The sequence below is a fragment of the Myodes glareolus genome, chromosome 8 (assembly GCF_982192425.1).
Source record: "Myodes glareolus chromosome 8, mMyoGla1.1, whole genome shotgun sequence".
Lineage (NCBI taxonomy): Eukaryota > Metazoa > Chordata > Mammalia > Rodentia > Cricetidae > Myodes > Myodes glareolus.
In genome coordinates, this window is record NC_142033.1 from 110049248 (window position 1) to 110110195 (window position 60948).

Consider the following 60948-nt stretch of genomic DNA (forward strand, 5'->3'; position numbering starts at 1 on the left):
AGGTGCTACGCAAGACTGGGGGTGGTTTGGAGGATGTGGAGGCTTAGACATGCTCTGGAACTAATGTCTTCTGATGGTCTGTCACCTTGGAAGTGGGCTTATTGCCTGGTTCTCTGATCTAATCCAATGCTTTCCCCGGACTTTCTATTTGTGGTGTGTGTGTGTGTGTGTGTGTGTGTGTGTGTGTGTGTGTGTGTGCGCATGTGCGCAGGAACTGTCACTAAAGCTAGAGCGAGGCTGGCAGCCATGAAGTCGTCTTTCTGTTTCTGCCCATGACTGCTGGGGTTACAGGCGTGTGTGGGCAGCAAGCACTCTAAGGGAGCTGTCTCCCCGGCACTACCTTAGCATTTGTCGGACAGAACCTTCCTTATTGTGATTCTCACGAACAGCTGGGGAGACGGATCTTCTGCAGCCTGCCTTGCCTCACCCCACGTGACAGCAATGGGTCCTGATCAGTACCCCGACATCAAAGTCCTTTTCTGCTTCTGGTCTTTCCACTTGATGTTCCCTCTGCCTGGAATGCCTCTCCCTAGCCTGACTGGTTTTCAATGTTTAGAATTTGTCTCTGATGCCTTGTTTTCAGAAAAGGTCCGTTTGCAAAAAGCCTCGTTCATTCCTTCTCCCAGCTTTTGGTGGGTCCATACATGTACACATGTCTTTCTCTCTCTCTCTCTCACCCTCCCATTCCGTTATCCCCTCCCCTGTCCCCAGAACCTTTGCCTCTCAACAAATTCGGGCCCTACTTCCTCACCTTTGCTCTTCTGCGGTGCACGGAGTTTAATTACGGTTGCTTGCACTCGCGTTAATGAAGGTTATTTACAGGAATGGGGGCTACTAGCCAGTGGCTATGCCACCGAAGGAGAGCGCTCTCCATCCCCCCAACAGCAGTTAACGGCGGCCGGCAGGCCCTCAGGAAGAAGTGGGGTCTGGCGAGCCCCTTCCCTATCCGCGGTGGAATGCTGGTGGGCCCCGTCTCCTGCAGCTAACTTTAGCTGCTGTGAACTCGTGAGCGCAGTGTCCATGTCCTGTCCTGAAGACATTTCGCGGCACCTTCCAGCGCTTAGACTGAGTCTGTTCTCCTTGCAGTTTCCAGGTCTGTGGAGGGGTGACGTCGGTGTCCCAGGTAGGGCTGAGCAGTCACGTGATCAGTTCTGAATCTTTGCATTGACCGTTTCACACTGCAGGGTGAAGCGCGTCTCTGACCCAGACTGAGAGCAGCACTCGTTTATGACCCTCAGAGGCCATTTGGCGCCATGTCCACTTGACAGAGCAGCAGGAGATTCTCCTTGGGTTCGATCACTTCATAGCAATGGGCTTTTGACCAGGTTTACAGTGCTATGCGTGAATTCTTCCTATGAGGCTGGCTTCAATTTCCATTATTTATTTATTTGAGACCAGGTTTCTATGGGTAGCTCTAGCTGTCCTGGAACTTGCTCTGTAGATCAGGCTGGCCTCAGATTCAGAGATCTGCCTGCTCCTGCCTCCTGAGTGCTGGGATTAAAGCTGTATACCGCCACTGCCCGCAAAAAAAAAAAAAAAAAAAGGTTTCTTTGGTTTTATTTTTAAAAAATTGCAAGTGTATGCTGTTGTGTATGTGGGTGTGGAGGCCAGTGGATAATTCCTAAGGACTTTTGTTTACAGTACAATTCCACTGGATAATAATAGTAATGCATTATTGTTATTATTATTATGATGATGATGATCATTATTATAGTTATGGGGGCAGCAATCACGCCTTGGCACATGTGTAAAGGTCAGGAGGGTATACTGTGGGGTCAGTTCTCTCCTTTCACCTTTATGTGGGACCTGGAAATTGAACTCAGGTCACAGGCTTGTGTAGCAAGCATCTCTTCCTGCTGAACTGTGTCTCTGGTGTCATATTTAGTTTCGAGACAGGGTCTCCTTGGATTGGAGATCACCAGTTAAATATGTCAGTGAGCTCCGGACCACAAAGTGGAAGGGTGGGCAGGACATGTTTGTGCTTGAAGCCTCTGCAGAGTGTGAAACGGGGGCGGGAAGGACCACTGCCCTGTTCCTCGGGTCACCAGTGTGGTCCTCATGAAAGCATGGGGACTCCCCCCACACTGTACATTCTGGGGACCCCCTTGCAGGGGTTCGTCCTGCTCCCGTCCCACCCAAGCGTCCCGGCTGTCATCTCATCACAGGCCTGAGGAGGAGAGAGGAAGGCCAGGAACTGTGATGGAGGCTTAGGATCCCACACAGAGAGGAGTGGGCTCCAGCTGGCTTTCATTCAACTGCTGGCCTTCCGTTTCTCTCTGCATAGAACTGATGTGGCAACTTGTCCCACTACCTCCCAGGATTGTGGGAGAAGCCAGGGATCGGTGAGACTCACAGTATAGCTCAGTGCTGTTGTCAGCTTTGGTCAGAGAAACTTCCTTTTGCTGCGGTAACTGCAGAGACTCGGAAACAGCCAGAGTGCTGACCATGAGTGAATGTTATAAGTGAATGCTGGGTCCTTAGAGGGGACACTGTATTGCCCCGGAGAACACCTTGGGGCAGGAAAATATGTAAAAGAAGAATGGAGGAGTAGACACTATTTTCCAGACACAATGTGGTGCCACACTCAACTTGGCATCTTTGATTACCTGCAGCATAAGACCTGCAAAAGATCCAGCTTGGCAGTCAGTCACAGAGGTGGGAGTAGCTCATGAAGCCCTGACTTTCCATGAAGGTTTATAGGTAGCTGATGGGTGCAGCAAGAGGAGGAAGAGGAGGAGGAGGGAGATATATTTTCTTCAGGTGTAGGATAGATCCTGTAGTGGTATTTCAGTTTTCATTTGTATTTTAATAAATAATGCTTGCCTGAAGATCTGAGAGTAAAACAGCCCCACTGGTCAGCCTTACCGACCAGGTAATGGTAACACACACCTTTAATCCCAGTAGCCACACTAGTTGCCATAAAGACTAGGCTGTGCATGCTTTTAATCATGGTGGTGCACGCCTTTAACCCCTGCCCTAGAGAGGATTATAAAATGGGAGGAGACAGCTCTCAGTCTCAGTCTCATTCTAAGACTCCCGGAGGCAGGATTGCCATTTCTGACTGAGGTAGAGGTAAGAGCCAGTGGCTGACTGCTTTGCTTTTCAGGTCTTTAGGATGAACCCCAATTTCTCTCTCTGATTTTTTTTTTTATTAAATGTGCTTCAAGATCCTTTCCCGCCTCTTCCTTTCCTATTCTTTTCCTTCTTTCCTTCCTCTTTCTCCTCTTCCCATCCACCTCCACTTCCTCTTCCCAGAATACTTTACTAAGGGTATTGCAAAGAAGCAGGGAGTACTGCCTGCATCTGAGACTCTTTTATTAAGATGAGGTGTGCCCTGTTATGGATGACCATCTACATTGCTCACTTTATTGCTGTGAAGCTTACTTCTACTTAAAAATATCTCCACAGAAACATCTAGTATTTAACCTACCTAACCTCTGGGTAGCACGAGCCAGCCAGTGTGATACATGGAGCTCACTGGCACACATCCACCCTTGTCAAGTTGATCCTCAGATGTATCTCCTAAAGCAGTGCTTAATCTCCAAATCAAGGATATTATGTAGCGACATGTTCAACTGACAGGATACAACCATCCTGCAACAGTTAGTGCTAATCCTCAACCTGACAGAACCTAGGGCCACCTGGGAGAGGGGCTTCTGTGCTTGCCTGCAGGGGAGGATTTTGACTTAACCGACACCGCCATTCTCAGCAGGGGAGCTGGGCTGTGGACAATGCAGAAAGGGAGCTAAGCAGCAGCTTGTGCAAATCCTGTTCCTGATTGTGGCAGCAAAAACAAATCCTTTCTTCCCTAAGTTGCTTTTGTCAGTACGTTTTATCGTAACTACAGCAAAAGAAACCGAGTTTCTAAGTCCACCAGAAACCCTAGAGAAGGATGCAATGCCCTTCTGTGACGTCTCCCATTTCGCTTCATGTTTCGTAGCTTCAATAATGCCAAGGGAAGCTAAAAAGGCTGTGATACACAGCCAGTACAACTTTTCAAATAGATTTGATTTTTAAGTACATGCACGTGCACAGATGTGTGGGTTCCTAAGAGGCCAGAAAATGGTGTCAGACTCCCTGGAGCTGAAATTTTAGACAGTTGTGTACACCGATGTGGGTACTGAGAAACACACTTGAATCCTCTGGAAGAACGGCAAGCAGTTTTGACCAATGAACTTTCTCCCCAGAACTTATTTCCTCATTAATTTTAGTGAGTCTCTATCTGTTTGTGTGGGGGTGCTCATATGAACTGTCCAGACCCGTGTGGAGGCTGGAGGAAAACCTTCAGGATAGGTCCTTAAGCACCTTCTGTGTTTTCTGTTTGAGACAAGATCTCTTATTGACCTGGAACTTTGCCACATAGATTAGGAACTTCCAGCGATCCACCTGTTCTGCCTTCTATCTTAATATTGCTGAGATTACAGGGACGTGCCATTATATGTAACTCCACTCTTCTCTCTCTCCTTTCCCCCTTCCTTTTTCTTCCTTCCTTCCTTCATTTCTCTCTCTCTCTCCCTCCCTCTCTCTTCTGTCTTTTTTCTTTTTTCTTTCTTTCTCTTCCCCCTTCTTTCTTTTTCCTTTCTTCATTCTCTCTCTCTTTCTTCTCTCTCTCTCTCTCTCTTTCTCTCCCTCTTCCCCTCCCTCATCTCTCTCTCTCCCTGGGCTCTTGGGATCCAAACTCAGGTCCTCATTGTTGTGAGGCAAGTTTTTACTAACAGAGTCATCTCGCTCACCCCTTCCTCCTTTTGGGCCTAGGCTAGCCTTAGGCTATGTCGGCAAGGATGACTTTGAACTCTGGTCTTCTGCCTCCATTTGTCCTGAACTACACCATGACACATAGCCTAATCTTTTTCTAGGTTGCCAGCAAGTCAGATTGAACTAGGGCACACCCTAGTGCGTTCCTTTAACCATATTTCCTGTGTTCCAAAAGGTCACCTTCAAAGGTTCTTAGGCTGAAGATTCCAAGATGAATTGGAGAGGTGCATGCACCCTATATACCAGAAGAAAAAGTGCAAGCAAGACTTAGTAGAGGGGGTTTGGAAGAACAGTCAAAGAGAGATGGGAATAACTTGGTTTGCATGTGATCAGATTTCACCAGGAAGTTCTGAGCAGGAACAATATGTCTGACTTAGGATTTTTAAGTGCTTTGTAATGGTCTCCCATGTAGTGGGGAGGGTCCTAAGAGAAGGCTCAAGGGCTGAGAAGGTGGCTCAGTGGGGAAGAGTGCTTGCTCACTATGCTAGCATGACAGACTGTTTTGAATTCCCAGTCCCCATGTAACAGCCGCGTGTGGTGGTGAGCGCCTGTAACCCGGCACTGGGAGGCAGGGGATGGGCAGATCCTGGGGGCTCACTGGCTAGTCAGCCTAGCGGAAATGACAAGCTTCAGATTCAGCAAGAGACCACATTTCAAGGGAAGAAGTCAAAGAGTGATAGAACAGGACACCCAATGTCTCTGGCCTCTGCACACAAGTTTACAAGTGTGTGCACCCCCACACCTACACATTCATATGTCACACACACACGGACACACAAACACACACACTCTTGAAGGTTCCTACAAGACAAGGGGCTGGGCTGAGATCAGAAGGCTGGAGAAAGAGAGGATGGATTCTGGGGTCTTCAGAATCCCCAAGGCTTGGGGAGCTGTGAAGGGGACAGATACCAGGTTAACTGGAAGTTGGAGAAAATAAGTCTAAAACAGAGTCCCTGTCACAAGAACTTGGAAGGCAGAGACTCCGTGTCTTGACTTGATTTTCTTAGATCACTGTGTGTGATGAATGCATGTTTGTGAATGACTTTAACCAGAAATTGAGGGAGCTGGGAAATGTGGGACTGAGGGCACATGGGCTCTAGCGTGTGTGTGTGTGTGTGTGTGTGTGTGTGTGTGTGTGTGTCTGTGGGCAGCTGTGAGAGTCTAGATAAACTGGCTTAGGTCCTGGTGCTGTGTGGAGCCTAAGGGTTCACACGAGGGGGTCAGAGTTCTAATAGCATTCGTCACTGGGAGTATGTAAATGGGAATGCTCCATCTCTGAGGGTTGTAGATGAATGTTCTGACCCAGAGAATTATTAGAGTTGCCGGAAGTCTCACTTTGGTTTGAATGAGGGTCTGTGGGTGTCCTAGTAGACTGGGGGAAGGTGGGTTTTCTGGACACTCCCCACTTCCTGTGGCATCTGAGACAGCCTATTTTCTTTTTATTCTTTGATAATTTCAGACACACATACAGTTTTGATGGAATCCACACCCCATTCTACTCCTGCCCCTCCCTTTCTTCCTGTACCCAGCACATCCCTCCCCCATCTTCAGTTCTGGTTTTCATTCTGTCTTCCTCTATGTCCCCCTTCTCAACCTCCCTCTTCCTCTCCACCCCCTCCCACTTTCCCCACTACCCACTCTCTTCTCATCTGGAAGGATTTTCTCCCGATGTCACTGCTCTTGCCTGTGATCCTGTTGTGTAAAAGCAGCTGCTCTCAAACCGTGGGTTGGGACCCTCAAACGACCCCTTCACAGGGGCTGCTGGAGTTCATCGGAAAACACAGATATTTACATTATGATTCATAACAGTAGAAAACTACAGTTATGAAGTAGTAATGGAAATATTTTTATGGCGTGTGGGGGTCACCATTATATAAGGACTGTATTAAAAGGTCACAGCTTTAGGATGGTTGAGAAGCACAGTGTTAAAGGCAGTTACCATGGTCTTTTTGAACTTGAAGGTGCTGCCCCCTGGTGGGAAGAGCAAAAAAGTGTCTGCTCTTGATTACCTGGCAGATTTAGGGTGAGTCTCAATTCTTAGCTGAGAATGAAAAACAACCTGGTCCTGCCGTCCTCTCTCCCATCTCCCCATCTCCCATCTTTCCTCCCTCCCTCCCTCCCTCCCTCCCTCCCTCCCTCCCTCCCTCCCTCCCTCCCTCCCTCCCTCCCTCCCTCTACTTTTTTCTTCTTAAACATTAATGACATTTTGTTCTCATTGAAAACTTAGCATACCTGTTTTCACTTGTTATTTTACTTCATTATGTTTGCTGTTCCCTACTAGAAACCTGTTCTTTCCTAGTGGGAGACAGAAAGGGAGTGGGTTTGGATGGAGTGGGGGTGGGGAGGAGCTGTGAGGAGCCAAGGGAGGAGAAACTAATCAGGATAAACTGTATGAACAAAGAATCTATTTTTAATAAAAGAGAGGAAAAGGGAAAAGAAGGAAAAAGCATCACACAAAGGAGCAGATTCCCTGAAGGCCGCTTCACGTGAAGTTTCGGCGGATTCCCTGCCCCACCTGGCTCCCTCTTTACCTGTTTGTAGTCTTTTGTTCGGCCATAGAAACAAAACTGAAATTTCTAGGAAAATGGGTAGAGCTAGGAAAGATATTAAGCAAGGTAACCCAGACTCATAAAGACAAATACTTAGCGTTCTCTCTGTGCACCTGTTTTTTGACGGCAGATTTGTGGGCCAAGTTAGACTGATCCACAAATATGCGTATTTATATTCTGGAAAATTAGCATGTAAGAGTGGTGTTAGGGGCCTGCAGAGGGCTCAGTGGTTGGAAGTATTGGCTGCTATTCCGGAGGACCTGGATTCCATTCACAGCACCCACATGGTGGCTTACAATGGTCTGTAACCACAGTTCTGTGGGACCCGAGATTCTCACACAGGCACACATGCAGGCAAACCACCAATGGACATGAAAATAGGATTATTCTAGGAGAGTTAGAGAACAGAAAGGCGTGTGTGTGAAAGTGCTGTGCGCGATATGTGTACACGTGCGTGATGTATGTGATGTGTGTGTGTGTGTGTGTTGAGTGTTACATATGTGTGCTGTGTAGGATGTGTAGAGTGCTTTGGAGAATATGAGACCCTGTTTTAAAAACAGCACAGCAGCTGGGAGTAAGAATGCTTGCTGTATAAATGTAGGGACCTGAGTTAAACTCTCAGCATTGTTGGGCGTGGTAGCATATGACTTTAATCCCAACACTCAGCAGGCAGAAACAGGCAGATACCTGAGTTCGAGGCCAGCCTGGGCTACAGAGTGAGTTCCAGGATAGCCAGGGCTACACAGAAAAACTCTGTCTAGAAAATAGAAAGAAAAAGAAAAACAAAATAAAAAAATTCCCAGTATTTATGTAACAAGTTAGGTCTCTAAGCCCAGTGCTGGGAGTGTGGATGGGGAGGCAGAAAGGATCGCTAAGGCTGACAGTCTGCTGCCCGCCACCCTTGCTGGTGCCAGTCTAGCTCCAGGTTCAGTGAGAAGCCCTGCTTCAAAGGAAGAAGGCAGAGAATGATAGAGGTGGACAGTCAGCAGCCTCCTCTAGATCCTGCATACACATGTGCATGTACACCACACATGCACACACACACACACACACATGCAACCACAGCACAAGACAAAAGCTGTTAGGGATGCCGGCAGACACATAGACATGCATGTGAGCAGCTCGGCAGCGGCCTATGAGAGAACGACACTTCCAGCTGAGGGTTATGAAGGCCTATGAAGGCCTGGACTAGACTTGAATATTCTCCAGCGAAATCTGTTTATTGTAAAAACAAACTGGACACACACGTCCCCTGTTTCTGGTTGGGTCTTGATGTCCCTTAGTCTCTACTGGAGGACTGGGTGCGCAAGGTCCTACCTCCCGAGTGGACTCCAGGTGCTTCTGGGGACGAACTGGGTTCCTACCGCAGGCTCAGCAAGAACAGAGCTGGGCTGGAGAAGTCTCGGGGTCCCAGGGCAGAGAAATTCCCTGAGGCTGTGTTGAAGTCACAGACTGAGCATCAATCTAAAGTCATGGTGTTCAGCTTTGAATGAATGAAAGGCAATGGGACTGGGACTCGCTAGGACAACTGGCCTTTAGAGACATGTATACGGGCAGGTGAAGGGAGCCCTTGTCCAGGTGTTTCTCACCTGGAACATCTGCCCGAGGGTTATAGTTTAATGGATAGCTCTTGAGGACCTTGTTACCCATTGATATCCAAGTCTGGGCTAATAACAGGGCAACTGGGAATTGGTCATGTGGTGAATTCCAGAAAACATGTAGAAGTTCCCGAGAAGGGAGTTCTGGGGGTTCAACATGGGAAGACCCTGGAAGAGTGTCTTTGGAGAGGGGCCATGGCGAAGCGGTTGGGAGATTATAACACAGAAGAGGGCTTAGTAGTTGTTAACCGGTTCAGCAAAGGATGCCCCTCAAATGCATATGTATTATGACCAAAATCTGGGGGTTCAGAGTCTTTCTGGGAGGATGTGATGGGGGGAGGAAGAGAGTCTGAAAGCATCCTTGTAAGGTGGCCATGTGGGATTGTCCCTAGTGGAAACAATTACGTCAGCTTTGAGCAGTAGGGACCATTCTAAAATCTGGGGTCTTGGTGCCCTTTGGGCGTATTGATGGATATGAGCTGTGAGACCCTGTGATTACAGGGTCGTGAGGGCAAGGTCGGGAGCGCTGTACCGTGATGGGAAGGGGAGAGTTTCAGGGCTGAGTTTTAGATGCCAGTGGATCTTGAACATGGTGGATGGAAATTTAGTATTCATCTGTGGAGTCTGGAGAGAACAAAGGGGTGTGGTTAGCCGAGGGTGAGTGGCCCACACTCCTGACACCCTTCCTGCCCAGTGCTGATAGACTGGTGCAGCTTTAGTTCCTCATCGGAGATTCGCTTTGCCGTGGATGGCAAGCAATACAGAGACCCTGCGGATGGCCAGAGTGCCGAGACCAGACATGTCAGAGTCATTGCATTTATGAGCTCACAGCAGCTGCGGTTGTCTACACAAGACCTGTGTAAGATCAAGCCACTCAACATTCCAGAATAGATGGAAGAGGGGGCTCACGCAGCCCCACCCCTAAGTTGAGGAGCCTTAGAGAGAACGAGTTCTTTTTCAGCAAAGTGTTCTCTGCTAGGATGCCTACACGACAGTGGATAGTTCTACACTCGCGCAGACTTGGCCAGCATTGACTCAGTGGACTCAATGGGCAATGAAAAGAAGTCATGAGGTTGGAAGGATAATGTGGTGGAGGGCTCTAGGAGGCACTGGAGGGGAACTGGGGGGAGTGGACATGAAGACACATTGTATACACGTACAAATAAGGGTGTAGTCATGGAGGGTGAGTAGAGTTGGAGCATTCTTGGAAGAATTCTGGGGTGTGGTATGTAGACATCTTGTGAAGACTTTTTGGGGGAATGGTTTGGAGGGGTTGAGGAAATATATCAAGGGGAATGACCTAACAGCCTTTAAGAGTCCATGGAGATTTGGGGAGGACGTTGTGTGTGTGTGTGTGTGTGTGTGTGTGTGTACAGGCGTGCACGTGTGTGATTCTGAGGGTATTTTGGTAATGTTCAGATATGTCAGATGGACAGGCTGCAGCTCCCTGGAATGTGGGCTGACAGGACTAAAAGACGGTGTTGTTTTGGGGTTTGTTATGAGAGAAGTATATTTAAGGGACTAGAATTAGGGTCTCTCAGAAGGATGGTCACGGATACTTTAGGGTAGTTTCCTGTCAGGGATGTTTGGAGGAGAAGACACCGGGGGCATGGGGGGTTGGAGATGGGAGGGCAAGGGTTGAGGGCTCTGTTGGAGATTGGAGGCCAGTTACGTAATGAGAGCATGCGTCGTCTGGGATAGAGCCGGAAGGTAGCAGGACTGAGTTTGCTTAGCAAGAAATCTTTACTTACTAAGTCCTTTCCACCTTGACCCTGTTAATAACATTTTCGGTATACGACCTGAGGTCCCCTTTCTTCATATTGTTCGCGCAGGACCCAGCAGGACTGGAAAGCTTGCAGCGATGCCAGAATGGAGCCTCCAATCCACACTGAGAGATTCCTGTTGGGCTGGGCCATCACCACCACGTGGTCCTCAGGTGGCAGAGAGTGCAGGAGCTCTGCCCTGAAGCGACCCTCCAGGCCAGTGAAGAGTGAGGAGCCTCCACACAGGAGCACATTCTGGGCCACATGGGACCGTAGCTCCCGGGGCACCTTGATGAGGCTCTGTTCAGCCATGGCTGGGAGGCCCATGGGTGACAGTCCTGGTATCTCCGGGGGATGGAATAGGAGCTCTGGGCACTGGAATAGCTCCTTTCCCAGAGTGACAGTCCGTCCGTCTGGCAGCTTCAGGGTCTGCTTACACTCCTGATCCAGACGAGCCTGCTCCTTTTGGAAATCTGAGGCCAAATAACAGTAGTGATGTTTGATGTTCTCCACCAAGTCCAGGTCCTCCTGTTGCAATGAGAAGCCAGAACCCAGAAGCATCTCTGCTAGGAAGGCTGTAAGATGGTTGCCGGCCAGGTCCAAGCGTTGGATGGCATGGGGTAGGTTGTATCCCTGAACAACTGGCACTGTATAGCTGACTCCATGGCCAGTGTCCACAACAAGTCCGTTAACACGCCCGTGGGCATAGACTGACAGTACAGATTGAGATGCCACATATACGGCTGGGGAATGCAGAGACTCAAAGGCCACTTCTACTAGCTTCTCACGATTAGTGACAGGGCTGAAAGGTGGATCTGAGAACAGGAGAGGGTGGTCCTGGGTGGCCACTCTGAGATCATGTTCCAGGATGTGTCGCCAGATTAGTTCGGCAGCTTCCCAGTCCACCACAATGCCGTTGCGGATCGGTTTCACCAACCTCAGCTCTGGGCGGGAGCGGGCCGCCTCCCCAATGAAAGTTTCCAGCTCTGACTGGCCCTTGGTAGCCTGTTTCTTGGGCTGGCAACCCAGGATGGTGGCCACGGTGTAGGTGGGTTGGGAATGTCCTGCAAAGCCCACCTTACAGGTGCCTGAGCCCATGTCAATAACCACAGCACCTGTCTTTGGTGGGAGGCTGGCACCAACCATGTTGAGGGAGTCTTGCTGTAGACTCTTGTTCACCAGGAGTGTACTGCTGTTCAGGGCAAGAGGCCTAGAAGTCTCTGAAGAGGGCTGGGGCATTGGGTGCCCACTGACGTTCATGGCTGTAGGTGGCCTGACGAGGCTGTTTGATGACAAGGTGGACCTCTTCTCTTTGGGGTGCCCATAGAAAAGACTAGTCAAGACCCAGGGTGTCCAGAAAGAGAGAAAGAGAGGGTAGGTGGTGGCCTGTGACGTCACTATGCCTGCCCTTACTTCACAATGCAGGGTTGTAGTGGGTTGAGATGGGCTGGGGGAAGGAAGGGGGAGCCTCTTGTATGAACTTCACCTGGGAGAAATGTCTGTTTATCAGAGATAGAGTGAGAAGAAGAGATTCTACTCATCTCGTTTGGTCAAACAGTGAGTTTAACTGGGGCTGCTTAAAGGAGTGAGGATGTAGGGGCGTTGTTTACAGGCACATGGAGAAGGGTTATACTTAAAGGGTAAAAATGTCTCCATCTGGCAAATTCTGATGCAGAAACTTCCTATATTTAACGATACCTGCTTGTGCAGATGTTTCTATCTGAAACCCAGAGTGATCAAGATTACTGTCCGACTTTCTTCCTTTTGTTTTTGTTTTTAATTTTCCCTTTTGGGGCGGTTTGAATGTAATTGGCCCACATAATCTCCTATGGAGTGACACAGTTAGGAGGTGTGGCATTGTTGGAGAGAGTGTGTCGCTGTGGATATGGGTTTTGAGGTTTCCTATGCTCAGGAAACTGCCCAGTGTGTCAGTTGACTTCCTGTTGCCTGCAAGCCAATAGGAAGTTAGCATCTTGTCTGCCTGCATGCCGCCATGTTTCCCATCACGATGATAATGGACTGAACCTCTGAAACTGTAAGCAGACCACCCCAATTAAATGCTTTCCTTATAAGAGTTGCTATGGTCAAGCCTGGGGTAGGGGAATCTCCCAGGGATCTATGGGGAGAATCCCAGCTTAGACTCATAGCAATAGTGGATAAGAAGCCTGAATTGGTCATCTCCTGAGACCAGAATGGTGCCTGACCCAATCGTCATCAGAGAGGCAGCATCCAGCAACTGATGGAGTCAGATGTAGAGATCCACAGTGAAACATTAGATGGAACTCAGGAATCCTGGGGAGGAGGAGGAGAAAGGAGTGTAGGAGTCAGAGGGGTCAAGGACACCATGGGAAGGCTCACGCAATCCACTAACCTGGGCTCATAGGGGCTTGCAGAGTTTGAACTGACCTAGGCATTCTGCATATATGTTACAGTTGTGGAGTTCAGTCCTCATGCGGGACTCCTAACAACGGGAACAGGAGCTGGCTCCCACTCTTTCACTAGCTTTCGGGACCCTACTCCACATCCTGGGCCACCTTGCCCAGCCTCGACACGTGGGAAGGTGCTTAGTCTTACTGCAGCCTGAAGATACGCCACATTTTATTCATACTCAGGGGAGATGTGTCCTTTCCTGGATGGAGAAGGAAGAGGAGGGGGGATGGGGGAAAGAGACTGGGAGGAGAGAATGGGGACAGGCTATGACTGGGGTGTAAAATAGGTTCATGAATAAAACATTTGAAGGAAGTTCAGATAGGAGAGGCTGGAAGTGAAACTGACAGGGAAACCGCAGTGGTTTGAAGAAAAATGTCTCCATTACCTCATACGGACGGCGCTGTTAGGAGATGCGGCCTTGCTGGAGAAAGTGTGTCACGGGGAGTATGCTCAAACCAGGCCGATTGGTTCTGTCTCTTTCTGCTGCCTGTGGATCAAGACGTAAGAACTCTCAGCTCCCTCTTCAGCACCACGTCTGCCTGCACACTGCCTTGCTTTCTCCCATGATGATAATGGGCTAAACCTCTGAACCAGTCCCAATTAAATGCTTTCCTTTAAGAAATAAAGAAAGAAATTAAAGTCTTCCTTGAATTTAATGAAAATAAAGACACAACATACTCAAACCTATGAGACACTATGAAAGCAGTGCTAAGAGGACTTAGTGCCCAATTAATTAAGTGCCCAATTAAAGAAAACGGAGAAAGCACATATTGGAGACTTAACAGCACACTTGAAAGCTCTAGAAAAAAAAGAAGCTGATTCACCCAGGAGGAGTAGAAGATTGGAAATAATCAAACTGAGGGCTGAAATCAACAAAATAGAAACACAGAAAACAATCCAAAGAATCAATGAAACAAAAAGTTGGTTCTTGGAGAAAATCAACAAGATTGACAAACCCCTATCCAAACTAATCAAACGGCAGAGAGAGAACACACAAATTAATAAGATCAGAAATGAAAAGGGGGACATAACCACAGACACAGAGGAAATTCAGAGAATCATTAGATCTTACTACAAAAGCCTGTATGCCACAAAATTGGAAAATGTAAAAGAAATGGACGTTTTTTTAGATAAGTACCATATACCAAAGTTGAACCAAGACCAGGTGAACAATCTAAATAGACCAGTTAGTCGTGAAGAATTAGAAGCTGTTATTAAAAACCTCCCTACCAAAAAAAGCCCAGGACCAGATGGTTTCAATGCAGAATTCTACCAGAACTTCCAGGAAGAGCTAATACCTACACTCCTTAATGTATTTCACAATATAGAAACAGAAGAGTCATTGCCAAACTCTTTTTATGAAGCTACAGTTACCCTGATACCAAAACCACACAAAGACACAACCAAGAAAGAGAATTACAGGCCAATCTCACTCATGAACATCGGCGCAAAAATTCTCAATAAAATACTGGCAAACCGAATCCAAGAACACATTAGAAAAATCATCCATTATGATCAAGTGGGCTTCATTCCAGAGATGCAGGGCTGGTTCAACATATGCAAATCTACCAATGTAATCCATCATATAAGTAAACTGAAAGAAAAAAACCATATGATCATTTCATTGAATGCTGAAAAAGCATTTGACAAAATTCAACACCCCTTTATGATAAAGGTGTTGGAAAGATTGGGGATACAAGGATCATACCTAAATATAATAAAAGCAATATATAGCAAACCGACAGCTAACATCAAACTGAATGGAGAGAAACTCAAAGCCATTCCACTAAAATCAGGAACACGACAAGGCTGTCCACTCTCTCCATATCTCTTCAATATAGTGCTTGAAGTTCTAGCAATAGCAATAAGACAACATAAGGGGATCAAGGGGATTCGAATTGGAAAGGATGAAGTTAAACTTTCATTATTTGCAGACGATATGATAGTGTACATAAGTGACCCCAAAAACTTTACCAAAGAACTCCTACAGCTGATAAACACATTTAGTAATGTGGCAGGATACAAGATCAACTCCAAAAAATCGGCTGCCCTCCTATACACAAAGGATAAAGAAGCAGAGAGGGAAATCAGAGAAACATCACCTTTCACGATAGCCACAAATAGCATAAAATATCTTGGGGTAACTCTAACCAAGGAAGTAAAAGACCTATTTGACAAGAACTTTAAGTCTTTGAAGAAAGAAATTGAGGAGGATACCAGAAGATGGAAAGACCTCCCCTGCTCTTGGATTGGGAGGATCAACATAGTAAAAATGGCAATTCTACCAAAAGCAATCTATAGATTCAATGCAATCCCCATCAAAATCCCATCAAACTTCTTCACAGACCTCGAGAGAACAATAATCAAGTTTATATGGCAAAACAAAAAACCCAGGATAGCCAAAACAGTTTTATACAATAAAGGAACTACTGGAGGCATTAACATCCCTGACTTCAAACTCTATTACAGAGCGACAGTATTGAAAACAGCTCGGTATTGGCATAACAACAGAGAAGTCGACCTATGGAATCGAATAGAAGACCCGGATATTAACCCACAAACCTATGAACACCTGATTTTTGACAAGGGAGCTAAAGGTATACAATGGAAGAAGGAAAGCATCTTTAACAAATGGTGCTGGCATAACTGGATGTCAACCTGTAGAAGAATGAAAGTAGATCCATATCTACCACCATGCACAAAACTCAAGTCCAAATGGATTAAAGACATCAACATTAATCTGACCACACTGAACCTGATAGAGGAGAAAGTGGGAAGTAGTCTACAAGATATAGGCACAGGAGACCACTTCCTAAGTAGAACCCCAGTAGCACAGACAATAAGAGAATCAATGAATAAATGGGACCTCCTGAAACTGAGAAGCTTCTGTAAAGCAAAGGACACTGTCAGTAAGACAAAAAGACTACCTTCTGACTGGGAGAAGATCTTCACCAACCCCTCAACAGACAAAGGTCTGATCTCCAAAATATACAAAGAACTCAATAAACTAGACACTAAAACTCTAATTAACCCAATTAAAAAATGGGGTACTGAACTGAACAGAGAATTCACAACAGATGAACTCTGAATGGCCAAAAGACAGTTAAGGTCATGCTCAACCTCCTTAGCGATCAGGGAAATGCAAATCAAAACAACTTTGAGATACCATCTTACACCTGTCAGAATAGCTAAACTTAAAAACACCAATGATAGCCTATGCTGGAGAGGATGTGGAATGAGGGGAACACTCATCCATTGTTGGTGGGACTGTAAACTTGAGCAGCCACTGTGGAAATCAGTGTGGCGGTTTCTCAGGAAACTGGGAGTCAACCTCCCTCAGGACCCAGCAATTCCACTCTTGGGAATATACCCTAGAGATTCCCTAACATACCACAAAAGTATTTGTTCAACTATGTTCATAGCAGCACTATTTGTAATAGCCAGAACCTGGAAACAACCTAGATGCCCCTCAATAGAAGAATGGTTAAAGAAGGTGTGGAACATATACACATTAGAGTTTTACTCAGCGGTAAAAAAACAATGACATCTTGAATTTTGCATGCAAATGGATGGACGTAGAAAACGCTTTACTGAGTGAGGTAACCCAGACCCAAAAAGAGAAATATGGTATGTACTCATAAGTGGATTCTAGCCATAGTTAAAGGTCTTTGAGCCTATAATTTGTGATCCTAGGGAAGCTAAATAAGAAGGTGAACCTGAAGAAAATCATATAGTTATCCTCCTGGATATTGGAAGAAGATTGGCAGGCAAACTTGGGTGCACGCGGGGTGGGGTGGGGGTGGAAGTAAGGGGAGATGGTTAGGGAGAAGGGAGAGGGGGAGGATTGGGGATGGCTTGGGGGAATGAGATGAGGGGGGAGGAAGGATGGATATGGGAGCAGGAAAGTATATATCTCAACTAGGGGAGCCATTTTAGGGTTTGCAAGAGACTTGATTCTGGAGGGGTTCTCAGGCCCAAGGAGAGGTCCCCAGATTGTTTCCTGGACAGCAGAGGAGAGGGTGCCTGAACTGGCCTTGGCCCATAACCATACTGATGAATATTTTGCATATCACCATAGAACCTTCATCTGGCGATGGATGGAGATAGAGACAGAGACCCACATTGGAACACTGGACTTAACTCCCTAGATCCAAATGAGAAGCAGAAGGAGGGAAAACGTGAGCAAGAAAGGCAGGACCAGAGGGAACTTTCATCCGATGATGGATGGCGATAGAGACGGAGACCCACACTGGAGCACTGGACTGAGCCTCCAAGGTCCAAATGAGGAGCAGAAGGAGGGAGAACATGAACAAGGAAGTCAGGACCGCGAAGGGTGCGTTCACCCACTGATACAAGGGGACTGATTGAATGAGAGCTCACCAAGGCCAGCTGGACTGGTACTGAACGAGTATGTGATCAAACCGGATTTTCTGAATGTGGCTGACATGGGGGCCGACTGAGAAGCCATTTACAATGGCACTGGGTCTTGTTTGGTCTGCATGTATTGTTTTTTTGGGATCCTAGTCTGTTTGGATGCTCACCTTCCTAGACCTGGAGGGAGAGGGAAGGAACTTGAACTTCCCACAGGGCATGAAACCCTGACTGCTCTTAGGACTGGAGAGGGAGGAGGAGAGGGAGTGGGAGGGGGGAAGAGAGGGAGTGGGGGGAATGGGAGGGTATGGGGAGGAGGGGAGGAAGTGGAAATTTTTATAAACAAATAAATAAATAAATAATAAAAAATAAAAAAATGCTTTCCTTTATGAGATAAAAGGAGAGTTGATGTGGTCAACAATTAACAGCTCATTACTTTCTCCCTAAGGGATGGGTCCTCAGGGATACTTCCTCTGTCCCAAGCTTGTGTGTGTCTGCCTAGCTGCTATGTATTTGTGTTACAGTGGCGATGTCATAGGATGGCAGGATGTGACACTCTCCCCTTTCCCAGCCTTTGTTTTCTGTGCTCTCTTTTTCTGTGTTCTCTGGAAGGTCGGTGGGGATAGGACCATTGTCCTGTTTAGGGCTGAGCACTCTCCAATCGCTTAGACTTTGCATTCACTTTTACCCGGTGCACGAAGGAGCCTCTGTGTCTTGGGCGGAGAGCTGCACTTCTCTATTTATAGGGAAGCCTCACCACTGCCTTGTTTGGTCATTCGCCCTTCCCCCTTGCAGCACTCCCTGCTTTGGAGAGAAGTTCTGGTGATTTTTGCTTGTTTTCTTGAATGTCCACATCAACCAGGAACACACTAAGTGTTCTTTTTGAACAGACTTTCTGTTATATTTTTCAATTCTGTGATAGAGACTGGAGAGATGGTTCTTACAGAGGACTTGGATTCTCATCTCATGGCAGCTTTACAACCAGTTAACTCCAGTTTCAGGGGATTCAACACTCTCTTCTGACATGTGCTTCACAGATACATGCAGGGAAAGTGTTTGTGCACACAAAAGCAAACTGTAAATTGAACTTATGCAGGCCCAAGTCAGTCCCCTCCTCCCACTGTGCAGTCCGTCAGGAGCGAGCAGCAGGTGCTTTGTTCATCTGAGCCGCCTTACTCACCTAAGAAGACATGTTTAGAATTTTCCTATCAGTCTCACGTCTACAGGTTGTCACAGTCTTTATTTTGTCGAGCTATGCACCTTCTATTTCCAGCATCAGAAGGGATGTTGAATTTTGCTAAAGGCTTTTTTTTTAAGTACTGAAATGACCATGCAATTTCTCTGCTTAACTGTGTGTCCTACATTATATTTATTAAATTGCATTTGTTTAACTGGGTTAAAATCAACTTTACAGCTCTAAAAAATGATCACATCTTTATTTACTTTTTTATGGTAGGAGCGTCTCCCTGGCAAGTGCAGAGGAGAAGACAATGGGTTGAAGTTGGTTCTTCATTCTACTGTGTGGGACCCAGCGACCTAATCCAGGTCGTGAGATTTGGAGGCAATCCTCTTTACTCACTGAGCATTCTTGCCAGTTCTACTGCCCATGGCCTTAGTATGTTTTAAAAATATTTACTTAGGAAAACAGTGAATAGCACAGTTCCTTATGCCTTCCAGATGCCCTCACTGCTATTTTACCATCCTTCCTTCTTTTTTCTGTATTTATCTCTCTTCTCCTTAGATAGAACCCTTTTCTCAATTTGTCGATTAGATCACTTGTACCCGGCTGTATCCTTCTCTAGTGTCCTCCCAGCTCCCTACTATGGCCATGATTTGGGGAACAGAGGTCACAAGACTCTTGTCTTGTTTTCTTGGAGTTTTCTCACAAGCTCTCAGAAGTCTCCTTAAACAGCTGCATTCTTGGACCATGCTACAACAGCTGTCTTCAACAGCTGTCTACAACAGCTGTCTTCAGCAGCTGTCTACAACAGCTGTCTTCAGCAGCTGTCTACAGCAGCTGTCTTCAGCAGCTGTCTACAGCAGCTGTCTTCAACAGCTGTCTACAGCAGCTGTCTACAGCAGCTGTCTTCAACAGCTGTCTTCAACAGCTGTCTATAACAGCTGTCTACAGCAGCTGTCTTCAACAGCTGTCTTCAACAGCTGTCTACAACAGCTGTCTACAGCAGCTGTCTTCAACAGCTGTCTTCAACAGCTGTCTATAACAGCTGTCTACAGCAGCTGTCTTCAACAGCTGTCTTCAACAGCTGTCTACAACAGCTGTCTACAGCAGCTGTCTTCAACAGCTGTCTTTAACAGCTGTCTACCGCAGCTGTCTTCCGGTTTCCCAGCATCTCTCCATATCCCTTTCTCAGAGGTGAAACTGTGATTGTAGAGATCCTTTACTTCCTTGAGGATACCTAGGTATTTTCTTGGAGGATATTGTGAGTGGGAGTGCACACATGACTACCTTATCTCTATGTTTGTGGTTGCTCTATAGAAAAGCTATTGATTCCGGAAAATCAATTCTATATTCTGCCACATTTATGACTTTGTTTATTGTTTCTTGAAGTTTTCTAGTAGATTTTTTGGGATCTCATATCTTCTGCAAATAGGGATAGTTTGATTTTTTCTTTTCCTATATGTATCCCTTTAATTTCCTCTCTTGCCTTAATGCTCCTGGTACTTAAAGCAAAATGTTTTGAAGGGTTCTGGATAGTGGACAGCCCACTCTCACTCCTGATTTCAGTAGAATTGTCTCCAATTCTTCTTCATTTAGGGAGACATTCACTGTCTCTCATATATAGATTTTTTAGTATGTTGATGGATATTCCTCTAGCCCTACATTCTGTGTAACTTTTACAAGAAGACAACTTAGGTTTTGTCAAAGGTCTTTTATCTTCTGAGAAGATCATGTGATTTTTATCTTTAAGTACATTTATGTGATTTATTACATATATTACCTAGCATCATCACCATGCCTGAATTTCAGGGATACAGGGATAAGGCCATCTTTGTAACAGTGAATAATGTTTTTGATGTGTGTATTTTATATGCAAGCATTTTATTGAACATTTTTGAGTCTATGTGCATCAGCAATCTAGGCCTCTAACTTTCTTTCTTTTTTTATGGCGTGTTTTCCCCTGGTTTTGGTATTGGGTCTGTTGAGGTTGCTGATTCTTTCTTGGTTGAATTTTGGTGGTTTGGCTGAATCTAGAAATTCATCCATTTCTTTTATGTTTTACATAAAACATGACATAGTAAGGCTTTTAAAATATTTTATTATGGTATTATAAATTTCTTCTTCATCTGTTGTAATGTTTCCCTGTTCATTTCTGACTCTGTTAATATGAGTCCCCTCTCTCTTTTTGTTGGTTGGACCAAGGGTCTGTCATTCTCGTACAAATGAATCTAAAAAGCTGATTTAACTAACCATTTCAATAGCTGTCAAAATAAACTCAAACCAAAACTAATCAGAAGAGATTGGGAAGGACACTACATACTTATTAAAGAAAAAACATACCAAGAGGACATTGCAATTTGTAACAACTATGCACCAAGTTCATAAAAGAAACATTATTTTTAAAATGTCTTAATTTTATTACACATATTTTCTTTTTAATTTTTTTTATTACTTTAAAAAATACCAATCCAAATCCTCACTCCCTCCCCTCCTCCCACTCCCCTCCCATTCTCTCCACACAATGTCCCCCCCACCCCCTCCAATCTTAAGAGAGGGCAAGGCACCGTGCCCTGTGGAAAGTTCAAGGCCCTCCCCACTACATCCAGGCTGAGCAAGGTATACATCCAAAGAGAATAGGATCCCAAAAGCCAGTACATGCGACAAATACCAGTGCCATTGTTGTTGGCCCCACAGTCTGCCCCAACTGTCAACCACATTCAGAGGAACTAGTTTGATCCCATGATTGTTCACTCCCAGTCCAGTTGGAGTTGGTGAGCTCCCATTAGCTCAGGCACATTGTCTCAGTGGGTGAACCCCTCATGGTCTTGACTTCCTTGCTCATACTGTCCCTCCTTCCACTTAAAAGAAACATTATTATAACTTAAATCATTTACTGGTCCCCTGATGCACTGATAGTGGGAGACTAACAGATATCTACAGAACATTTCACCCAAACACAATAGAATATACCTTCATTTCAGCACCTCACAGAATCTTCTCCAAAATTGTCCTTATACTAGGCCACAAAGCATATCTCAAAAGATATAAGGAAATGGAAACACCCCGTGTCTTATCGGACTACCATAGATTAATGCTGGAGCTCAACAACAGAAACAACAGAAAGCCTACATAGTCCCGGAAACAACATGTCTCTACTGAATTATTACTATATCAAGGAAGAAGTAAAGAGAAAAAAAGAAAGACCCCTTAGAAATCGATGAAAATGTCTGAACCACATACCCAAACTTGTGGTAGTACACAACGGAAGCTGTGCTGAGAGGACAGTTCATAGCACTAAGTGCCTTCATAAAGAAATTTGAGATCTCCTAACAGCGACTTAATAGCACACTCGAATGCTCTAGAACAAGAGAAGACACTGCAAAGAGATATAGACAGCAGGGAATAAACTGAGGGCTGAAATCAGTAAAATAGAAACAGAGAGAAGAATACAAAGAAGCAGTGAAACAAAAAATTATTTTTTTTTGAGAATCAACCAAAATAGACAAACCCTTATCCATACCAACAGGCAGAGAGAGAGAGAGAGAGAGAGAGAGAGAGAGAGAGAGAGAGAGAGAGAGAGAGAGAATATCTAAATTAACAAAATCAGAAACAAAAAGGGGGGGGCATATCAACAGAGACCAAGGAAATCCAAAGAATCATTAGGTCATAGTTCAAAAACCTGGATTTCACAAAATTGGAAATCTAAAATAAATGGATAATATTCTTGATAGGTACCACTCACCACAGTTAAATCAAGACCAGATAAACAATTTAAATAGACCTATAATCCCCAAAGAAATAGAAACATTCATTAAAAGTCTCCCAACCAAAGCAAGCCCAGGGCCAGATGGTTTTAGCACAGAATTCTACCAGACTTTCAAAACAGAGCTAATACAATACTCCTTAAATTATCCCACAAAATAGAAACAGAAGGAATATTGCCAAATGCATTTTATGAGGACACAGTCACCCTGATACCCAAACCACACAAAGACTCAACAAATAAAGAATTAGAGGTGAATTACCCTGAAGAAATTTGATATAGAAATATTCAATAAAATACTCACAAACTGAATCAAAGAACACATAAAAAAGATCATCCACCACGATCAAGTGGGCTTCATCCCAGAGATGCAGGGATGGTTCAACATATATCCCACAGATGTAGGGATGGTTCAACATATGAAAATCAGCCAATACAATCTACCATATAAGCAAGCTGAAAAAAAAAACAACACATGATCATTTTACGAGATGCTGAAAAAAAAAAACCTTTGACAAAATCCAACACCCTTTCATGATAAAAGTTTTGCAGAGATCAGGAATATAAGTGACATACCTAAACATAATAAAGGCAATACACAACAAGGCAACATCAAATTAATGTAATAAAAAAAAACCAACATCAAATTAAATGTAGAGAAACTTAAAACAATTATACTAAAATCAGGGACAAACCAGGTCTGTTCATATCTATCCAATATAGTACTTGCAGTTTTAATTGGAGCAATAAGACAACTTAAGGAGATTAAAGTTATACAATTTGGAAAGGAAGAAGTCAAAGTATTAGCAAATTATATGATAGTGTACATAAGTGACCCCAAAATTCTAACAGGGAATGCCTACAGCTGATAAACACCTTCCGTGAAGTGTCTGGATACAAAATTAACTAAAAAAAATGAGTATCCCTTCTATATACAAATGATACATGGGCTGAGAAAGAAATCAAGGAAACAACACCTTTCACAATAACCTCAAATAATATGAAAAAATATTTTGGTTTAACTCTAACCAGGCAAGTTAAAGACCTGTATGACAAGAACTTCAAGTCTTTGAAGAAAGAAATTGGGGAAGATATCAGAAGATGGAAAGATCTCCTATGCTCATGGATAGGTAGAATTAACATAGTAAAAAATGACAATCTCACCAAAAGCAATCTATAGATTCAACGCAATCCCCATCAAAATCCCAACATAATTCATTACAGACCTTGAAAGGACAATACTCTATTTCATAAGGAAAAACAATCAATCAAACAAACAAACAACCCCCCCCCTCAGGAATAGCTAAAACAGTCCTGTGTAATAATAGAATTTCCGGAGGTATCACTATCTCTGATTTCAAGCTCTATAACAGAACAATAGTAATAAAAACATGGCATGTAGTCACTTTTGAGTGGATATTTGCCATGAAGAATAACCATATTGCATGCAATCTGCAGAACCAGAGATGCTAAGAAAGGAGGACTCAAGGGGGATACATGGATCTCACTGTGAAGGGGAATTAGAATAGACATCATCAGGGGATGAGAGGAGGTGACCGAACAGAAGTGAGAATGGGAGCAGGAGGCATCAGGCTGGAGGAGAATGGAGGGAGAGAGTACTGAGAGAGACAGCTGAAATACGGGTGCATCTCAGGAATGAGCTAGAAACCCAGTGCAATGTAAACTCCCAGGACCCTATGAGGGTGACCCTCTAACTAAGACTCCTAGCAATGGGGTACATGGAACTTGAACTGGCCTTCTCTTGTAACCTGGCAAGAGGGTCTGAGACAACAATAAAGTCACAAAACTTTCGACCTATAATTTGTCCTGCCTACAAGATGTGCTGGAGTAAAGATGGCACCGAAATTGTGGGAATAACCAACTGATGACCGGCCCAGTTGGAGACCTAAACCATGAGAGGCAGGTCAGCCCTGAGGGTCAGGACCCAAAGGTGGGGTACCCCAAAGACCTAGGATCGAGCCAAACATGAATGGCAAAATGTCAACGAAACGCTTCCTGATGATAGTCTGCTATACTCATAGATTGGTGCCTAACCCAGCGGTCATCAGAGAGGCTTCACCCAGCAGCTGATGGAAATACATGCAGGGACACAGAGGCAAACATTAGGTGGAGTTCAGGCAATCTTGTGAAAGGGGGGAGAAAGAATTGTGGGAGTCAAAGGGGTCAAGGACAGCACAAGAAAACCCACAGAACCAACCATCCTAGGCTCATAGGGGCTCATAGAGACTAAACAGACAGCCAGGGAATGTGCATGGGACCGACCTAGGCCCTATGCATATATATTACAATTGTGTAACTTGGTCTTGTAGAACTCCTAACAGTGGGAGCAGGGGCTGTCTCTGACTCTGTTACCTGCTTTTGGGACCCTTTCCTCCTACTGGATTGCCTCATGTGACCTCACCAGAAGAACTGCCTAGCTTCACTGCATCTTCATAAACATGGCCGGAAGATAGCCACGGGACGCCCACTAGTTTCTGAAGAGAAATAGAGGAGGGAGGAGTAGATGGGGGGAGAAAGGAGTTGAGTAGGAGGAACTGGAATGAGATGAGGGAGGTGTGAAAACAAAACAGATGAACAGCTAAAAGAACTAGAACGTCAGTTCTGCATGCTTGTCACCCTCGTTCACCGCATGATTTTAATAAATAAGCATCAAGTCAGAAAACAGACAGAGCACAAGAGAAATGCCTGTGCTCTAACACACATGGAACTTGATCTGCCACTCTATGGAAAAAATAAATTCAACTTGAATGACGTGCAGATCTGACATAATCTGAGTGTATTATACAAATCCCATTCTGAGGCACTCACGCCGGCAGGAGCAGCCCAGATGTCTGTCAACAGCTCAGAATGGCAGTTCAGAGCTGCGTCGTGGGGAGCTCCAGTCAGTCAGTCTGCACAGTCAGGACAGAGTGGAGAGGCAGCCTTCAGAATGGGGAAAGTGTCTGCTCCCGTTCCCTGCGATCAACATCCAGAATACACGAAGAAAGAAACATCTCAAACTCCCAAGTGTTCCATCCACCCATGTCTGCAAAAGTATTGAGCAGAAGACATAAAAAAGTAGGAAACACACAATTCAGTTTACAAAAATTTCAGAACTGTAGCCTGACAGAGAAAGCACAAGTTAAATTCGTATGAGATTTCTTTTCAACCCATTGAGAACAGCAAACACCCAGAAAATAAATGCAGCCAAGTGGGTAGGATGCAGGGGGAAAGAATTCCCTCTATTTCTAGTGGGAATGGAATCTATCTACTGTGGCTATCATGAAAATTAGTATAAAGTTGGATCAAAAATTACAATTCAAACTAAGTGATACCTCTATACCACTCCTGGAAATGTAACCAGCATGTGTAACTCAGAGTCCTATAGAGACATTTGTATTTATTGTCATACCACCCAGGAGAGTCAAGATATGGAAATCACAGTAACACCATAAAATAAAAGAGAAACATATGGGCTATATAACCTTCCAGAAATAACATTGGAGGTCACTCATTTGATGTATTGTCTGTATGTTTTCTCTGTCATCCACAACGATACACGAAAGAAACACTTATTCACGAACTCTCTACTAGACAATGAGTGTTCTACTTTCCAGACAAAAAAAGGTTCTTTTTATAGTCAAAGTCTTAAAAACAGAGAATTCATCTGGAAATTAGATATAATACCTAGAAGAGGAGCCAGTCTGAGGGAACTCACAGTTCTAAATGAAGAGGTGTTTTATTGGAAGGCATTAAACATGGGAATTGAGCAGCAGGTAGAGGGATGATGTTTTAGAAATCAATCTGATTGTCTGCATTGGTACGGATATTGGACTGGGTAGGTGTTGAGTCACTATAACTAATAAATTTCCTGGTACTAGCATGACGACAGATTCTCCAGAGGGCAGGAAACAGAGGTGGTTTGTCGTGGTCCGGAGCCGGCCTGAGCCCAGACATAAATTATTTCTCAGACCAGAGGGGAGGCATGGGAATAATTGAGGCACAACTCACATGACTTTATCGGGAGGGAGTTTTCAGGGATACCTCACAAAATCCTAAGTTCACATCCTGAAAAATCACCCGCATTTATTCTGCAAACAGCTTTTTATACCAAAACGTAAACTGAGGGGGAAATTCATTAGCATCCTGTCTCCTAGGTAGGCCGGAGAATGAACAGGTCCGCACCGTTCTATGCCCATCTTGTCAAGTCTGCCTGCTCCGTATGCCTGCTCTGTCACATAGACGGAGTTAACACCTTTTCCCCAGGCAACGTCCAAATTATAAAGATGGAGCAGAGCGACATTAGCATAACCTGACTATTGTTGAGGATGGTGTCAGTTTGTCTCAAAAGGCTAGGTGACCACCTTCTGCGTGGCAAGTGCAAACCGTGCCCTGAAAAATCTGTCTGCCATACAATACAGAAATATGGGCCTGTATAATACAGCCCGGCAGTAGTTTCATGAGATTCTGCACATGTGTCTCTAAGACATTAATAAATGAACAACACAGAGTGTTGCTCTGCTGCTGGCTGAACGTTGTATGTGAGGCTGCCCTTCCATATTACGGACAGTGAAGGACATGTTGCCCCATAGTTCAGCAATAGCTCTGACAAGCATGGGGCTTTTATGACTGTCTCTCCTCTCATCTTACTGTGGAGTTCTGATGAAATCCACTGAAATGACTGCCAGCGGTGTTTCTTCACATGGCTGCTGTTGCAGAGTGGGACCTGCGGTGCCCAGGAGGAGACTGTTCCTGGGGCGTTTGTGCCATGGGCATCATTGAAATCACGTTGTCTGAGGCTACAGAACACAATCCTCAACCATGTGTTTTCTGACCTGTGTTGATGAAAATGTTGCAGACCTCAGATGCAGATCCTGAGGCCAGAGTTTTCCAGGTGTATCCAGGGACCATGGCACATAATGGGCAAAAGTGAACCGGGGTACATGTGTGTGTTTCCCAGTCAGCAGCAGCAACGAAACAGACTCATAGACATGAATGCATGTGTGAAGTCCGTCTGCATGAGAAACAGGTTTCATCTCTGCTCGGTCTTACTTCTGGTAGACATGAAGAAGCTGTGTGCTTTTATTATTTCCTTCTTGCTCCTGAAGTTTTCTCTCATCTTGAGCAGTTTGATAGAAACCAGCTGCTTTCGGAGAATAAAGCACAAGGAAGTTGATGATGGAGATTTGCGGACTGACTATGTTTTTATTTTATATTATTTATATTTTAATAATTTAATTTAATAATTAATATAATATTTTATATTATTTATATAATAATAACTGTGTTATTATTTATAGAGGAAGATTTTTATAACACTCTAATCAAATTTAGGTAAGTCATTAGCTTCTTCTTTCTTGCACAAATATCAAGACTTAGAAGTCTGTGGTTGTGCAGAGAAACTCCGTGGCTTTCTTTCCTCCGCTTCCCTCTGTAACATTAGTAACTACAGAAAAATTTTCTTCTTTATTGATCATTATTTCAATATTTTCTAATGCATTTCATTGTAGTGTGGTTTTCTTAGATTAGATTACAATTCACTAAACTGGAGGTGAGAAAGGTTTCTCTTTCACGTTTCCTCATGGATCTCCTTGTGTTGACAGTTGTCAGTGCACAGGGTCCCGTGACCCAAGATGAAAACACAGTGCACACCACTGGCGTGAGTTCAGGGTGAAGGGGAAGCATTGCAATGTCTCTTCAAGTGTGTGCCAAGGGTTACCACAACAGCACATACTCCTAAAGACCTTTATAAAGATGTTGCTTAATTTTGCTTCTAACGATAGGGCATATTTTCTTACATAGGAACAAAGGTGTGTGACCAGTGTCCATGATTACATGTTGAATATTGCACACATATTTGTGAATATACATATGCGTTGCTTTAAAGATATTCTCTATACCAGCCTCCAATATCACTCTGGAGCTGACAATGCGTATGGAAAACTATGGAAAAGCGAAAGCTGTTCTGTGTCAACACAGTTTTACTTTGCTTCACTTGTGCATATGCCAAATCACAGATTTGGGGCATGATTAATCTCAGATAGGTGATCAATATGCCTTTTTAAAAATATTATTTTACTTAATTAACATTTTTTACTTATTTTACATGTTGACCATAATTTCCCCTACCCCTTCTCTTCCTATTCTCTTTCTCCTACTCCAATCCACCCCCTTCTCATCCACCCCCTCCCCGTCTATATTCAGAAGGGGGCAGGCTTCCAATGGATTCAGAACAAAACATGGCACATCCAGCTCCTCTTGTGTCAATGCTGGGCTAGGTGATCCAGCAGGGTGGCAGGTTCTCAAAAACCAGCTAAGTGCCAAGGACAGGTCCTGACCTCACTGTCTTACAAACAGACAAAGGTACACAACTATCGCACACATGTATACAGACACTGTCGATCAAGAGTCCATGAGTTTCCACGCGTTCAGATCAGCTGTCTCTGTGGGTTTCCCCATCATGACCTTGACAGTTCTGGCTTGTACAATCCCCCCTCCCTTTCTTCAGGAGGACGCCCAGAGTTTCCCTGGCACCAAGTTTCTCCCTAAGCCCCAAATGGCTTCCTCTATCAAGATATCTCTTTCATTACTCTCTGCCAACAACCCCTCCACAGCCCACTTTCTGCACCCTTGCTGCCCAACCCAGTCCCCCAAGTTCCTATCCCCACCACCACTGCCCCTAGTTCACCCACGAGATCTTTTCAATTTCCCCTTCCCAGGGAAAACCTTGCATCCCTCGTTGGACCCTCTTTGTTATTTAACCTCTCTGGGCCTGTGGATTGTGGGTTGATTATTCTATGCTTACCACTTTACTGCTAATATCTGTTTATGAGTCAGTACATAACATGTTTGTCTTTCTGTGTCTACATTACCTCACTCAGAGTGATTTTTTTAAAAATTCATTCCAATTGCCTGAAAATTTCATGAGGTCATTGTTTTTCACAGCTTAGCCATACTCCATTGTGTAAATGTACATTTTCCTTATCTGTTCTTTGATTGAGGGGTTTCCAGGTACTGGCTATTATGAATAATGCTGCTCTGAACATAGTTGAGCAAGTGTCCTTGTGGTATGATTTACCATCTTTTGGGTATATGCCCAAGAGTGGTATTGAGGTCGTGAGGTAGATTGATTCCCATTTTTTTTTCTGAGAAAGCATCACATAGATTTCCAAAGTGGCTGTACAAGTTTGCACTCCCATCAGCACTGAAGGAGTGTTCCCCTTACTCCTCATCCTTTCCAACATAAGCTGTCATCATCAGTGTTTTTGATATTAGCCAATCTGACAGGTGTAAGATGGTATCTTAGAGTCATTTTGATTTGCATTTTCCTGATAGCTAAGGTTGTTGAATAATTCTTTAAGTGTCTTGGTCATTAGAGATTCTTCTATTGAGAATTATCTATTTAGGTCTGTACTCCAGTTTTTAATTAGATTATTTGGTATTTTGAAGTTTAGTTTCTTGAGTTCTTTATATATTTTGGAGATCATCCCTCTGTCAGATGTGGAGTTGGTGAAGATATTTTCTCATTCTGTAGGCTTCTCATTCGTTTTGTCTCATTAACAGCGTCATTTGCCTTATAGAAGCTTTTCAGTTTCAGGAGGTTCCATTTAATAACTATCGACTTCAGTGTCTGTGCTTCTGGTCCTGGTGTTACATTCAGGAAGTGGTCTTCTGTGCCAATGCAATCAAGGGTGCTTCCTACTTTCTCTACTATGAGGTTCAGTGTGACTGGATTTATGTTGAAGTCTTTGAGCCATTTGGACTTGAGTTTTGTGTATGATGATAGATATGAATTCATATGCACTTCTCCCACTTGTCAACACCCAGTTATGCCAGCACCATTTGTTGAAGCTGCTTTCTTTTTTTCACAATTACTTTTTCTCTGTTTTTTCTATACACTTATTTAGTGCATTATTTAATCTCTTTTCTAATAATTTTTTATTACTTTATAAATAATACAATTCAAAATTTCTACTTCCTCCCCTCCTCCCACTTCCCTCCTGCTCCCCCACTCAACCTCCCCGTCTCCAGTTCTAAGAGAGGGCAGGTACCCTGCCCTGTGGGAAATCCAAGGGCCCTCCCCTTCCATCCAGACTTAGGAAGTTGTTCATCCAAATAGACTAGGATCCCAAAAAAGCCAGTACATGCAGTAGAGACAAATCCCAGTGCCATTACCATTGGCTTCTCAGTCTGTCCCCATTGTCAGCCACATTCAGAGAGTCCAGTTTGATCCCATGCTTGTTCAGTCCCGGCTGGATTTGGTGAGCTCCATTAGCTCAGGCACACTGTCTCAGTGGGTGGACCAACCCCTCGCGGTCTTGACTTCCTTGCTCATCTTCTCCCTCCTTCTGCTCTTCAACTGGACCTTGGGGAGCTCAGTCCAGTGCTCTGATATGGGTCTCTGTCTCTATCTCCATTTGACGCTGGACAAAGTTTCTATGGTTATACTCAAGATAGTCATCAGTCTGATTACAGGTCAAGGCCAGTTCAGGCACCCTCTCCTCCACTGCCCAGGGCCCTAGCTGGTGACATCCCCGTGGACACCTGGGAACCCTCTAGAGTCAAGCCTCTTGCCAACCCCACAATACCTCCCTTAAATAAGATATCTTCTTCCCTCCTCCAATATCCATTCGTCCTCCATCTCAACCATCCCACTCCCCCAAGCTCTCCCCAACCCTCCCCTTCTCCCTTCTCTCTCCCCCTCTCCCCTTTACCCAAACCCACAGCCACCCCCATGCTCCAAACTTTTACCTGGTGATCTTGTCTGCTTCCAATTTCCAGGAGGATAACTATATGTTTTTCTTTGGGTTCGCCTTATTACTTAGCTTCTCTAGGATTGTGAACTATAGGCTCAATGTCCTTTGTTTATGGCTAGAGTCCACTAATGAGTGAGCATATACCACATTCATATTTTTGGGTCTGGGTTATCTCACTCAGAATAGTGTTTTTTATTTCGATTTCCGTACATTTGCATGCAAAATTCAAGATATCTTTTTTTTTTCTGCTGAGAAGTACTCTAATGTATATATATTCCATACTTTCTTTATCCATTCTTCCATTGAGGGGCATCTAGGTTGTTTCCAGGTTCTGGCTATTACAAACAGTGCTGCTATGAACATAGTTGAAGAAATGCTTTTGTAGTATGATAGGGCATCTCTTGGGTATATTCCCAAGAGTGGTATTACTGGATCCTGAGGCAGATTGATTCCCAATTTCCTAAGAAACCGCCACACTGATTTCCAAAGTGGTTGCACAACTTTGCATTCCCACCAGCAATGAATGAGTGTTCCCTTTGCTCCACATCCTCTCCAGCATAGGCTATCATTGGTATTTTTGATTTTACCTATTCTGACAGGTGTAAGATGGTATCTCAAAGTTGTTTTGATTTACATTTTCCTGATCGCTAAGGAGGTTGAACATGACCTTAAGTGTCTTTTGGCCATTTGTACTTCGTCTGATGAGAATTCTCTTTTCAGTTCAGTATCTCATTTTTTTAATTGGACTAATTAGAATTTTCATGTCCAGTTTCTTGAGTTCTTTATATATTTTGGAGATCAGACCTTTGTCTGATGAGGGGTTGGTGAAGATCTTCTCCTATTCAGTAGGATGCCTTTTTGTCTTGATGACAGTATCCCTTGCTTTACAGAAGCTTCTCAGTTTCAGGAGGTCCCATTTATTCACTGTTGCTCTGGTTGTCTGTGCTACTGGGATTATATGTAGGAAGTGGTCTCCTGTGCCCATGTGTTGCAGTCTACTTCCCATTTTCTCTTCTATCAGGTTCAGTGTGGTCAGATTTATATTGAGGTCTTTAATCCATTTAGACTTGAGTTTTGTGCATGGTGATAGATATGGATCTACTTTCATTCTTCTACAGGTTGACCTCCAGTTATGCCAGCACCATTTGTTAAAGATGCTTTCGTTCTTCCATTGTATACTTTCAGCTCCCTTGTCAAAAATCAGGTGTTCATAGGTTTGTGGGTTAATATCCGGGTCTTTGATTCGATTCCATTGGTCAACATCTCTGTTATTATGCCAATACTAAACTGTTTTCATTACTGTAGCTCTGTAACAGAGTTTGAAGTCAGGGATGGCAATGCCCCCGGAAGTTCCATTATTGAATAGGATTGTTTTGGCTATCCTGGGTTTTTTGTTTTTCCATATAAAGTTGATTATTGTTCTCTCAATGTCTGTGAAGAATTTTTTTGGGATTTTGATAAGGATTGCATTGAATTTATAGATTGCCTTTGGTAGAATTGCCATTTTTACTATGTTGATCCTACCCATCCAAGAGCATGGGAGATCCTTCATTTTCTGGTGTCCTCTTCAATTTCTTTCTTCAAAGACTTAAAGTTCTTGTCAAATAGGTCTTTCACTTCCTTGGTTAGTTTAACCTCAAGATACTTTATGCTATTTGTGGCTATCGTGAAAGGTGAAGTTTCTCTGATTTCCCTCTCTGCTTCTCTATCCTTTGTGTATAGAAGGGCTACTGATTTTTTGGAATTGATCTTGTATCCTGCCACATTACTGCAGGTGTTTATCAGCTGTAGGAGTTCTTTGGAAGAGTTTTTGGGGTCACTGATGTACACAATCATATCATCTGCAAATAACGAAAGTTTGACTTCTTCCTTTCCAATTCGAATCCCCTTGATCTCCTTATGTTGTCTTGTTGCTATTGCTAGAACTTCAAGCACTATGTTGAAGAGATATGGTGAGAGTGGACAGCCTTGTCTTGTTCCTGATTTTAGTGGAATGGTTTTGAGTTTCTCTCCATTTAATTTCATATTAGCTGTTGTCTGTTGGTTTGTTGTATATCGCTTTTATTATATTTAGATATTATCCTTGTAACCCTAACCTCTCCAAGACCGTTATCATAAAGGGGCATTGAATTTTGTCAAATGCCTTTTCAGCTTCTAATGAAACAATCATATGGGTTTTTTTCCAGGGTATTTATATGATGGATTACATTGATAGATTTTTGTATGTTGAACCAGCCCTGAAGCAGCCTACTTGATCGTAATGGATAATTTTTTTGATGTGTTCTTGGATTCGGTTTGCCACAATTTTACTTAGAATTTTTTGCATCGATCTTCATGAGTGAGATTGGTCTGTAATTCTCTATCTTGGTTGAGTCTTTGTGTGGTTTTGGTATCAGGGTAACTTTAGCTTCATAAAAAGAGTTTGGCAATGACTCTTCTGTTTCTATTACGTGAAACACCTTAAGGAGTATAGGTATCAGCTCTTCTTGGAATTTCTGATTAAATTCTGCATTAAAACCATCTGGTACTGGGCTTTTATTGATTGGGAGGTTTTCTATGACAGCTTCTATTTCCTCACGACTTATATGTCTATTTAAATTGTTCACCTGGTCTTGATTTAGTTTTGGTATATTGTATTTATCTAAAAACAAGTCCATTTCTTTTACATTTTCCCACTTTGTGGCATATAGGCCTTTGAGTAAGACCTAATGATTCTCAGTGTCTGTTGTTATGTCCCCTTTTCATTTCTGATCTTGTTAATTTGTGTGTTCTCTCTCTGCCTTTTGATTAATTTGGATAGGGGCTTATCACTCTTGTTGATTTTTTCAAAAAACCAGCTCTTTGTTTTATTGATTCTTTGGATTGTTTTCTGGGTTTCTATTTTGTTGATTTCAGCCCTCAGTTTGATTATTTCAAGTCTTCTACTTCTCCTGGGTGAGTCTGCTTCTTTTTTTTTCTAGAGTTTTCAGCTGTGCTGTTAAGTCTCTAATGTGAGCTTTTTCTATTTTTTTTTTTAATGTGGGCACTTAGTGCTATGAACTTTCCTCTTAGCACTGCTTTTATAGTGTCCCATAGGTTTGGGTATGTTGTGTCTTTATTTTCATTGAATTCAAGGAAGACTTTAATTTCTTTCTTTATTTCTTCCCTGACCCAGGGGTGGTTTACTAGTTGACTGTTCAGTTTCCATGAGTTTGTAGGCTTTCTGGGGTTAGAACTGTTGTTAAATTCTAACTTTATTCCATAGTGATCCGATAAGACACAGGTGGTTATAAATTTTTTTTTTTGTATCTGTGGAAGTTTGCTTTGTTACTGAATATGTGATCAATTTTTGAGAAGGTTCCATGAGTTGCTGAGAAGAAGGTATATTCTTTCCTATGTGGGTGGAATGTTCTATAGATGTCTGTTAAGTCCATTTGATTCATTACCTTCATTAGTTATTTTATTTCTCTGTTAGGTTTCTGTCTGGTTGACCTGTCCATTGGTGAGAGAGGAGCGTTGAAGTCTCCTAGTATTAGTGTGTGGGGTTTGATGTGTGCTTTGAGTTCAAGTAATGTTTCTTTTACATATGTGGGTGCTTTTATATTAGGGGCATAGATATTCAGGATTGAGACTTCCCCCTGATGAATTGTTCCTATTATGAGTATAAAGTGTCCATCTCTATCTCTTCTAATTGATTTTAGTTTGAAGTCAATTTTGTTAGATATTAGTATAGCCACACCTGCTTGTTTCTTAGGTCTTTTTGATTGAAAAACCTTTTCCCAATCCTTTACTCTGAGTAAATGTCTGTCTTTGTGGTGGAGGTGTGTTTCTTGTAAACAACAGAATGTTGGATCCTGCTTTCGCATCCATTCTCTTAACTTGTGCCCTTTTATAGATGAATTGAGTCCATTGATACTAAGTGATATTAATGACCAGTGGTTGTTAACTCTGGTTAATTTTTTTTGGTGGTAGAGTTTGCGTGTTTCCCTTCTTTGTGTTGTGCTTGTGGAGGGTTGTTAGATATCTAAGTTATTGTGGGTGTTGTTGGGTTCTTTAGGTTGTGATTTTTCTTCTATTACTTTCTGTAAGGCTGGTTTGTAGATACATATTGTTTAAATTTGTTTTTATCCTGGAATACCTTGTTTTCTCCATTGATGGTGAAAGAAAGCTTTGTTGGGTATAGTAGTCTGGGTTTGCATCCATGGTCTCTTAGTGTCTGAAGCACATCTATCCAAGACCTTCTGGCTTTCATGGTTTCCATTGAGAAGTCAGGTGTAATTCTGATAGGTTTACCTTTATATCTTACTTGACCCTTTCCTTTGCAGCTCTTAATAGTCTTTCTTTATTCTGTGTGTTTTGTGTTTTGATTTTTATATGGCGAGGGGATTTTTTTTATCCAGTCTATTTGTTGTTCTGTATGCTTCTTGTACCTTCATAGGAATACCCTTCTTTAGGTTGGGAAAGTTTTCTTCTATAATTTTGTTGAATATATTATCTAGGCCTTTGAGCTGTAATTCTTCTTCTCCTTCTTCTTCCCCTATTATTCTTAGGTTTGGTCTTTCATAGTGTCCCAGATTTCCTGGATCTTTTGTGTTAAGAATTTGTTGGATTTGTTATTTTCTTTAATCAATGAGTTTATTTTCTCTATAGTATCTTCAGCGTCTGAGATTCTTTCTTCTATCTTTTGTATTCTGTTGGTTATATTGTCTCTGTAGTTTCTGTTCAATTACTCAGATTTTCGTATCCAGCCTTCTCTTGGCTTATGTTTTCTTCATTACCTCCATTTCATTTTTCAAGTCTTGAACTATTTCTACTACCTGTTTGATTGCTTTCTCTTGGTTTTCTTGGGTATCTTTGAGAGATTTATTCATTTCTTCTACCTTTTTGTTTATCTCCTCCATTTCTTTAAAGGAGTTTTTCACATCCTGCTTAAGGTCCTCTATTATTTTCATAATGTTACATTTAAAGTCGATTTCTTCCTCTTCTTGTGGAATAGGGTGTTCAAGTCTTCTTGTTGCGTGATCCCTGGATTCTGGTGATGTCATGTTGCCTTTCAGGTTGTTGGAGGAATTCTTGCATTGGCGCCTGCCTATCTCTCTCTTCAAATGCAGCCAGGAGAGTCTTGGTGTCTTGGTCCAATCTTTGCTGTGACTGACTGTGTACTTGAGGAATTGTCTTGGTCTGGCCTCTCTTAGGGCCCTCGGCACTGGAGCCAGTTGTGCTGGTGAATCTAAGGACCCCGCAGATGGAAAGGAGTGCCCTCTGGCTGGATCTTCTCAGTGCAGGAGCAGGATCTGTTCCTGGGCCAAGGACCCCGTAGACCATAGGGCAGGCTTGGGAGCAGAAGGAGCTGGAGGTGCCCTGTACTCCCTTCCAGTCCGTGTGTCCTGGGGGGGGCACACACTCACTCCTCTGAATGGTTCTTCTCAGCACAGGAACAGAGACTCCTGGTAGTCCAAGGCCCCGCAGACAAAAGGGCAGACTGGGGGGGCAGGGTCGTGTGGGCCAAAGAAGCCCCTGCAGCAGGAGCTGGAGGTGCCCTGCACTCCCTTCTGGGGATCTTCTGGCCAGGTGGGCTCACACTTACCCCTCTGGGTGGATCATCTCAGTTGCTTTGAGAGTGCAACTGAGGTTGTGAGAGTCTATGAAAAACCTGTTTGTTTTCAACGTGAGCTGAAGATATTTTGTACAGGTTCTTTGTTGGCTGGCTGGCTGGCTTTTTCTGAAAGTTCCTTTATTGAACAGGATTTATTTAGTCGTCGTGGGTTTTGTTTTTCCATATGATGTGGATTTCATATAAAGTCATTATTCTGAGGTTTGTGAAGAATTGAGTTGGGATTTTGATAGGGCTGTATTGAATCTTTAGGTTGTTTTTGGCAATATTGTCATTTTTACTATATTAATCCTACCTATCAATATGCAAGGGAGATCTTTCCATCTTTTGTTATCTTCTTCAATTTCTTTCGCGTGTTTGGTTAGAGTTTCCCCAAGATATTTTATGTTATTTTGGATATTGTAAAAAGTGTTCTTTCTCTGATTTTTTCTCAGACTATTTATTCTTTGTATATAGGATGACTATGAATTTTTTTAAAATTAATCTTGTATCCCACCACATTACTGAACGTGTCTAACATCTGTAGGAATTCCCTAATAGAATATTTGTAGTCACTTATGTATAGTATCATATCATCTGCAAATAGTGAACATTTGACTTCTTATTTTCCAATTTGTTTCTCCTTGATCTCCTATGGGAACCATCAGATGTTATGACAAAATTGAATGTATGAGTGGGGGCAGTCAAGAGCAGGATGGGGGAAATCCACAGAGATCTTACCCAAGCTAGCGGGAGCTCACAGATTATTGACTGACAGCTGGTGAACCTGCATGGTACCAAGCAAGACCCTCTGAATGTGTTCATACGATCCCGCCTCCCTCTCTTTAACAGATCTCCACGAGTGCAGCCCAGTGCTTGGCAGTTGTCACTGCATTGGCTTCCATCAGTCATTGGATGTAGGTTATCTGATGACGCTAGTTTAGTCAGTACTTTGAGAAGGTATTTTCTCTTGTGTTTAGGTGAAATGTTCTATAGATACCTATCCAATTTTGTAGTTCCCATATTTCTCTGTTTATTTTCTATCTTGAAGACCTGTCCCCTGGTGAGAGTGGAGTATTGAAATCTCCCACTATTAGGCAGTGGAGTCTTATGTGTGATTTAATCTTAAGTAATGCTTCTTATAAAAATGTGGTCCCCTTGTATTTGGGGCATAGATGATCAGAATTGAGATTTTGTCTTGATGGATTTTTTTTTCTTGTGATGAATATAAAATGTTCTTCTTTTTTGATTAATATCAGCTTGAATTCTATTTTGTTATATATTCGGATAGTTACACCAGCTTGCTTCTAAGGTCCATTTCATCGAAAACCATTTTCCAACTTTTTACTCTGAGGTATTGTCTGTCTTTGAAGTTGAGCCGTGTTTCTTGTGTGCAGCAGAAGAATGGATCCTGCTTTTGAAACCATTCTATCAGCCTGCACCTTTTTCTTGGTGAATTGAGGCCATTGATATTAAGAGACATTAATGACCAATGATTGTCAATTGCTGTTATTTTTTGGTTTTGGAGTGGTGGTAGTGTGTGTGCGTTTCCCTTCTTTGTCTTTTTCTTGTGTGAAGTTATCTACTATCTATGGTTTTTTGGCTACAGCTGATTTCCTTGTGTTTCAGTTTTCCTTCTATTGCTTTTGGTTTGGCTGGATTTGTGGATAGGTATTGTTTAGATCTCATTTTGTAGTGGAATATCTTGCTTTCTCAATGTATGATAATTGAAAGTTTTGCTGGTTATAGTAGCTTGCTCTGGCATCTGTAGTCTCTTAACATCCGCAAACATCTGTCCAGGACCTTCTGGCTTTCATAGTCTCCATTGTAAACATGGACATAATTCTAAAAGTGAGCCTTTATTTGGTATTCAGTTTTTCTCCTTTGCAGATCTTAGTATTCTTTTTTTACTCTGTATGTCTAGTGTTTTAATTACTATGTCTTGATGTAAATTTTTTTTTTGGTCAAGTCTGTTTGGTGTTCTGTAAGCTTCTCCTTCTTTTTTTTTTGGTTTGTTTTTTTTTTTCAAGACAAGGTTTCTCTGTAGCTTTGGTGTCTGTCCTGGAACTAGCTCTTGTAGACCAGGCTGGCCTCGAACTCACAGAGATCTGCCTGTCTCTGCCTCCCGAGTGCTGGGATTAAAGGTGTGTGCCACCACCACCTAGCAATGTGCAACCCAGGCTAGTCTTGAACTCGTGATCCTCCTGCCTCTGCCTCCTTCAGCAAATCCTACCAGCATGCGCCACCACAACCGGCAGCCCCTGTAAGCTTTTGTATCTTCAAAGGCATGTCTCTTTTTAGATTGCGAAAGTTTTCTTCTATGATTTTATTGAACATATTTTCTGTGCCTTTGAGCTGGAATTCTCCTTCTTCTATCCCTATTACTCATAGGAAGGAGGTAGAATATGAACAAGGAAATCAGGACCATGAGGGGTTAGTTCACCCACTGAGACAGTGTACCTGAGCTAATGAAGCTCACCAAATCCAGCCGGGACTGAACAAGCATGGGATCAAACTGGACTCTGTGAGTGTGACTGACAATTGGGGCAGACTGAGAAGCCAATGATAATGGCACTGGGTGTTGTCCCTACTGCATGTACTGGCTTTCTGGGATCCTAGTCTGTTTGAATGCTCACCTTCCTAAACCTGGATGGAGGGGGGAGGGCTTCCCACAGGACAGGGTACCCTGCCCTCTCTCAGGACTGGAGAGGGGTAGGGTGAGTGGGGGAACAGGAGGGAAGTGGGAGAAGAGGAAGAAGTAGAAATTTTGAATGGTATTATTTATAAAGTAATGAAAAATATGTAATAATCTAGGAAAAACGAGCAATGGGAAAATCAAGTCCCTGTTCTCACAGATGCTGTTGATGACTTCTTGGCTGTCTCAGAGAATCACACTTGGAGCATGTGAACAAGAGCGTCATTGCTCTCCAAGAGAAAGATATGGATGGGCTGGACCGGGCAGCTCGAGTCATCCAGAGATGCACAACTATGAGCCAGGAGTGGACACAGATAAGGTTCTGGAAGCCACCAAGCTGCTCTCCAATACAGCCATGCCACGGTTCACTGAGCAAGTGGAAGCCCTCGGCTCAGACCCGGCCCGGCCTATGGATGGGAATGAGTTTATCGATGCCTCCCGCCTGGTATACGATGGCACCTGGGACATCAGGAAAGCAGCGCTGATGATGATGACCCCTGAGGAATTGGATGACTCTGACTTTGAGATGGAAGATTTTGACGTTAGAAGTAGGACAAGCGTGCAGACAGAAGATGACCAACTGATAGCTGGACAAAGTACCCAGGCGATCATGGTTCCGTTTCCTTAGGGGCAAAAAGCAAAGATTGCAGAACAGGTGGCCAGCTTCCAGGAAGAAAAGAGCAAGCTGGAGGCTGAAGTATCCAAAATGGGACGGCGGTGGCAATGACATCATCGTGCTAGCCAAGGGGATGTGCATGATTACGGAGATGACCGACTTCACCCAAGGCAAAGGGCCACTCAAAAACACACCAGACAGCGAAACCCTGTCTCGAAAAACCAACCAACCAAACAAACAAAAAACCCATCAGATGTGATCAGTGCTGCCAAGACATTCGCCGGGGCAGGATCCAGGATGGAGAAGCTTGGCCCAGCAGCAGCAGATCCTTGCCCAGACTCGGCCTGCAAGCAGGACCTGGTGGCCTACCTTCAGTGCATCGCTCTCTACTGTCACCAGCCCAACATCTGTAGCAAAGTCAAGGCTGAAGTGCAGAACCTTCCTTGGTGGAGAGCTTGTTGTCCCCGGGGTAGACAGAGTCATGTCCCCGTAAAACAACGTCTCCACTTCTGTTGTGGCTTCTGGCAAATGGTTTCCATCCCGACCTTTCGTTTGGCCGCATGACCTACCAAGGGAAGATGTGCTGTGGTGTGTGTGGCATTCTGCCTGCTGATGCTCCCCAGAGGCAGACCCTGCCTGCTGAGGCCCAGGAGGAATACAAGAAGGAATATTAGAGACAGCAGCAGGTGCCAAGTCCTGGTGCCACGGGTGACACGCAGGCCAGTGGTTAGGAGAGGCTACAGGTAATTGGTTTTGAAACTCAAAGTGGCTGTGCTCCTCAATGATACATAAAAATTACAGAGTTCATTCTCAAAAAAAAAGAATTTGTTGGGTTTAATATTTTTTGATTGATGAATATATTTCCTCTATCATATCTTCAGTGCCTGAGTTGACATATCCATGTTCAGATGTATCTGTGTCAATAAGCAGAGGTGATATTACCAGCCAGGTTCCACAGAGAACAAGCTGAACCAGGGTACAGACGGGAATGACAAAGTTAGGTGCCTCCCGATACCAGGATCATTCTCATCTTTCTTCCCGGAGTAGTGATCCTGAAGGCCAGGACTACAGTAATTGTCTTTGCCAAGACAGTAGACATAGCAACTGACAAAGACTCCAGATGTGGTCTGCTTTGGGGCGCAGGTGACTGTGTTGGGAAGCCCAGTGAAGATCAGGGAACAGAGGATACAGAGAGCGGTGACAATCAGCAGGGTGTAGCTGAGAATGCAGTTATTGGCCTCCACAATGGGAGCATCACGGTACTTTACAAATGCACCAAGAACAGGATCTGTGAGGGCAGAGAGGCACAGGGACATGCAGGCCAGTGTCATCCCCAATGATCTTCATAAGCCAGAAAGGAGGCATGTCTTTGCAGGCCATGTGTGTGCTCTGTACTAGAACACTGGTCATCTGGACACCTCACACACTGCTCCACATCTGCTGAAGGACACTGACAACAAACCCTCATAAAATTCTGTCATTATATACTTAACCGTTTAGTATCTGTGTCAACCAGTGGATACCTCAATTAACCTTAGGTTTTCAGTGACACTTGTCTTCCTTGCTGCTGTAGGAGCAGTGAGGCAAGGCTACTTCATAGCCGTCTGTCCCTGGTGATGGAGCAACCACCTCAGGATAAAGGGAGCTGAGAACTGACTTATTCTTGTTTGTTGTCTTCCTTATTCATGAAAGTTTTTAAAATAAGAAAAGCACTTGTTTTTGTGCTCCATTAGAAATGGGAATTTAAAACAGTTCATATTAATTTTTCAATGTTAAATATTATGTACAGATCTGTGGACTGTGCCTATGTGGAGGTTAGAGTGAGTACAGATACCACATGCTCATAGATTTGAATGCTTTGTACTAGGGAGTGGCATATTTGAAAGGATTTGGCGATGTTGTCTTATTGGAGTAGGTGTGCCTTGTTGGATGAAGTGTGTCACAAAGGATGGGCATTGGTTTCTCAAAAGGAGAAGCCAACCCAAGTGTTCTTATCTTCCTGCTGCCTGAGGGTCTGGAGGCAGGACACAGAGCTGCTTCTCCATACCCATGCCGGTTTGTGCTGCCATGCTCCTGACATGAGAACAGACTAAACTTCTGAAACTGAAATCAAGCACCAGTTCAATGGTTTATTTTGTAATATCATCATGGGCATGTCTTCTTGTCACAGCAATATAACATCGACTATATATTAAAATACTAGGGAGTGGGATATTGCTATAAAAGACTTAACCATGATTCTAGTTGGCAGAATGTGGACACTGGGACTCTGGATTAGGAAAGCAGTTGAAGGCTTTAAGTGAGGCTTAATGGAGCACACTAACAGGAGCATGGAAGACATTCCTGAGGGACATTTGAACCGTGGGACCCAGCTTAAACATTCTCAGAGGGGAAGAAAAGTAGTAAGTTGCCTAGAGACTGTTTCTTTAATATTTTGGCAAAGAATGTGGTTGATTTTTTGCCCTGGTCCAAAGTATCTGCCTGAGGTTAATTTGAAGTTTGAGAAAATTTTAAGATGGCCACTTTAGTGTTCACTCTCTCATGTGGCTGTTAGTGGTCACTCTTTTACAAACCTGTAATGAAAAAAAAAACTAGGTGAGCAAAGAAAATAACAAATTGTAAAGCTTAAGAAAAAAATGGAGCACCAGGAAGTGCAATGGAGCTAATTCCAGAGCTCAGGGAGATAGAAAGTTTTCAGAAAAGCCTGAAGCTAAATAGTATAGATAGAGTGGCAACCTCAGGGCAGGAACCCACTGAACTAAGCTTCCAAAGTATGAAAATAAAGTAGTCAAGAAAAACTTTACACAGTGAAGTAAGTCATAAAAAATAGAAAAAATTTGAAAATGTATTTGAGAAAGGGGGACCAAGTTTCAGCCTCACCTAGAAGACATTGGAAGATTTGGACACATGGTTTTGATTGTAAAGAATGAAAGAAAGGATTGTGGAATCTCCCTCCATGGCTAGGAAAAGCCACCAGACATGGTATTTGTCAGAGGTGTCCCTGCATGAAGGCCAAGAGAAGCCGCTGAGTGATGCTGTGAAGGTGAAGCCCAGATTTTATTGGAAGTCCCAAGGTATTGTAGAAGCCACAGGCGTGGTACATCTGCCGAGGAAAGCTGCTGACAGGTTTGAACCAGTGCAAGAGAGAAGTTTGTTGAATTAAGTGCTTTGACATCAGCTATGGAGATGTGGAATTTGCGGTTTAAGTCCATCACCTCAACAATTGATGTAAGTATTTGGGGAAAAAAGACATTACTTTTTCCACTAAGTTTTATTCCTTTGATGTCTGGTTGTCAGTACTCACATGTGTATTAGAAGAAAAAAGAAAATCCAAACTATTCACCAGTTTTGAATGCATCACAAAATAAAAATAGGTTTCCAACATTATATTTAAAATGTACAAATACCGCCACACTGATTTCCACAGTGGTTGCACAAGTTTGCATTCCCACCAACAATGGATGAGTGTTCCCCTCATTCCACATCCTCTCCAGCATAGGCTATCATTGGTGTTTTTGACTTTAGCTATTCTGACAGGTGTAAGATGGTATCTCAAAGTGGTTTTGATTTGCATTTCCCTGATCGCTAAGGAGGTTGAGCATGACCTTAAGTGTTTGTTAAAGACGCTTTCCTTCTTCCATTGTATACCTTTAGCTCCCTTGTCAAAAATTAGGTGTTCATAGGTTTGAGGGTTAGTATCTGGGTCTTCTATTCGATTCCATAGGTCGACTTCTCTGTTCTTATGCCAATACCAGGCTGTTTTCAATACTGTAGCTCTGTAATAGAGTTTGAAGTCAGGGATGGTAATGCCTCCAGAAGTTCCTTTATTGTATAAGATTGTTTTGGCTATCCTGGGTTTTTTGTTTTTCCATATAAACTTGATTATTGTTCTCTCAAGGTCTGTGAAGAAGTTTGATGGGATTTTGATGGGGATTGCATTGAATCTATAGATTGCTTTTGGTAGAATTGCCATTTTTACTATGTTGATTCTCCCAATCCAAGAGCAGGGGAGGTCTTTCCATTTTCTGGTATCCTCCTCAATTTCTCTTTTCAAAGGCTTAAAGTTCTTGTCAAATAGGTCTTTCACATCCTTAGTTAGAGTAACCCCAAGATATTTTATGCTGTTTGTGGCTATCGTGAAAGGTGATGTTTCTCTGATTTCCCTCTCCGTTTCTTTATCCTTTGTGTATAGGAGTGCCACTGATTTTTTGGAGTTGATCTTGTATCCTGCCACGTTACTAAATGTGTTTATCAGCTGTAGGAGTTCTTTGGTAAAGTTTTTGGGGTCGCTTATGTACACTATCATATCGTCAGCAAATAACGAAAGTTTAACTTCCTCCTTTCCAATTCGAATCCCCTTGATCTCCTTATGTTGTCTTATTGTTATTGCTAGAACTTCAAGCACTATATTGAAGAGGTATGGAGAGAGTGGACAGCCTTGTCGTGTTCCTGATTTTAGTGGAAAGGCTTTGAGTTTCTCTCCATTCAATTTGATGTTAGCTGTCGGCTTGCTGTATATTGCTTTTATTATATTTAGGTATGATCCTTGTATCCCCAGTCTCTCCAACACCTTTATCATAAATGGGTGTTGAATTTTGTCAAACGCTTTTTCAGCATCCAATGAAATGATCATATGGTTTTTTTCTTTCAGTTTATTTATATGATGGATTACATTGATAGATTTGCGTATGTTGAACCATCCCTGCATCTCTGGGATGAAGCCTACTTGATCATAATGGATAATTTTTCTAATGTGTTCTTGGATTCGGTTTGCCAGTATTTTATTGAGAATTTTCGCATCGATGGACCCAGCAATTCCTCTCCTGGGAATATACCCTAGAGATTCCCGAACATACTACAAAAGCGTTTGTTCAACTATGTTCATAGCAGCACTATTTGTAATAGCCAGAACCTGGAAACAGCCTAGGTGTCCCTCAATAGAAGAATGGTTAAAAAAGGTGTGGAACATATACACATTAGAGTTTTACTCAGCGGTAAAAAATAATGACATCTTGAATTTTGCATGCAAATGGATGGACATAGAAAACGCTTTACTGAGTGAGGTAAGCCAGACCCAAAAAGAGGAACACGGTATGTATTCACTCATAAGTGGATTCTAACCATAATTAAAGGTCTTTGAGCCTATTATTCGTGATCCTAGAGAAGCTAAATAAGAAGACGAACCTGATGAAGATTATTTAGCTATCCACCAGGAGGTAGGAAATAGTCAAGAGTCCCAGGTAACCTTGGGTGCATGGGGGGGGGGGTGGGAGGGTTGTTGGAAGGGGAGAGGGTTAGAGAGAAGGGAGTAGGGGAGGAATGGAGAAAGCTCGGTTGACCGGGATGGGGGGAAGGGAGGAAGGATGAATATGGGATCAGGGAAGAATATATTTCAACTAAGGGAGTCATTTTAGGGTTTACAGGAAACTTTATTATATGGGATCCCAGGTCCAAGGAGAGATCCCCAGATTGTTCTCTGGACAGAGGAGAGGGTGCCTGAACCGGCCTTGGCCCATAACCATACTGATGAATATTTTGCTTATCACCATAGATCCTTCATCTGGCGTTGGATGGCGATACAGATGGAGACCCACATTGGAGCACCGGACTGAGCCCCCCAAGATCCAAATGAGGAGCAGAAGGACGAAGAAAATGACGAAGGACTGCGAGGGATGCTATCACCCACCGATACAAGGGGTCGGATCTAATGAGAGTTTACCAAGGGCAATTGGACTGCGACTGAACGAGCACGTGATCCAACCAGATTCTCTGAATGTGGCTGGATTCTCGGAATGTGGCTGGCCTGGAGTCTTTCTGAGAAGCCATTGACAATGACACTGGGACTAGTTTCCTCTGCATATACTGGATTTTTGGGATCCAGTCTGTTTGGATACTCACCTTCCTGGACCTGGAGGGAGGGGGAGGAACTTGAACTTCCCACAGGGCAGGAAACCCTGACTGCCCTTAGGGACAAAGAGGAAGGGGGGGGGGGAGTGGGAGGGTGTTGGGAAGAGGGGCGTAAATGGAAACTTTTATAATTTAATAAAATTACTTTCAAAAAAATAAAATGTACAAATACATATAATGTACTTGTATTTAATCTACATTTCTAATTCTTTTGCTATTGACTTGAGACTGAAAGGGACATGTCAAGTGTTTCAAGTGAGGCTAATGGTAGATGCTGAAGGGAGAAATGAAGGGATGAAAATAACTTTCAATTATTTAAATTAAATATTTTCTTTACATTTACATGATATGCCTAAATGTTTATCCAAGTTTGTATGTGTGAGTATTTTTGCATGTCAACGTGAGCACACTTGTATTTCTGCATGTATTTGCAGTACAGAAGACTTTTTTTTTTCATCCGGTGTTTTTCTTCATTTCTCTCATGTTGTGGTAGTCTCTTCTTGTTTCCAAGTATACATTCCAAGATAGACAGCATCTAAAATTACTTATATTCTGGATGCTTCCCTTATCTGTTGGCAGGGTGTGATTGCTGAAGAATACTGCCACATTTTTATGTATATTCTTGAGATCTGCACTTGTATTCTAATCTTAACAGTAATTGCTGCATTCTATAAGCAAAATTTTAAACATATTTCATTAATAATGATAAGAGCCTGAACCTCTGGTTTTTGTCAGGGACCACACAAACACATACCTGTCTCATTGGAAACCTCATTCTCTGGGCACATCTGAGACCATTAGTCCTCTCCAGGTCCATGTAAAATAAAGCATCAAAGAAACCATGGCATGGGACAAACATGCATCCTTGTATGCTATCTGATAGACATGGAAAATGGACATTTTCAATCAGGATAGGATGAAACTGTCCGAAGGAAATCTGAAGGAATGTGAGTAATATGGTTGACAGGAAGTTCATTCTTAGATACGAGTAGTGTTACTCACCATCCAGGGCTCCCATCAGGGACAATAAGATCACCCTGTAAATATTGTGTATTTGTCCTATTGGATTTTAGAATATTTCAGAAAAGTCTGAATGCTTTACAAAACCTTTTGCATGTTTCCCCCATTCATCCATTCTTGTAGTACAAGAAACTGTTGTTGACATATCAATATCTGATTCCTTAATCCTGTAGAATATGTAGAGCAGCGCACACAAACCCATGCTACCCATTCATCCCTGTAGGAATAGCAAAACTGTGGCCTCTCCTTTGACCACACAGCATCACCGCTGGAGACCTGGCATAGGTTGCCAGTTTTATATATGTAGTCCTTTATGGTCCTGTAAGTTCTACAACACACATAGATATTCCACAGTCATAATTAAGAATTTCTGAGACGCTATTTTGTGATGAAGTTAACTGACTGATTATTTCCAATGTATCAAAACACATAGCAATAGGGAAGGAAAATAACAAAGACATGTTGGGTAAAGATAAAGGTTCCTGCTGATCTCATCAGTAGCAAAAAACAATGTCAGAAACGACTTGTATTTCCATGTTGGTATTCTAGAAGAAGACACGTGAGCATCATAGAGGGTGTTGCAAACATGAAATTTTCAAAGCAATTGAAGTAAACCTTTCTACATGACCCTTCTAAATGTCTGTATTAATTGTCTTTCCTAATGTAAGGGCACAGGAGAAGAAATATTTAAAACTGAAAGCATTTTCAGAATTCATCTAAATAGATCATTCTGATATAAGACTTTTTATCTTTGTGAAATTCTTAAAGAGCTTGTGTGAGCTCTGAATCCCCTAGACATTCAATCTGCTATATATTTGTCTAGGGATTCTCATTTTAGAGGAGCATTAAAAAATAATATATCTAATTGATGGCACCATATCCTTTAATTGTTAAATGATAATTATCAAAGGATTAAAATTTAACAGATTTTATTAATTAAATATTTTATTCATATATAGAAAGAATTTTGATCATGTTGAGTATATCAAAAGTTGTACAATAGGTCCTGGCCCACAATCTTCACTAGACGACCCCTGCTCACCCTAGGCCACACTGATATTAGTAATCCCAGTCCCCAACAGCAATGCCTCATCTGGCTCATTATTATGGCACACAACCCAGCAGAAATATTCCTCTTTATGGAAACCAAGGTGTACTAGGAATCCCAGAATACTCCCATACTGCCATGCCAGTACAATTCACTGCAGCAGGATGTAACATCATCCTGTCTTCTGGGTTCCGTGTTCTGACATACAATTCTGGTAGAAGACTCTTGCTCTACCAGAGGCCACACGGGTAATGGAAACTGCAGGTAAGATACTACCTATAACCCACTAATACGCCTTAAATCTCACCCAGAAATCCCCAATAGCACCTTCTCTCTTGGCTCCATATCCCAGTCCAAACTCTGGCAGAAGACTCCCACTCCACCAAAGGCCATGCTGGTATTAAAAACTCCAGGTACCTGGAGGCCCATACTGGTATCCAGAATCCCAAAAGCCCACAGAATGTTCCCAGAATCCCCCAAAGACAAGGAAGCCCTCTAAATTGCATAGGCTATGCAGGCCACCAAAACCCCAGCTGAGTCTCATTAGTAGACCTTGGTCTACTAATTAGTGGTCATCAGAACCAAGGTCATTCAGTCCTGAAGACAAGAGAGGAAACAGAACGCAAGGGAGAAAACATCCAAAAAAAAAATCCATACAACAAAGATAAACTCAGAAATTAGCACTTAAACTAACAGCTCCAAACCCAGATGACTAGAGGTGAGATAAGAGCACAACAGCACCACCCGGGGACACATGGCACCCCACCAGAGATCCTACTACAGACAGTCTTGGACACTCCAGCACAGTGGAAACTCAAGGAAATGGTCCTAAATACAAGCTTATGAAGATAGTAGATGCCCTTAAAGAGAAAATGAGCAAATTCTTTAAAGAAACTCAGGAAAACACAAACAGGTGCAGGAGATGAATAAAACCATTCAAGACCTTAAGATGGAAATAGAAACAATAAAGAAAACACAAACTGAGGGAATCCAGGACATGGAAAATACAGGTTATTAAACAGGAGATATAGGATGAAAGGGAGAATCTCAAACATAGATAATATAATAAAAGAAACTGATACAGTAGTCAAAAAAATTGTTAAATATAAAATCTTCTAACACAAAACATCCAGGAAATCTGGGGCACTATGGAAAGGCTAACCCTGAGAATAATAGGTATAGAAGAGGTAAGATTCACAGCTCAAAGCCCCAGAAAATATCTTCAATAAAATTGTAAAAGAAAATTTACTAACCTAAGAAAGAAATGCATATAAAGGAACAAAAAGCATACAGAACACCAGTTTTGACCAAAAAGGACAGTCGTCCAGTCACATAATAGTCAAAATACTAGACATACAGAACAAAGAAAGAATATTTAAAGGCACAAGGGAGAATGGTCAAGAAACACAGAAAGGCAGACCTATTAGAATTTAACCCAACTTCTTAATGGAGACTATAAAGTCCAGAAGGGTCTGGAAAGATGCCTTGAAGGCTCTAAAAGACTAAAAATAACAGCTCAGAATACTATTCCCAGCAAAACTTTCAGTCACCATAGATGGAGATGGAGAAAGCAATGTATTCTGTGACAGAGTCACATATAAACAGGCTCTATCTACAGATATCTACAGATATCTACAGATATCTACCCTACAGATGGCGTTAGAAGGAAAACTCCAAAATAAAGAGGTGCTGTACTGACAGGGTCCCTGCCGGTGTGCACACAATAAACCTTGCTTTGGCATTTCGGTGAGTCATCTCCCTGATGGTCTTTTGGGGTCCCCACGGTCTGGGCATAACATTTGGGGGCTTGCCTGGGATCCCCAGAGACCCCATTGGGACCCCTGACTTCAAAGGTTCATTCGGATCAACTGTGGTAAGTCTGCATCTGTTTTTTGTTGGCTCTGATCTCAGAATCTGAACATGAACCTGAAGGACATGTTAGAGGGCTTACCTGGAGGAATCAGGAGACGTCCCCTTTCCTGGTCTGGATGGGTGTTCCGCATCTGAGACCATTCTGCCAAGAACTCAGTTGGGTCCCATCTGTAATTCTGAATCTGAAGTCTCTGGGGATCAGGTAGTCTTACTGAATGGCTCCCGTCCCATCTGTATAAATTTTGGTCTTGTTGAGGCCAAATCTCCGGGCTCTCAACAAACCAGACCATCTGATACCCGTGGGAGTCTGTTTTGGCCCTTGTCTAACTGCCGTGTTTGTCAATCTTGTGTGTTCTGTCTTTGTATCTCTGTTAATGACTGACTTGACTGAACAGACCTTTCCTTCCACCTAATCCGACTGCACCCCCTTCATCTTTGCAAGTTTTCCCCTAAAAACTCCTATGCTGCATGCTACTCTGCCCCCACCTCCCATGCTGGTGGATCGGTTCACAACCCCCTAGGGGCTGTGGGCCTTGACTTCCGTCCAAACCTGACTAAGGTTTGGCTCCACCGTCCAAGGTCACTGGCTATAGGTGTTAAGCTGCAGTGGCCAAGTTGTGACGCTATAGCCAGACTTCCCTCCAGCAGAGCTGCTTTGGTCATTCAGATCCACTGGGTTATAAATATCTGTCATCATTTAGAGGGGCTGGTTACAAATTACTATTGGTTAGGGTGTGGAAAAAAAAACTACTGTTAGTCTCAAATGTTTCACAGTGGTACATGATTTTTATGTGATGTAAATTTAAAGTTATGTTTGTTATAGTATATGAATGTTTTTGTTTTTCTTTAAAATATTGTAGCCATACAATATATTATGTACCACTGAGGGAAATCATAAGAAAGACTTTGGTGTAGAAGGCCGCAACCACACTCTCCACCAAAGATGGCGCTGACATCCGGCTTCACCGCCAGGTGAACGCACACGTGTTGGTATTTTTCCACTACTGTCCCCGCCTACTCCCGAGGCATTCACCTGGGATTATGGACAATTGACCAATCCAAGAGTGACATGTCCGAAGTAGGGTCTGTTTCCTATATAAGGTATGGGTTCCATCTTATCGGGGTCTCCGCCATGTGGCTTATGCTCTAGCTCCCAAGAGGATTAAAGCCTTTCTGCAGAAGTATCCTATGTGTATCGCGTGGTTCTTGCTGGCGAGATGGTAGCGCGGGACATCTGGTGCCATACCCGGGAAGAAGAAAAAGAAGAACTTTGCACCACCGGAGACCCCTTGGACACAAGGAGGATTCAGAACTGCAGGCATGCATACTCAGAGAGGTATGCTCTAAAGTCCAGAGAGCATATCAGAAACTGAGCAGCAGTGGGAGGTTGTGCGCGCACCCAGATAAGTTAAAAATGACCCTCTGGTAAAGAATGGGGGAGACAGAAAAGAAAATAAGTTAAAAAGGACCCCCCAGTGATTTTAAAAAAGTAAAAATGGGGGAGAAGGCTGATTTACAAGGTCAGAAGCTTTATGTTATGTTGTTTGTGTTGTCTGTTGTGTACTGGATAGGAGAAAGATATTTAAACTTAGAAACTGCTAAGGATATGATGTCTTGGGAAAGAGGTTCTGTTTTCGTCTCCACAGAAAAGGAGAGCCTAAGGGTGTACTTGGGATTTATGTGGTTTGAATCACCGAGACCTCCTGAAATGTTATAATGTTTACCCCTAAAATACAGCGGCCCAATAACAGCAGGAAGCAGCCAAAGAGACTAACGACACCCAAATTCCCTAAAAGATTAAATGAGGTCCTTTTAGTGATTGCAGACCAGCAAGCCTGCTTCTCTGAGTTCCGCTTTGCTCTGTACACCGGTTTGGGCGCGGAATGGGTGCAGCTGGGGCTGGAGGGCGGCTGGAGCGGAGCTTTGCTCTGTGGCTATGGTGGGGAGCACGTTGCGCCGGCTCAATTGGTGCAGCTCGGTTGGTGCCTGGCCTGGAGGATGTCACAGCGGTGCCACAGGCAGCCGGGCCAAAAGGCTTACAATGTACCTAAAACTGTGCTGGTCTCTGAGGGTAAAATGGCTCTGATTCCATTTGGCTATGCTAAACGATGCTGACTTCAGGCAGGGCTGGTCGTATTGATCATAATAAAAGCGCAATTAAGGTTTAGCCGCAGTAAACAGACAGTACTGTATTACATCTACATAGTGCAACTTAAGTTTTTAAGAACTCAAGTCCTCCTGAAAGATTGCTGTGTATACGCTTGGCTTGTCTGGTGTTTCAGGATCCGCAGGGAGGTGGATGCGAAGGGCCCTTGGATTTTGGGGTGATTGGGTCGTTGGCTGGATCTGTGAGAGTTTACAGCCGCTTTTGCTGTGACACAGGTGTTGAGAGTTTGCTAGTAGGGAAGCGGCCCTGTTCGCCGCCTCTCCCATCGGCCCCTTGAGCTGCAGCGGCTCTGGCGCGGACCTTGAGATGTTGCCGGCCTGTGCCGCCTTGGTCTGGGTGTCGGCTCCCGCCACACTCCGCCACCAACACAGCCTCAGAGAACTAGGCTAGCCCCGTGGGGAAGGCAGGGGCGCCTGGGGGTGGAGCCGTCACTTCCTGGCCTGGGACACGGGGATCCGTGCAGCGAGCAGGCCCAGGGCCGCACACAGCCCTTGGATGGCGGGCGGGCTCTGGAGCCCGAGGCCACTGTACCAGCAAGGAATATGGGAGCCAATAAATCTTAAACCTTATATCAACAAACAGGGCCTGGGTTTTTCCTAGGCGCCACTGGGGCAGCACGGCCCATACCATAAAAAACAGAGACCCCCATATGGGTTCCCCAATGGCCACGTCATCTTAGGACTCCAGGCTGGAAACAGGAAAACGGTTTTCTCATATTTTTGAAACAATAATCTCATCTATGCCAGATTTAAAATGGTTTAATTCTAAGGCCTGCTGTAATGGCACAGGCAAACAAGATTGCTCTTTAAAACAGAGACCTATAGGTCTCTAAGTTCAAGACCAGCCTACTTCCAGTACTGACTGTGCTAAATTTTTACACTGAGTTTTTTAATACTCTTAAATGTTATTTTGGGAGAAGCGTTTGTTTATGGTTTTTTTTCTAGGAATGCTACTATTCATGCTGTGGATTCATCTGTCCAGAGGCCTGAGAACAAAGCCTCTGCTATGGAGCTGTCTGGCCTGATTGCTGCAGAGCTGGCGGGTTCCTGAGGGATGGTCCAGCTCCTGCCCTTGGTCTGTCAGTTATTGCTGTGCTGTTGTTGCTGTACATTGCAATGTTATTGTTGCTGTGCCATTGCTGTGCTGCTGGATTTCCCCTTGTTTTGTCAGTTATTGCTTGCTATCAGTTTCCCTTATCCTGTCAGTTATTTCTGCTAAACACTATGGGTATCTTCAAGACAGGTTACAAAATGCCATGGTTATTCAAATTAAGAATTGGATACTACAGACTTCTTGATACAGCTGAAGAGTTGTGCCCCTGCGATCCCAGATTATTAAACAATTGTCTAGTTATCTTCTAGGTAATTGGACTGGAGGACTTACCAATTCTTGTTAAAATTGAAAAAAGGGGGGAATAATAAAGGAACTGCCCCCGATGCTCTGTTCATTATACATTTTTTAAATGGCAGCACGGCCTATATCATGAAAAACAAAGACCCTCAATCAGTTATCTACCACAGTGGCTACAGCCCTGGATCAACAGGCTACCATAGATACATCTATTAGAGGTAGAATAAAGAACAGGTGGATATCTTATGGCAGCTTGCCCAATTGGGCTATAAATGGAAAACTCCAGCCTTATGTGTGACCAGTGTACCATATGAGAACTTTATAAAAGTGGCTAACTTGTCCCGAGAATTGTCTTTGTATCTTGCAGGAGAATTTTGATGATTTGCTGTCCTCCTTGAGATGGTCCATCGTGACAATCAACTCCACGCGAGTGGACATAAGCCTGGCCAAAGGATTCCAGTCCTGGGTTGTGTCCTTCATCCCCTACTTCAAAGAATGGGTGGGGGTGGAAGTGTTTTGGAACGGTCCTACGCTATGGAATAGTGTTTCTCCTCTGGATGGTCTGCTGACTCAAATCCCAAAGCCATAGGGATAAAGTGGTTTTTGCACAGCGCTGGCTGCCCTGGAACAGGGGCCTCTACTGATGTGTGGTTATCTATGTTAAAGCAGTAAGGTTTAAGTCAACCAGCTCCTGCACCCCTAGGACTGTGGTCCATGGCACAGGGTGGAGTGCTTGGCTTAGCTAGCCCTAAAGGTTGTCGAGCTGAAAAGCATCGCACAGAGAATGGCCCTCTCTGAGAGATAAGTCGCTCTGCATAAGGATTTCCTGCCGTGTATTCCCCTTTCCCAGAAAAATGGCAGAGGGCAGGCCGGATAGGTTCCAGGTGTCATGAGCCTAGGGCAGATTCCATGTAAGCCCATTTTAATGTTTTCATTTTGGGAAGTGCGACCTCTATCTTTACCTTCCTAGGGAGTTGCCTTTCTGCAAAGAAGTAAAATTAGGGGGAGATGTAGAAGGCCGCAACCACACTCTCCACCAAAGATGGCGCTGACATCCGGCTTCACCGCCAGGTGAACGCACACGTGTTGGTATTTTTCCACTACTGTCCCTGCCTACTCCCGAGGCATTCACCTGGGATTATGGACAATTGACCAATCCAAGAGTGACACGTCCGAAGCAGGGTCTGTTTCCTATATAAGGGATGGGTTCCATCTTATCGGGGTCTCCGCCATGTGGCTTATGCTCTAGCTCCCAAGAGGATTAAAGCCTTTCTGCAGAAGTATCCTATGTGTACCGCGTGGTTCTTGCTGGCGAGACGGTAGCGCGGGACACTTTGGAAAGAATTTTTATGTGGTCTGAAAAGTGAGAAAGACTTTAGTAAAAAGTGAGAAAGACTTTAGTATGTTGTCTGCAAAGCAAGGGAGAAAGGAGACTGAAAGAATGAAGAGAGGAAAAATGGATTGAAGGTATATAAAAGGTTATAGAAGGTCAGAGGGGATGTGAACTATGTTTGCTGTGGTTTCTCATACCAGCAAATACTGAATGTGCTTGTTTTGTTGAAAAGCTTGTCTCTGTAGGTTTTCTTGCAAGCATGGAGCTGAGACAGAAATGGTTTGGATAGTCTAGTTGTCTCTGCCGCCCATCACTGCTGTGGCCACATTTGCGGGCCTGACCTCAGAATTTATCACTGAGCTCTGGTTACTGGATTTGGGTAGCAGAAATTCAGATGACTTTTTGGTACAGATAATGTTAAAACTGTTTTATGCTGTTCTTTATTGAAAAGCTAGCTTTAGAGTTGATTATGACTCTTCCTTCACTAGACCCATGCTTATTTATAAGTTTCCTCTGTCATCTGTCCATCTGAGCCTCCGACACAATGACAAGGAGAAGAAAACAAAGCAGAACAGAAACATTCTCTAGCTTCAGATTTATAAGTTTATTTTGTTAGATACGGTCGAAAGTCTGTTAAAATTAAAATAAAACTAGTTAAAAGTTTGATGTAGGAGGGTCTTCTTTCTATGTGTTGCTTTCATTGGTTAATTAATAAAGAAACTGCTTGGCCGCATAGGTCAGAACATAGGTGGGTGGAGTAGACAGAACAGAATGCTGGGAGAAAGATGCAGAGTCAAGAGACGCCATGGAGCCAGTCACCAGGTCAGACATGCTGAATCTTTCCCGGTAAGTCCGTGGTGCTACACAGATTGTTAGAAATGGGTTAATCAAGATGTGAGAATTAGCCAATAAGAGGCTAGAACTAATGGCCAGGCAGTGTTTAAATGAATACAGTTTCCATGTAATTATTTCGGGTAAAGCTAGCCAGGCGGCCAGGAGCCGGGTAGGACAAAAAGCAGCCCACTGCTCCTTCTACAATTGGCGCCTCAACATGGTGAACTGAATCCATGTAAAACCTGAGAGAGCTTAATTTTAAACACAGAAAAAACAGTTTACTGCAGCTTTTTGCTGTTTGTTGGTAGCGTGCCGCAGAGAAATTTCCGTGACTCAGCAGCCACAACAGGAAAAATGCTGTGTGGTTTTAAAACGCAGCTTCCAGGACTGTGCCACCATCACTATATCTGGCTTCTGCAGGAGACAGAGCTTTTGAATGGAGCATTTAGAGTAAAGTGCTACGATTTGTTTGATGGCAACTAGACTTGCTGTGTGCCTAAAAGGGGGTCATTGTTTGCCGCAGCTCTGAGGCACAAGTGCCTCCGCCATGCTAGCAGTGCAATGTGCAAGGCTCAGAGGCACAAGCAGCTCCGCCATGTCGGACTGGGCAGGGCAAGCCCGCAGTACCTGTTTTTGACCTAGGAATGTTACAGCTTAGATTCTTAAGTGCTTAGTGATTTAAAACTGCAAAGCAAAATGCTCCTGGATAGTAAAAAAATTACAGAATCACAATAGGACAGATTCAGACATAAAAGACCTCTAAATGGGTCACAGTGTTGGATGAGTGTACGTAGACTTGGGAGAGAGAAGAAAAAGAATATAGAGAATAAAGTTAATGCCTTAAAAAAAAGGGTAAAGTGTTTAAAGAGATGGAGTAAAGATAGTTACAAATTAAAAGAATTAAAGACAAATAAGCCACGTACAAATGGAAAATTCACAGAGTCTGGATTCTGTATATTGTGTTTTCTTTGAACTTTTTGACTGTAAAGGAGCTAAGTACAGAGGCAGATCTCATTGTATGGGCTGCCAAGCTAAACCAGAATGGATATCATAAGGGTATTATGACTTCAGAATTTGGATCTAAAAATATGATGCTTTGGAAAAGAGGGTCTTCTTTTGTTTTCACAAAGGATGAAACCCTGTGGATTGCTTCTATCCTAATATGGTATGATAGACCATATCCTCCTGAAAGCTTGCTGTGAACACCCTCAAAAATTACTTCACTCAACTGCAGACTGAGATGAACCTAGGAGTCAGGTTATACCATGAAAGACCTGATTAACAGCGCCCCTATACAGCAGGAAGAAGTTTGGAGAGAAATAACTGCACCCACATTCCCAAATATTGTTTATAAATGTTCTTTATAAATGATATAGATATAAATAATTTGCATTGGTATGGATTTTGCTTTAGTGATATAAATTTAAGGTCAATTTTGTCATATGTATATATATATTTCTGATCTTGATTAAGGTATTGTGATTATGTAGTTCATTTAAAAATGTAACATATAATTAGGAAATGTAGGTTGTTAATGGATAATCATCAATAATAGTCAAGCTTGTAGTCATGTTAGTTAGATTTTCTAGATATATAGAGATATATTTCAGTAAGATAGGCATTCTTCATATCTTTCAAAGACTACAGAATATGGCATTTAATGTTTTAATAACTAGGGTTTTCATGACAATGAGACACGTCTGCTCCTGGCAGCACCAATCTACTTCAAGAAGAAGATGGACATCGAAGAGGCTCCTTATGGAGTTGGTTAGCCATTTGGGCAAGAAACTGCTCTTGCCTGGACTGATGCATAGACTGGATACAAAGAACCTGCAGAGAGAGGACTGCTGAACTTGTCTAAAGATGAGATGGTCTTTCAGGGTTCCTGATTTATGAAAGAGTCTGCGAGACATTCTGCAGGACACAGAAGATAGTGACTGAACTGCCTTTGAAATTTCCTGCTTCATGGAAATGTCTGCTGGATACTATGGGCCTGTAGGCTGAAGATGGATGCCCCGACAGTACAGAGGAACTTTGGGTGACTGTCCAGGCAGCGAGATGTCTCTGTCATTTCTAGAGTTTTAGAAGTTGCTTATTTCTTGTTTACTTAGGTAATGTTATATCCTTCTGGAGTCTTTGATGGAGTTGAAGAATTGATAGATAGTTAGTTTTCCTTAGTTATGATAAAAGAAAAAATAGATATAAATATTGTAACTGTAATTCTTGCTTGATAACTTTTGTAATGTAATTTTACTATGTTAAAGTTAAAACCTTTCTTTTTTGTTTAGACAGGAAATGATGTAGGAGAGTCTTCTTTCTATGTGTTGCTTTCATTGGTTAATTAATAAAGAAACTGCTTGGCCTCATAGGTCAGAACATAGGTGGGTGGAGTAGACAGAACAGAATGCTGGGAGAAAGACACAGAGTCAAGAGACACCATGGAGCCAGTCACCAGGTCAGACATGCTGAATCTTTCCCAGTAAGCCACCACATAAGTAGCACCATGGTGCTACACAGATTGTTAGAAATAGGTTAATCAAGATGTGAGAATTAGCCAATAAGAGGCTAGAACTAATGAGCCAGGCAGTGTTTAAATGAATACAGTTTCCATGTAATTATTTCAGGTAAAGTTAGTCAGGTGGCCAGGAGCTGGGCAGAACAAAAAGCAGCCCGCTGCTCCTTCTACAAAAGTTAATTAGTAACACTGGGAATTGATAACTTAAAATCTATGCATAGGTAATTTTAAAGAAACCATAAAAATTTAAATTTTTTAAAAAAATTTTATTTTTTTAAATTAAGAATTTAAAATTACCTATGGTAATTTTAAAGAAACCATGATTCCATTTTAAAATTTGGACTGCCATTTTGCTAGAGTTAAAAAAAAATGGATACTATATGATTTCATCTTGATTAAAGGTGACTATGTGGAGTGGGTGGGCCCAAATAGATTTCTAACAACAGATCTCCAAGATAAGCTTGGATTGGGATAGATTTTTGTATGATGACTTATGTCCTATTCTAAAATCAAGGTTTTCATATATATATGAAATATATTGTTTTCATGTTTAATACTTTAAATCACACACACACACACACACACACACTTTAATACTTTAAAGTATTAAAACTGTACCTCAATGTTTTAATACTAAAACATGTACCTTGCTCTTCCAACTAGAATTTGTTAATTTAAGAGTCATCCGGGTGATAATGGTTATAAAGACATAAAGGGATCATAGGAAACAGCTGAGGTTGACAAATGCATGACAGGACTAGCAGTTCCATGAATGGACATTAACAGTTTTAGAAATGCCAGTGCCGGGTGATAGTCACCAGAAGTACCAGCTACATTGGAGATCTAAAAGACAGGCTATGTATATGCCGTCAAAGATGGAGCAAAAGGGTACTTTATTTTTGATATTGCAGGAAGACGTTTAAGAGATTTTAATTTTTTAAAGAACAGTTAAAACTATGGGACATTTGTGCTTATAAAATGTTTTATATTGTTAATGTTTGGACTTAATAAAAGGCTAAGAATTAGGGTCAGAGCCATAAGACAATGGATAACCTAAGCAGTCTGGCAAAGGGTTTGATATAATTTCTCAGCCCATTGAGTCTTGACCCTTTGCTGGTTTAAAAAACAAAAAACAAAACAAACAAAAAACCTTTTTATAGGGGTAGCCTAGGACCACCTGCATGTCAGATGTTTGCAATAATTCATAGCAATTATGAATTATGCAGTTGCTAAATAACAATGGGAAAATATATTAAAAGGTCAAACCATTAAAAAGTTGAAAATCAGTGGCTTAAAAAAGGCAGCTCCTTGCTCAAGGTCTATTTAGGCTTAAAAATGTATGTTTAGCCTCCTTGTCTTTGCTAACTTTGTTGGGTTTAAGCTATTTAAATAAACTGAGTCATAATTTTTTTTTGTATTGCTACTAAGGGGAATATCAATTGAAAAATGGTTGTTTTCTAAGGCTCACACTTGAGATAAAACTACAAAGTACTTTTCCCAAGGTCAAGCATTTGGATAAAGCTCCCAGTCCCTCAGGTTGTTTGGAGACTGTTCTTCCTCCCTTCTTATCTCTGGCAAAGGGAACTTGTGGCTCTTCCCTAACAAGTGGCTGTGTGACTGTGCCCCCTTAGAACTTGTCAAGGGCAATGCTAGCCCCTAGGCTCCCTCCTGTTCCCATTTTGCCCTGGGACCTTTTTCCTGTGCCTTTGCAGGGGACAGCATTAACAGCTAAATATAAACTTGTTCTGTTTTTACCCTCAGAATGACTCCTTATTAGCTTCAATTCAAAATCATTATTTTTTCAAGGTGAAGCCTGACAGAATGTAAAGTTTTAGTCTTATGAAAGCTGCTAACTTTTTATAGACTTAGGAAATGCAAGCCAGTCAGTCATCATTAAAGTACTGATATTACAGGGATAAGCCTTATTTAGGTTCCTGTATATGCTTTCAAAGTCAAACAAGTAACTAGAAACAAAGTCTGTCCAATCAGATGTACCTAGACAGCCCTCATACTTCAGAGATCTGCAGAATATGGCATTTAAAATAATGATTAAAAAGCTTATATTAGACAGAGACTCCAAGATCCTAGCAGTAACCCAAGGTCTCCAAAGACTATGAACACCATGGTGTCTCCACCTGGGTTATAATGATGTTGACCACTGGGCGAGATGCCCCAGTGCAACAGCTGCTGCCGGAACCCAGGCCAGACTGTGGGCACACAGACAGCAGGTCATTGGAGAACTGACTGCATACTTTTCCCTAGACACAATAAGGTCAGCCTTTTCCACTTCCCTCTTCCACGGGGAACAAAGATCACCTTCCGGGCTTGGCTACGACTGGAAGACTGCTGTTCTGGATCCTGCCTCCAGTGCTAGGGAGACTTGGGTACGGCTAACTGCGTATGGACTCTGGTCCCTCTCATTTTGAACAGATTTGGAAGTTGCTTGTTCTGTACTCAGGTATAATTTACTTACCCTTCTGGGATCTCTGAGTATTGATGGCTAGGCCAGCTATAATGTTGTCAGCTTAGCAGCAACAGGCATCCAGATCCTTCCATAAAGCTATAGCCAGCTCATCAGTTCATTTTATAGATACAGAAATCAAACCTTGCTTTGCCAAAAGCTACTAGGTCTCTTGGCTAAAAAAAAATGTTTGAAGGGTCTAAAAAGTGACTTAAGATGTAAATACAGGTTAAGATATAAAACATGTTTCTGATTTCTTTTCCCTTCTGTGGTATAGTTCTGATAAGCTGGTAGGGCAATGACTACTTACTGTTTGGATCACAAGCTCAAGATTTTAGATTTATTCTGGTTGTCATTTAAATATGAACTTAAAGGTGGTTCTCATCAGGCCAG

At 43.0% G+C, this 60948-nt stretch overlaps 1 protein-coding gene and 1 pseudogene across 1 annotated transcript; one reads left to right on the forward strand and one right to left on the reverse strand.

The window, feature by feature from the left end:
* Positions 1-10622: 10622 nt before the first annotated feature.
* Actl9 (actin like 9) lies at positions 10623-12040 on the reverse strand. The gene has a single exon (XM_048430103.2). It carries the CDS (start codon positions 11923-11925, stop codon positions 10678-10680), a length of 1248 nt encoding a protein of 415 aa, XP_048286060.1. The 5' UTR covers positions 11926-12040; the 3' UTR covers positions 10623-10677.
* A 13237-nt stretch (positions 12041-25277) lies between these two features.
* Positions 25278-43656, forward strand: LOC125397632 (catenin alpha-1-like; annotated as a pseudogene).
* Positions 43657-60948: the final 17292 nt, after the last annotated feature.

What these genes read in the sequence shown, in the direction of transcription:
- Actl9 (XM_048430103.2), bottom strand. Translation starts at nt 11,925, where the DNA reads ATGAACGTCAGTGGGCACCCAATGCCCCAGCCCTCTTCAGAGACTTCT.